The sequence below is a fragment of the Salvelinus sp. IW2-2015 genome, linkage group LG34 (assembly GCF_002910315.2).
Source record: "Salvelinus sp. IW2-2015 linkage group LG34, ASM291031v2, whole genome shotgun sequence".
NCBI lineage: Eukaryota > Metazoa > Chordata > Actinopteri > Salmoniformes > Salmonidae > Salvelinus > Salvelinus sp. IW2-2015.
Window position 1 is genome coordinate 8031097 of NC_036873.1, and position 72089 is coordinate 8103185.

A 72089-nucleotide genomic window follows, 5' to 3' on the forward strand; every position below is an offset into this window, starting at 1 on the left:
AAATATTTTTGGAAGCTATAGAAATGCATTTATTAATGTCTACATTCGTTTTTGTCACATTTATTATATTACAGACACTTTAATGCATACTTTTAAATTATATTACGTGAGCTAAACATAAAAATAGAAACATATACACAACATTTTCCTTATTTAAAGTACACTGCTCAAAAAAATTAAGGGAACACTTAAACAACACAATGTAACTCCAAATCAATCACACTTCTGTGAAATCAAACTGTCCACTTAGGAAGCAACACTGATTGACAATAAATTTCACATGCTGTTGTGCAAATGGAATAGACAAACGGTGGAAATTATAGGCAATTAGCAAGACACCCCCAATAAAGGAGTGATTCTGCAGGTGGTGACCACAGACCACTTCTCAGCTCCTATGCTTCCTGGCTGATGTTTTGGTCACTTTTGAATGCTGGCGGTGCTTTCACTCTAGGTGGTAGCATGAGACGGAGTCACAACCCACACAAGTGGCTCAGGTAGTGCAGCTCATCCAGGATGGCACATCAATGCGAGCTGTGGCAAGAAGGTTGTGTGTCTGTCAGCGTAGTGTCCAGAGCATGGAGGCGCTACCAGGAGACAGGCCAGTACATCAGGAGACGTGGAGGAGGCCGTAGGAGGTCAACAACCCAGCAGCAGGACCGCTACCTCCGCCTTTGTGCAAGGAGGAGCACTGCCAGAGCCCTGCAAAATGACCTCCAGCAGGCCACAAATGTGCATGTGTCTCTCAAACGGTCAGAAACAGGCCGACGTCCACAGTGGGGTTGTGCTTACAGCCCAACACGTGCAGAACTGTTTGGCATTTGCCAGAGAACACCAAGTTGGCCAAATTCGCCACTGGCGCCCCTGTGCTCTTCACCAGATGAAAGCAGGTTCACACTGAGCACATGTGACAGACTGACAGAGTCTGGAGACGCCGTGGAGAACGTTCTGCTGCCTGCCAACACTCCTCCAGCCATGACCGGTTGGCGGTGGGTCAGTCATGGTGTGGGGGTGGCATTTTCTTTGGGGCCGCACCAGCCCTCCATGTGCTCGCCAGAGGGTAGCCTGACTGCCATAGGTACCGAGATGAGATCCTCAGACCCCTTGTGAGACCAGTATGCTGTGCGGTTGGCCCTGGTTCTCCTAATGCAAGACAATGTAACTCATGTGGCTGGAGTGTGTCAGCAGTTCCTGCAAGAGGAAGGCATTGATGTATGACTGGCCGCCGCCGTTCCCCAGACCTGAATCCAATTGAGCACATCGGGACATCATGTCTCGCTCCATCCACCAACGCCACGTTGCACCACAGACTGTCCAGCAGTTGCCCGGCCACCTCATCAGGAGCATGCCCAGGCGTTGTAGGGAGGTCATACAGGCACGTGGAGGCCACACAAACTACTGAGCCTCATTTTGACTTGTTTTAAGGACATTACATCAAAGTTGGATCAGCCTGTAGTGTGGTTTTCCACTTTAATTTTGAGTGTGACTCCAAATCCAGACCTCCATGGGTTGATAAATTTGATTTCCATTGATAATTTTTGTGTGGTTTTGTTGTCAGCACATCCAACTATGTAAAGAAAAAAGTATTTAATAAGAATATTTCATTCATTCAGATCTAGGATGTGTTATTTTAGTGTTCCCTTTATTTTTTTGAGCAGTGTATATCTTTTTTTATTTCTAATCGTACTGTCCCCACTACAACATCAAAATACTTAAATACATTTTGTCCTTGAAACATTTAATTAAAATACTATAGAATTCCATTCATTCCTATGGATGACTGTACCTACTGGGGGCGTGCCAATATGYCCGACCGATGGCTTCAAAGCCTCTCAATGGCACATATCATCCGCAGTCCAGGGTTTATATACATCATTGCATTAGACTGACAAAAAGTATTACCAGAAAGCATGGGACACAACTTCACCAGCAGCTGCATTTTTGGGCATATCTACCTAACCCAAGCAGGTCTGTTAAGGGTCAGCTATCAACCCAACACAACATTATCATCTGAGTACTGCAGAGACTAAGTGGGGTGTGTCCTTCGGTGGAGTCTTCTTCCTCCCTCCTGGCCAGTAGACTTGGACCCCCTCCACTGGCTCATAAGCCTTATTCGTACCAAAGTAATAGGCGATAACCTACCAGGGGAGAAGATACCATGACCATCTATGGTTACTTAACATTTTTGGCACATTAAAGGCTCTGTGTTGAACGCAGCCCATTTCAAGGATGTCAGTTACAGGAAGGAGGGCCAGGAAGTTGAAGTTTACAAGTGATTTTCCTTTTTAAAATGGTCTATGGATGTAGTTGCTGGCATGATTTTAACTTGCCATAGTAATCAAGATAGCATCCAGCTGCTTTCCAAAATACAAGCCAGATCTACTGTAATACCGAATGTCTTACAGTGCATGCTAATGATCATTATTGTTTTCCCGGTATGCATGCCCTCATTTTACTGCCACATCACTCGTTTGCTGGGAAGACATGAGTCGGGAAAGGTGATGAATGGTCGGATGAAAGCACGTTGACAAAAACCAAAATAACATGGGAAGAAAGTCCTTCATTTTGTTTTGAAACCAGCAGCAAGGTGCCACAGAGAAGAATGTTGCAACAAAATAAGTGTATAAATAACTATATCTTCAGAGCCATTTCAAGGCGATAACTAAAAGACTGCACTCTCCAGAGCTTTTAGTAGTGGCCCTGATTGCCAAGCTACTCCTAGGTGGGTATTTGATAGAAGAGTAAGGAGATGTGTGTGTGTGGTGTGTGTGTGTGTGTGTGTGTGTGTGTGTGTGTTGTGTGTGTGTGTGTGTGTGTGTGTGTGGTGTGTGTGTGGTGTGTGTGTGTGTTGTGTGTGTGTGTGGGTGTGGTGTTGGTGTTTGCATTGCATGTCCACCTCTCTCTCTTTCTCTCTCTCTCTCTCTCCCAGGAGTCTGCCCTTCATGTCGCCCTTTTGCGTACTGCAAGTGGGAGTCGGCCATCCCTAACAACGGGGCCTCTGCCACTCTGCAACTCTGTTGTTCTTTTTTATTACCGCACCTGGGTTCAAGTAGTATTGTCTGAGCATTTATTAAGCCTGCCGCTGCAGTGCCAGTTGGGCATGGTGGAGATTTCGGGACTTATTCTACCTGTCGTGTGTGTGTGCATGTGTGTGGGTGGGTGTTCATGATCAGAAATACACTGAAATCAGACAACTGAAATGTCGGCCAAGGAGACAGATTCGGGTTGAAAGGCAAAACGACAATACAGTGGCAGGGCATTAAATCAGCACAGTAATTGTTCAGGAGACTGTTACATGGCGTTTTTACTTTTGGACAGGCAGTGATAAAAAGAATGGCTTAAAGATGTGAACACTGAAAAACAGAGTGCTTGGAAAGCAGGGAGGGAGGGAGAGAGAGAGAGAGTGCAAGAAATATTTGCAGAGAGAGAGAGACGAGAGAGAGAGAGAGAGAGAAGAAGAGAGAGAAGAGACGAGAGAGAGAGAGAAGAAGACGAGAGAGAGAGAGAGAGAGAGAGAAGAAGATAAGATTATTAGATATATTTTTTTCAATAGAGAAATAGGCAGACAGAGGGACAGAGGTATGGCAAGATAAAGATGGAGAGAGAGAGAGCGGGGTGTAAGAGACAGAAGGACTGAAAGACAGCCTGGCAAAGTGATAGAAATAGACAGAAAGAAAGTGTTAGAGAGAGAGTGATGGAAAGAAAAGTGAGCAAGTGACAGAGAGAAAGAGTGACAGTGTATTAGCGTCTGACTTTGAGCTCCCTGTCGTTGTCTCCGCTGTCCGTTGTCTCCGCCCTTGATGCGTTTCGTCATATAGGCAGACTCCCCGTCTCCATTGGCGTCCATGGTAACGTCCAGAAAACAAACACGTGGGCTAACCACACCTGAAGTGTCATTATGTTTTAAACACAGTCATACACAGGTAACTGCCAAAATAAAGGAAACACCAACATAGAGTCTTAATAAGGCATTGGGCCAAAATAATAGGCGACTGGTTATTTTTATACAAGACCCAAAGCATGATGGAATGGAAATTGCTTAATTAACTCAGGAACCACACCTGTGTTGAAGCAATTGCATTCAATATACTTTGTATTCCTCATCTACTCAAGTTTTTTTCTTTGTTTTTGCAGTTACCTGTACATCTCTCTGTGAGGTAATGAAGCTGCCTTATTGGCCGGGTCTCCATTGAAAAATAGGGATTTTGACCTCAATGGGACTGCTGTGCAAAACATAAAAAATAAAGTGAAATAATTGTATTTTATAAATGAAACACAATTACTCTTGTAAATAACTGTAAATAATATCTGTATATAATCTCAATGACCTTTAACTGCAACCATTAACCATTAAAGATATAACTACCTACCTGATAACATACAGGTGAAATGAATAATACAAAATGGCTGACCTGTGAAGGTTCGGTTCCACATCTTGCGAGTTATGGTGAACCCATCGTATGGGTCTCCGCGTTCCGCCAGGGTTTCATTCAGAGCCTGAGCGTACAGCCATACAGAGTCATGGGCTATGGCTGCCAGGACCGACACCTGCCATTGGACAAACAGTTAAGAAACAGAGAGTTACATATACTGTATATACACTCTTTAAAAAAAGGGTTCAAAAAGGATTCTTCGCTGTCCCAATAGGAGAACCCATTTTGGAAGGGTTCTACCTGGAATCAAAAAAGGTTCTCAAAGGGTTCTCCTACAGGGACAGCCGAAGCACTCTTTTAGGTTCTAGATTGCACCTTTTTTTCGAAGAGTGTACAGTATTTATACAGTTAAACATAGTAGCTAAGTACCAGGCCCGGGTTCAAAATAGTATTTGGAAATTGGTCAAATCTTTTAGCTGTGCTTAATTGAGCTTGCCTGGCACAATGGAACCAATGAAATAGTCCCAAAAGTACAAAGGCCACCCCATCTGGCACTCCAGACAGGGTCAATCGACAGGTGTGTGTGTGTTTTATAGCACACCTTTTCGTTGGGTGTGTAGATATAGCCTAAGTCCTCTCTGGATCTGCGGTTGACGTCGTTGGATAAGTTCCAGTACCTCTGGTCGTTGGGTTTGTACAGAGAGAGTAGAAACAGAGCCTGGTAGGCCTGCTTAGCCACGGAGTCATCCACATCTCCTACAACACATCAACACCATTCATTGATTCGTCCTAAGGTTATAAAATTCCAGTAGCATTCCCAAAATTCCCATGTAGTATTGTATTGTATTGTAGGGTGCCAATTGGGACACACACTACCTCTTTTCCACTACATGATTATTGCTTGGATTACTTTTGAATTCAAAAAAGTTTGCGAAAATAATAGATTGACACTTTTCTGTTTTCGCAATGACATTCAATTCAGAATTGAAAAAAGGTGCAAGTTTAAGTTTGTTCCACCTGAGTGAATCTCACCGTAAGTCAGAGACCACTATGATGACACACCAAATATGTTTAATGGACCCTTTTTGTCTTCTTCTAATGCCTCTTAAAGCAGTACGAAAGTAACAGAAAGTAATCAAATTATGTTACAGGATTTCGAGTAATCCAAAGGTTAAGTGATTGATTACAATTTTGAACAGGTAACTAGTAACTGTAACTGATTACATTTAGAAAGTAACCTGCCCAACCCTGAGATTGTTAATTTTTAATAAATTAAGTTGTTCAGGTTTACTTCCTCCTTGGGGCTACAGTTTAGCAGTCCCAACTGGGATGTTACATTGCATTTAATAGATTTCTCCAAGTGCAGTTTCAAACAATTCCCCTTTTAAGAATGGTTGTTTTCTCATTTGTCTTATTTCACAGGGGATTTGGGAAGTAAAATAGCCAAAAGGTTTATGAAAAACACAAGATATATATATGAAAGAAAATAAAAAAATATTATTGACTAAAGTCCCCCTATGTATGAACTGTGAGAAAACAGGATCGTGGGAAATGGCTTGAAGCTCCAACCAGGCTGAAAGCCAAAGGAGGCCTATCGCTACTGCAAATAGACTCAACACCAATCGTCTGTATGAGAAATAAAGACAAATTATATCTGCTCAGCCTGAAGATGGAAGTTTAAGTAAAGAGTAGCTTCCTCTTAGAAAAACACTTATGTTTATATTGAGGACTGGACCCAAGTCAGTGTTGTAGCAATTATTCAGAAGTCAATGTTAAAACAACATGGTAGCACGTCATTCATGGTGGCGATGTTCCAGTGAGAAACTGGATTAAGAAACATCAAAATATTGAATTGTCACATTGGGTAGATAAGATTAAATTACAGGGGCCAGAGTCCCTGACGCGGATTAAACCTACTTCTAGACCTAAAAGCACTGAGCACAAAATCTGGGTCAGGTAAACCCCTGCAGGGGTTATACTTGAATCTTATCTCTAAAGATAATGATCACACAATAAGGCCCTCTGGAAAGTGTCCCCTTACATGCACAAACACACACTTCCGTTTTTTCCTATCCAACAGTTCCATCAGTAGGCTTGATTAGACTCTAACCTTCCATCCCCTTTCAGTCTCACCTTTGACCTCTGACTCAATAATGACAGTCTCACCCCCTTAACCCTAACCCCTGACACGAGTTGGTCATTAGTCAGATATCGGTCAGCCATTTACTCTCCGTCACTGTTGATATTGCATGTGTGCCTGCAACTGCGTGAGTGAGGGTAAAAAGCGTGAGAGAAAGCGTGCGAGCGAGTAATGTGTCAGTAGGCCTACTATAGAGAGGTGTTGATGTGGTGCTAGGTGACCTTCCATTACTATCAGGTCATGGACTGTTGCTTTGCTGCAGTGATTTATTGTCAACAAGATCATGACAGGCATTAGTGCTGGTGGCTGCTGAGCTAAATGGTGGAGTTGGATTTACATTTTTTTTGCCAATGTCATAACATACAGTTGAAGTCGGAAGTTTACATACACCTTAGCCAAATACGGTTCAACTCAGTATTTCACAATTCCTGACATTTAATCCTCGTAAAAAATGCCCTGTCTTAGGTCAGTTAGGATCACCACTTTATTTTAAGAATGTGAAATGATTTCTTTCAGCTTTTATTTCTTTCATCCCATTCCCAGTGGGTCAGAAGTTTACATACACTCAATTAGTATTTGGTAGCATTGCCTTTAAATTGTTTAACTTGGGTCAAACGTTTCGGGTAGCCTTCCACAAGCTTCCCACAATAAGTTGGGTGAATTTTGGCCCATTCCTCCTGACAGAGCTGGTGTAACTGAGTCAGGTTTGTAGGCCTCCTTGCTCGCACACGCTTTTCAGTTCTGCCCACAAATGTTCTATAGGATGAACCAGACTTGGCTGATTTCTTTTGATTTTCCCACGATGTCAAGCAAAGATGCACTGAGTTTGAAGGTAGGCCTGGAAATACGTCCAACGGTACACCTCCAATTGACTCAATTGATGTCAGCCTATCAGAAGCTTCTAAAGCCATGACATCAAGGCACAGTCAACTTAGTGTATGTAAACTTCTGACCCACTGGAATTGTGATACAGTGAATTATAAGTGAAATAATCTGTCTGTAAACAAAAATTACTTGTGTCATGCACAAAGTAGATGTCCTAACCGACTTGCCAAAACTATAGTTTGTTAACAAGAAACTTGTGGAATGGTTGAAAAACGAGTTTTAATGACTCCAACCTAAGTGTATGTAAACTTCCYACTTCAACTGTAGCATGACATAACATGTCCTAACTTCAGGGCTCTACGCTAACTTATTTCCCAAGGATTACATGCGCTCCTAAATGAAAAAATGTAGGAGCACACAAAGAAATTTAGGAGCACAGTGAAAAATGCAACACAGAGTTTATTAACAAACAATTTATTACATACATATTTATACTGCGTGTGTGAGTGTGAGTGCGTGTACCAAGGGACACACATCTGTGGAACAGCACATACCACCAAAATCACCCGTTGACCCATGCCTACTAGACTCAAAGGATATCAGTTGTCCAGCTGCTTTTGTATGTTGGCCGTCTGGCACGCTTAAAGGTCAGCCAGCGGTCCACGGCAGGAGTGGGATCCAACTCCTCGACAGAAGGCCCGTCCAGGCTGATCCTCATCAGGTCTTCGGTGGTGGAGACCCCAAGGCAGCTTCTTGTCGAATTATTAATCCGGTTCTGCGCAGAGAAGCCTCGCTCACACTGGGCTAAAGTGCTTTGTCCACTCATCTCTGCTCTCCTGCGCCTGACTTCCACGCACCAGCTACACTCACCCCTTGACATCTACCTTGTAATCGTGCCAGTAGGGGTCCTTAGTCAACATGGTCTCCCACAGGCCACTGTAGGACTTGTCCTTGAAATTGTGGCTGACCAGGATGTTCAGCCCCTGCCACTCATCCTGGATTACAGCCATGTTGCACCCTGATCTGCAGGATTGAACAGAGCAAGTGAGTTTGCAAATATGCAAACATAACATTGTCTCACATGGCAATGCAGGGTCAAATAAATTGTTACCTCTCTAGAGGCTCCTTGAAATGCCTCATCAGGTATGCCACACCATCATCGCCAAAGGTGAGAAGGCTGGCCTGGTCTTCTGGCCATATGTCTGGACACCCTCATCCTTCAGGAAACCACCAAACCTGGCTTTGAGATCATCCACGCCGATGTTGATGGCCGCCTCCATGTGCGACTTCAGCTGGGGATTGGCGAGGTCCGTGAAGCCTTTCAGATTTCCCTTCAGTGTTATTCCCTTCAACAGAAATAACGCACACACACACAGAGACACATACACCAACACACAATGAAATGTCTGGCAATTTGTCTGTCTCCCATAAAACAAAATTAAAAACTTCTCCACTGCATTTCCCTCCTTATCCTCAAATTGTTCTATTGGGCAACGGATACATTGATTCTCACACTGAGAATCTGTCTTAATCATCGATTTTAATAATCGATTTCTCTTAGATCCTAACAAGCTCTCATCCTAACACACCTGGAATCTCCACTCATCACCCTGCTGCTGAGCAAGCATGGTCTGGATCTTGTCCAGCATGCCTCCTGCCTTTGCCCTAAGCTTTAGTGCTTCCAGTCTGGTCACTGTCTTCCTCAACTCTGATGTGGCTTGGGGGAGGATCAGGTCATTCCTTTGCAGGGTGAGGCTAAGTGAGGATAGCTCCTCAAACATGTCTGAAAGAAAATGGCAGAATACACAAGAGTGCATTCTCCATTTCCCGCTTTTTCTGTTAAGTAGTAAGTAAATAAACTGTCACCTGTCAATTACTTGATTCTGAAAGTTAATTTGAGTCTTGAGCCTATTTTTTAAAACGAGTGTGGTATTYCATTTCCTGTGTAAAACTGACCTTCTTTGCCCGCCCTTGAACTTCCGCTGGTGTTGATGCTATGGCCAGGTGCTCCATGTGCTAGAGAACAACGGAGTACTGGCCTTCGTCAGTGGCACGGTCCTTGTCTTGTCCATGCCGTAGGAACACTTTGAGGGCTCTGTGGACATGGGGGATCCAGCGAGTTCCCTTGACGCTAGACGGTGTGCAAATATCCACACAGAGCTCTTGCCTGAGTACATAGAGCTCTCGTTTGGATTTTCCGCTGAAGTGATACGTCTTCCATATCAGATTCAGAAGATCGTACACGACAGACACCTTTGGCTCTTTCTTCTTAATGGTCAGTATTGCCAGCTCTAGTCTGTGGAAGTCAGAACAGAATCTTCCTAACAATTCACCGTCTCCTTCCTCCCGTCTCTTCTGCCAACAGAAAACAATAATTCTGTGGTATTTACCATTCCAGCACTTAGCGCTGCACTTCGACATTCTCTGCTAGCAAATAAAACTAAATCATAGGTTTGTAACTAATACATTCTCTATGTGGCATACAGTGGATTGGGATTATATGCCTCCCTGCCTCTCTCTGCAGGTGGGCAATCACTCCCTCACGGTGGCCCACGTTCACGGAGGCACCATCTGCCCTGAAGGAGATGTACCTCTTCATCCATGACCCTCCATCCTCCTCTGGGCAAACAGCCCGAAATGTGGCCTTGGTGGCATCCAAAACACCTCGAATGACAACACAAAAAAAAAAAWTATACAAAAGTACTTCTGACAAACTGAATAATGATTCAACTTTACACAAGAATAAAGCCTATAAAGAGGAGCAACTTACCAATGGCATGAGAGTGCTCAAGGGTCTGTTGTCCGACCAGGAGATTGATTGACTGGCTTCCTATCCTCCAGCAAGCGTACGTAGACAATCTCGCATTCGGTGTTGGATATATCAGTCTCCGTCTATTAGAACCGCAAGATACTTCAGCTTCGCTGACAGGCTCTCTCTCATTATGTCAGCAATTTGACTGATCATCTCCTCACATCTTACATCATTGTCATATGTGGGATAAATTTCAACGTTTTTGTGGTGGAGTCTGATAAGCGACCCAAATTTGACGAAAGGTTCTTCTTCTTTCGCAATGAAGTAAGCGATGTTTATCTTTATTTTCAGCTGCCTCCTCTTCTCCTCCTCAGACAGCAGCACTTGCCGCCTCAAGGATGCTGACACCGTGCCTGATGGTTTCTCCTGTCTCAACAGGTACAGCTCTCTGCACTGGATATGCCGCCGCGAGATGTTATGGTTCGCTACCCTATCTCTTGTCAGATGCGGGTTTCCTGACACGAAGGACGAGTTGCCTGCCTGTTTCTGCCCTCTACACAATATTTGCAGAACATGACGTTGTTTTCGAACTCTAGCCAGGGAACATTTTGAGCCAATTCGCATTGAATCTATATATTCTTGAAGTGACAGCGGGGGTCACGGTAGCTTCGCTAACGTTGTTCTCAGCATCCCTAACGTTAACCGCCATGTCAACATTATCGAGTACCTAGAGACAACAGATGGAAAAACTGCTGGGACTACCATACACTTGAGTCCCATATACAGTACATAATATTATGCAGTAGATGGCAGTCATATCCTTTGTAAACTCRAGGCAAATAGAATCAAACTCTGGGCCTGTATTCATAAAGTGTCTCACAGTAGYAGTGCTGATCTGGGATCAGGTCGCTCTGTCTGTGTAATATTGTTTGGGATCTTAAAGGCAAAACTAATCCTAAATCAGCAGCCCTATCCTCGTCACCAAGCTTAGGACTCTGGGTCTGAACATCTCCCTCTGCAACTGGAACCTGGAGTTCCTGACAAGCCGACCCCAGGTGGTGAGGGAAGGCAACATCACCTTTACCACACTGATCCTTAACACAGGGGCCCCACAGAGGTGTGTGCTTAGTCCCCTCATGTATTTCCTGTTCACCCACAACTGTGTAGCAACACTCGACTCCAAGACCATTATCTATTTCTTTAACGACACGACGGTGGTAAGCCTGATCTCAACTGCATCGCAGTTGCTAGTTGTGCCACTCGAGATCCTGGTTGGAGTACAGGATCTGTCGCAGCCGACCGGGGCCCGGGAGACCAACGGGAAGGCGCACAATTGGTCCAGCGTCGTCCGGGTTAGGGGAGGGTTTGGCCGGCAGGGATGTCCTTGTTACATCGCGCTCTAGCAACTCCTGTGGCGGGCCGGTCGCATGCACGCTGACACGGTCGCCAGGTGTACGGTGCTTCCTCCGACACATTGGTGTGGCTGGCTTCTGGGTTAAGTGGGCATTGTGTCAAGAAGCAGTGCAGCTTGGTTGGGTCGTGTTTCGGAGGACGCATGGCTCTCGACCTTCGCCTCTCCCGAGTCCGTATGGGAGTTGCAGTGATGAGACAAGACTGTAACTACCAATTGGATACCACAAAATGAGGAGAAAAGGGGGTAAAAGAAAATAAAAACTCTCCCTCAAAGTCAGCAAGGCCAAGGAGCTGATCGTAGACTACAGGAAACAGAGGGCGAGCACCCCCCCATCCACATCGACCGGGCATCAGTGGGGCAGGAAGACATACACATACAAATTGTCCATACACACACACACAGTCATGAAAAAGGCAAGACACCCCTCAGGAGGTTGYGAAAGTTTGGCATGGGCCCTCAAATCCGGAAAAGGTTACACAGCTGTACCACTGAGAGCATATTGACTGGCTGCATCACTGCTTGGTACGGCAATAGCACGGCCCTCAATCACATGGCGCAACAGAGGGTTGTGCGGACAGCCCAGTACATCACTGCCATCCAGGACCTCTATATCAGGAGGTGTGAAAAGAAGGCCCAGAAAATCGTCAAAGACCCCAACCACCCAAGCCATAGACTATTTTCTCTGTTGCCCCACGGCAAGAAGTACTAGTGCATCAAGTCTGACACCAACAGGCTCTTGAACAGCTTCTATCCCCAAACAATACGACTCACAGGGCCCTACACACACTGTCACTCCAACACACACACACACACACAAAGACTCACTCCATCATTTGCTCACTCACACATAAAATGCACATACATTTATACTGACTCCACACACCAACTCACATGTAAGCTGCTGCTACTCTGTTTATCTAATATCCTGTTGCCTAGTCACCTTACATCAAATCAAATGTATTTATAAAGCCCTTCTTACATCAGCTGACATCTCAAAGTGCTGTACAGAAACCCAGCCTAAAACCCCAAACAGCAAGCAATGCAGGTGTAGAAGCACGGTGGCTAGGAAAAACTCCCTAGAAAGGCCAAAACCTAGAAAGAAACCTAGAGAGGAACCAGGCTATGAATGGTGGCCAGTCCTCTTCTGGCTGTGCCGGGTGGAGATTATAACAGAACATGGCCAAGATGTTCAAATGTTCATAAATGACCAGCATGGTCAAATAATAATAATAATCACAGTAGTTGTCGAGGGTGCAACAAGTCAGCACCTCAGGAAATGTCAGTTGTCTTTTCATAGCCGATCATTAAGAGTATCTCTTCCGCTCCTGCTGTCTCTAGAGAGTTGAAAACAGCAGGTCTGGGACAGGTAGCACGTCCGGTGAACAGGTCAGGGTTCCATAGGCAGAACAGTTGAAACTGGAGCAGCAGCACGGCCAGGTGGACTGGGGACAGCAAGGAGTCATCATGCCAGGTAGTCCTGAGGCATGGTCCTAGGGCTCAGGTCCTTCGAGAGAGAAAGGGATGCAAACAGCTGAGGGCCCAAAAAGGTGACACTTTTCTTTCTTTTTTGCACTGAAACATGCAAAAAATCCCTGCTAGGGGGAAATGCAGGTTTTAACTAATTAACCAACAAATAATATTATCTACAGTGATTTGCAAAAGTATTCATCCCCCTTGGCGTTTTACCTATTTTGTTGCATTACAACCTGTAATTTAAATGGATTTATATTTGGATTTCATGTAATGGACATACACAAAATAGTCCAAATTGGTTAAGTGAAATGAAAAAAAWAAWAATAATAATAATTGACGGAAAAGTGGTGCGTGCATATGTATTCACCCCCTTTGCTATGAAGCCACTAAATAAGATCTGGTGCAACCAATTGCCTTCAGAAGTCACATAATTAGTTAAATAAAGTCCACCTGTGTGCAATCTAAGTGTCACATGATCTGTCACGTGGTCTCAGTATATATACACCTGTTCTGAAAGGCCACAGAGTCTGTAACACCACTAAGCAAGGGGCACCACCAAGCAAGTTGTCACGTTCCTGACCTGTTTTTCCTTTTTCTTGTATTTATTTAGTTGGTCAGGGCGTGAGTTGGGGTGGGTTGTCTATGTGTTATTTTCTATGTTGGGTTAATGTGTTGCCTGATATGGTTCTCAATTAGAGGCAGGTGTTTGACGTTTCCTCTGATTGAGAACCATATTAAGGTAGGCTGTTCTCACTGTTTGTTTGTGGGTGATTGTCGCTGTGTCTGTGTTTTGTTGCACCACACGGTATGTCTCGTTCGTTCATTCGTTTTTCCTATTCGTGCGTTCTTCGTTTTTATGTAGTTCTCATGTTCAGGTCTGTTTAACGTCGTTTGTTGTTTTATAGTTTATTCAAGTGTATCTCGTGTCAGTGTTCGTCTGTTCAATTAAATTCATTATGTCTACATACCTCGCTGCGTGTTGGTCCGATCCATGCTCCTCCTCATCCGAGGAGGAGGAATATGACGAACGTTACACAAGTGGAACCATGAAGACTAAGCAGCTCTCCAAACAGGTCAGGGACAAAGTTGTGGAGAAGTACAGATCAGGGTTGAGTTATAAAAAATATAAAAACTTTGAACATCCCACAGAGCACCATTAAATCCATTATTAAAAAATGGAACGAATATGGCACCACAACAAACCTGCCAAGAGAGGGCCGCCCACCAAAACTCATGGACCAGGCAAGGAGGGCTATAATCAGAGAGGCAACAACGAGAACAAAGTTAACCCTGAAGCAGCTGCAAAGCTCCACAGCGGAGATTGGAGTATCTGTCCATAGGACCACTTTACTTTAAGCCGTACACTCCACAGAGCTGGGCTTTACGGAAGAGCGGACAGAAAAAAAGCCATTGTTTAAAGAAAAAAATAAGCAAACATGTTTTGTGTTCGCCAAAAGGCATGTGGGAGACTCCCCAAACATATGGAAGAAGGTACTCTGGTCAGATGAGACAAAAATTTAGCTTTTTGTCCATCAAGGAAAATTTTATGTCTGGCGTAAACCCAACACCTCTCATCACCCAGAGAACACCATCCCCACAGTGAAGCATGGTTGTGGCAGCATCATGCTGTGGGGATGTTTTTCATCGGCAGGGACCGGGAAACTGGTCAGAATTGAAGGAATGAAGGATTGCACTAAATACAGGGATATTCTTGAGGGACACCTGTTTCAGTCTTCCAGAGATTTGAGACTGCGACGGAGGTTCACCTTCCAGTGAAGAATGGGCAAAAATCCCAGTGGCTAGATGCGTTGTGCAGACCTCACTACCCTCTGGAGAGCCTTACGGTTGTGAGCGGAGCAGTTGCCGTACCAGGCGGTGATACAGCCCGACAGGATGCTCTCGATTGTGCATCTGTAAAAGTTTCTGAGTGTTTTTGGTGACAAGCCAAATTTCTTCAGCCTCCTGAGGTTGAGGAGGCGCTGTTGCACCTTCTTCACCATGCTGTCTGTGTGGGTGGACCATTTCAGTTTGTCCGTGATGTGTACGCCGAGGAACTTAAAACGTTCCACCTTCTCCACTACTATCCCGTCGATGTGGGTAGGGGGGTGCTCCCTCTGCTGTTTCCTGAAGTCCACGATCATCTCCTTTGTTTTGTTGACGTTGAGTGTGAGGTTATTTTCCTGACACCACACTCCGAGGGCCCTCACCTCCTCCCTGTAGGACGTCTCGTCGTTGTTGGTAATCAAGCCTACCACTGTAGTGTCGTCTGCAAACTTGATGATTGAGTTGGAAGCGTGCATGGCCACGCAGTCATGGGTGAACAGGGAGTACAGGAGAGGGCTGAGAACGCACCCTTGTGGGGCCCCAGTGTTGTGGATCAGTGGGGTGGAGATGTTGTTTCCTACCCTCACCACCTGAGACCCAGGGTCTCGACCCCGCATTCTTACATGGGTATTCCTCTAGTCCAGGTGGGTTAGGGCAGTGTGCAGCGTGATTGTGCCGTCTGTGGACCTATTGGGGCGGTAAGGAAATTGGAGTGGGTCGAGGGTGTCAGGTAGGGTGGAGGTGATATGATCCTTGACAAGTCTCTCAAAGCACTTCATGATGACGGAAGTGAGTGCTATGGGGCGCTAGTCGTTTAGCTCAGTTACCTTAGCTTTCTTGGGAACAGGAACAATGGTGGCCCTCTTGAAGCATGTGGGAACAGCAGACTGGGATAGGGATTGATTGAATATGCGCATGCTGAGGACGCGCTAAGGATGTCATCTGGGCCGGCAGCCTTGCGAGGGTTAACACGTTTAAATGTTTTACTCAAGTTGGCTGCTGTGAAGGAGAGCCTGCAGGTTTTGGTGGCAGGCTGTGTTAGTGGCATTGTACTGCTCCAGCTACACTTGTTTAAGAACAAGCAACGCCTCATGTTCACCTAATTCTCTCATTTTGAAAATTAACCACATAAGTTACTGTAGAGGAAAAACATTAGTTCACAGATAGTAGTTCGTTCGCTAGCTAACCATAACTAGTAAACATTTCAGAATGCSAGGGWCCAGTAAGCAACTAACGCGTTATAACTTGAGGAACGGCAAGGAGTCGTCGCGAATTGGTTAGGTTACCAACGTTAGCACATCTGTTGTAACGTTAGCTGTCTGACTTTATTAGCCAGGCAGTTTTCACATCATAAACTCAATTATTTGATCAATTAAATTGGCCAACGCTCATCATTTCTCTGGCTAGCTAACAAATCATTCGAGCCAGCTAGCAAGATACTTAACGCGAACATTACCTGGTACACCACACTTTCTCCCTCACCTCAAACTTTCCAATAGCCAGTTGTTTTTCGGGTTAAAGCTAATGAAGTACGCTTCATCACCTTCTCACCTACCCCTTCGTTATCGTTCAGGGGACGCTCTGCTGTAKATGAACRGACAAACTGCCTTTCCCCTCTCCCGCTGTATTTCCAGAGCTGATGCTGTAACTACTGTAGCAAATTGGTTGTCTTCTCCCTCGTCAGTAGCGTCCTCCATTCTGTTGTTATGTATGTGAACAGATTGGCTGAGCTTTGGATACGTGCATCACTCGTTTGCATACAGCCAGTAGTCATCCAACGCCGAAATGTAATAACGCCGAAAGGTAACTAGTTTACATCCCWACTACATATCTACCTCCATCACTCCAGTATCCATGCACATGTAAATATGGTATTGGAACTGACTTTTTWAAAATATATCCTGTATATGGTATGCTTACTTACTTGTGTCTTTCATATTTCTCGTGTGCTTTTTTTCTTGTAAAACGTTGTCATTGATTATTGTAWTGTTGGGTTTTGAGTTTGAAAGGCATTTCGCTGTACTTGTGCARGTGCCATTGAAACTTGAAACTATTCTGAGACGCTCGATACATATGGCCACAGATCAGTCCTGTTGGAAGGAACTGAACCAATTTTGTTGCATTGCATCCCTCAGATCTAGTTCTGCTAATTGAGACAATATGTCTTTGCAACTGTAAATACCTGATGTAGCACGCACAACACGTTGTTTCAGTTCACCCACAAGGAAAGAACAAACACACATGATAACATATCTGAGAGGTGGGGAGACTTGACTGCGGCTCCATTGCCATCTGCTACCTTGGCACAGTTACACAGTGTGCTTCAGTGTCCTCGTCTATGATTGGTTGAGATAAGGAACATAGTGTAAACGTCTGCCAATGTCGGTCCTCGACTGGCACAAGTTCAAATGGTATTACATTTACAATTAAACATGACCATTTCTCACATTAATATACAAGTTTATTAATTCTTGCCATTATTTTTTGTTTGTTTTTCAATAACATGACATTAAATACAGAAGGCACTTACAAAAKACAGTTCAATTATAGACATGTTATTATATAACTATTAACTTATCAATGACTTTTTTTTTTAAACGTACAGATTGATGAAGGACCAGAGATGACGGCACCCTMTGCCTTTTTACAGTACATCTCATATAAGTGGTAAAATCTACCGCGCAATACAGTAAAAACAGTATTCATCATAATCATCGTTATAATTGTTAATGCCCCTATTATGCTTTTACATGTATAACTTAATCTAAAAAACTTAAAATATAGAAAGCATAAAACAAGTTGTTTATTTTTTTATCACTAGTCAGTGGTTCATTTGTCATTTTTACATGTTAGGCTTTATGGTTTCTTTGTGCAAGTCCTGGTACATCTCTGTAAGACGAGTGGCCTCTCTCTGTCCCGACAGCAATGCACCATGGGTAGTGGAATAGTATTTCCGGTGGGTGGCTTCCCCAGCGAATAACACCTGTAGAGGCTGAAAGGGTAAAGAGGAAAGGAAGGGTGAGGAGAGAGGTTGGAAAAAGGAGAGGATAGAGAAGAGATATGGTATACAGAAGAATAGAATAGAGAAGGAGATAGGTGGATAGAGGAGAGGGCAGAGATATGATATACAAAAGAATAGAATAGAGAAGGAGATAGGTGGATAGAGGAGAGGGCAGAGATATGATATACAGAAGAATAGAATAGAGAAGGAGATAGGTGGATAGAGGGCAGAGATAGAGAAGAGAGGCGAGAGAAAAAAAGACAAGATCTAAACAAACCAGTGAATGTCGGCATGACCCAACATATGACATGTGTACTCTATTACTGCCTCCGAGCCATGGGRTGCATCCCAAATGGCCCTCTATACTCTACATAGCACACTACCTTTGACTAGAGRTCTATGGTCCCTGGGCAAAATTTGTGCAKTATATAGGGAATAGTGAGCCATTTAGACACAGCCATGGGGAGCTATTTTAGGCTCTAGACAGAGTGTATCTGTCTATATGTAATAAGGCTGCGTGTGACGATCTGTCGCTCTTTTGACGGTAGGGGAATTTCTCAAAGGCCACACTACTCATTTAGCAGTCTTTAAATGGCCACACACACAAAGTAGACACGCGCACGCACACACAGAACCACACACACACACACACTAAGATAAGGACACATGCATCAAGTTTCAGGGGCTACGCTGCTGGCCAAGACCCATGATTCATAATCGATCCAACACTGACTGCCATGTCCCTTACTGCCTTATTAGGTGACAGTGATGACACAGGCACTTTGACAACATGCTACGAGTTCCTCCGGTGGCTGTAAACAAGCATCACGCCTCCAAAGACCAATGAAAGTAAAGACATTCTCAATACACTGTCATTAACATGCTGTTCCACAAACAACACTTAGTCATTGGGGAAGGCTTTTCACACTGTAACCCACCGTGGTTGACACATTGCTCCTTGTCACAGCACCTTGGCTAATCAGAGTCATGATCAGTACGGAAAGAATTTTGGAAACTGAGTGAAACGAGGAGGCACTACCTGAACTTGTCCATAAAGTTTCCATTCCATTGTACAATGTTTTTAAAACGTTTGCTACGGTGTGCCCTAATTAACACGACTCAGCTGATATACACTACATCCAGTCTGGGTTCAAATACATGCATATTTAACTATGTGTTATTTAAATACTTTTTTCTGTTCGAGTATTTTAAATAATGTGGCCAAATCAACTTCTTTATTGAAGTATTTTTAAGTATTTTCAAATAACCTCTATGAAATATACAAAACCATTTTCAAACGAGCCCTAGGACCAAACAGACCTGGGTTAAAATGCATGGAGTATTAAATTTAAAGAAACGTCCTCTCACTGTCAACTGCGTTTATTTTCAGCAAACTTAACATGTGTAATATTTGTATGAACATAACAAGATTCAACAACTGAGACATAAACTGAACAAGTTCCACAGACATGTGACTAACAGAAATTGAATAATGTGTCCCTGAACAAGGGGGTGTCAAAATCAAAAGTTAGTCAGTATCTGGTGTGGCACCAGCTGCATTAAGTACTGCAGTGCATCTCCTCCTCATAGACTGCACCAGATTTGCCAGTTCTTGCTGTGAGATGTTACCCCACTTCCACCAAGGCACCTGCAAGTTCCCGGACATTTCTGGGGGAATGGCCCCAGAAAATCCGATCTCTTCGCTGGCCATGGCAGAACACTGACATTCCTGTCTTGCAGGAAATCACGCACAGAACGAGCAGTAGGCTGGTGGCATTGTCATGCTGGAGGGTCATATCAGAATGAGCCTGCAGGAAGGGTACTACATGAGGGAGGAGGATGTCTTCCCTGTAACGCACAGCACTGAGATTGCTGCAATGACAACAAGCTCAGTCCGATGATGCTGTGACACACCGCCTCAGACCATGACGGACCCTCCACCTCCAAATCAATGTACAGGCCTCGGTGTAACGCTCATTCCTTTGACGATAAACGCAAATCTGACCATCACCCCTGGTGAGACAAAACCCTGACTCATCAGTGAAGAGCACTTTTTGCTAGTCCTGTCTGGTCCAGCGACGGTGGGTTTGTGCCCATAGGCGACGTTGTTGCCGGTGATGTCTGGTGAGGACCTGCCTTACAACAGGCCTACAAGCCCTCAGTCCAGCCTCTCTCAGCCTATTGCGGACAGTTTGAGCGCTGGAGGGAGGGATTGTGCATTCCTGATGTAACTCTGGCAGTTGTTGTGGCCATCCTGTACCTGTCCCGCAGGTGTGATGGTCGGATGTACCTATCCTGTGCAGGTGTTGTTACACGTGGTCTGCCACTGCGAGGACGATCAACTGTCCCATCTTTATTCTGGTGTCAGTAGAAAGGCCTCTTTAGTGTCCTAAGTTTTCATAACTGTGACCTTAATTTCCTACCGTCTGTAAGCTGTTGGTGTCAGAACGACCGTTCCACAAGTGCATGTTCATGAATTGTTTATGGGTCATTGAACAAGCATGGGAAACASTGTTTAAACCCTTTACAATGAAGATCTGTGAAGTTATTCTGATTTTTACAAATTATCTTTGATAGACAGGGTCCTGAAAACGGGACGTTTCTTTTTTTTTGCCGAGTTTAGTATTTTCAAATAGAAGCCAATACTTTCCAAGTGTACTTCCAAATGCATTCCAAAACACTTACTTTGAAATGTCTTGAGAAAGTAATTGAAATACCATAAATAGTATTTGAACCCAAGTCTGCATCCAGATCCAGATGTGGTTCTTACCGGAGCCTTGGTGCTCTTGGTGTAAGGCAGGGGCATGGCTAGCTTCTCCACGTCACCCCCACTGGAGCCCACCCGGGTGAAGGAGTAGGAGCCCCGGATGTAAGGGTTACTGCCCCACGACGAGCGCAGGATCCGCCTCGGCTTCGGAATGTTGGGGTTCCCTGAAGGAGAAGGAGGGAGAGAAAGGAACGGGTGAGGTGGATGGTGAGGACGGTCAGTCCAATATAAACCCTTTGGATGGACACGGAAACATCAACATCCACGCACACCAACACACTCTCTCTCTCTCACACAGTCATGCGCGCGTGCGCGAACACACACACACACACACACAAACACAGGCACACTCTCTTTTACAACTCTTCCGCAGGTGGAAATAAGCCATTGAAAGCTTCCTAAGGTAATGGCGATGCATGGTGAGTGATCCTCAACCAATCTCCCATAGGTGATCCTCCAACACATCCAATCCAATCTCCTGTATCGGTACTAATAAGCTACGGTCCCTCTGAGGCCATACACACTCACACACTCTAGTCTGTCTGTGATGAATCTGCTTCGTAGGGGATTAAACCGCACTGACCTACATCAGGGGAGTGTGTCAGTCACTTCCTATGGAAGTAAACAATGTGAGGGCAGGAAGCGAGTATTGCTCAGAGCGGAAGGCAGGGTTTGGGGTTTATTGTGTCCGTTGGCTTGGCTGTATAGGGAGGAGTAACTGCAGCGAGGTGTGTATGTGTTTGTGTGTGTGTCCAGGAAAGCCTCTGACGTCATCATTAAGTGATGGTAACCGGGTCGGAGACATACGCTAAGCTTAGACGTGACTCTACTATGACCTATTTGTCAGCTAACTGGCTTGACCAGAGGATAACTTAGTCCTTGAAGGAGGACAACAGTCACTTACTGTCTGCCATAATACCGAGCTTTGTCCACCCATGAGGTGGGACGCATCCCAAATGGCAACCTATTCCCTAGTGCAAGGCCCATCAGACTCTGGTCAAAAGTAGTGGACTCTGCCTGTTTCATTACATTGGTGTCAGAAGTGATCGGACCTTGCATCCACGACAGTGCGTGTGCTTGGCCGGTGAGCGCGTTCCTGTAAGACGTAGAGTCGCAAGCTAGCGCGAGGGCGCGCTCTTTGAAAGGAGGGAGTAGTGTAACAACCCTGGGTTTATAAGCACGGAAATCGACTCTTCTGTTCGAGCATGCTTTTGCGGCACAGTCGATAGCGCGCCGGACTTCGGGCTAGAAGGTCGAGGGTTCGAGACCTGCTCCTTGCTCTTTTATGACACTAATGTAACGGTGACCCTGTCAAAAGTATTTTATGTTCATTCCACAGACACACACCTTTATCTAAACTATTTAAACCAGGACAGCGTTCTTATATCTCTTTTAACCTATTTCCTCTGTCAATATGAAACAGACTGAAGCTATACAGGCTCATCTCTATCAATAGTCATTATTTTCTTCCCGGTGTAGGGCATCCCAAGAACGACTGTGTGGGTCTTGTCTACACTATCATTTACAGTGTTTTCAAGGGAGCAGAACCTTAATATGGCCTTAACGTAAGAGAGCAATATTTCCCGTCTCATGTAGAGACATGTCGAATCGAACAATTGATTTTCTGTCAGGTTTTTTAAAAAAGGCAGATGAGCCTCGACGAAAGTTACAGCCAATTTCAATTTGCTGCGTCTCTCTGTCATCGTTACTCTTAATAGGGGGCTGTTCGTGGGTGAAAGAGAGAAATGAACAACTTGATAAAGTCGAGCAGCTATGGCATTGACTCACTCATCTCTTCTGTGAGAATATTGGGTCATTCATAAAGTGTGTCTGAGACGCAGACACACAGGCAACTCCTCTACCAACTTCTGTAGGGATCAGCATTTCTTCATCCAATCCTTATTCCACCTATAACGAGCACAGTGACTAAAAATGACCCTGGACCAGTTATTAAGGGATGTACAAGTGTTCAACACCTCCACTCAGACATCTGACTGATTCAGCATCAGCCCCCCAAACCCCRTTCTGGGAAAGGCCATACCTCAAGGCMCGGAATGATGTCACATGATGATGTKATTTCCTGTATCTAATGTATACCTAGAGGCCCACTAGGGCTGAATACGTGGAATTACTCTTCAGTGCGTCACCYTGACTCACTGGGAGCACAGTAGTGATGCACCCATTCAGCCCTCAAGGTTACAGTGTGCTCGTAACAGTGCGTGTGATGGGTGTAACAGTATTCCTGCCCTATACTGATGAGTTGAAGCACAGAGCTTGATTCATACTCAGGCCATCATCAGCATTCCCTCACTATCTCAGCGAGTTATTTAGGTCAGTGGTCCTCACTCCATCAAGAACATATGATTTGATTAATCAACCAAGACCTTGAGTAGCTGAAATCTAGTGTTAGTGCAAGACTTGTGCAAAAGCTGCGGTTCGATTCAGAAAACTCTGATTGTTACTGCATATCACACACACAATGTCAACTGACCTATGTCAATGTCACAATGACAAACACACAGACATGCACACTGACCTGTGAAGCGTCGCAGCAGCTTTGTGCAGGTCTCGGCCACCGTRTCGTCGTCGCAGCGCTCCATGAGCAGRGCCTCCTGGCCACAGATCCAGCCGCTCAGCATGTGGCCGTAGCGCTCGGGCGGGTACAGCACGTCAAACGAGCAGATCTTACGGTACCACAGCTCCTCGGGGTAGACCGGCTGCTCCAGCTGCGCCTCGTCRTCCCACACAAACTGGATGCTGTTGCACTCGGGGCTCCAGAAGGGATCGGCGAACTCCAGGAAAATCTTGTCAGTGGTGCTGATGCCGAGCTTCTCGATGGCGAGGACTTTGTCCTCGGGCAGCGAGGGTGAGAAGAGCGCCTCATGGCGGTTCTTGAGGACGCCGAGCGAGGCGGTTACGATCACGTGGTCGGCGGGGAGCGACTCGAGGTCCTCGCACTCTACYCTGARGGGGTACGCGTGACCKGGATTGGGGTTGGGCTCACCATGGCAACGRRGGTCGTCGTTATGGTCGCCGTCGTCGTGCCGATTGTTGTTGTCGCCYTGGGCGATCTCCTCCTGTTGCTGGGCGGAGTAGTTCCAGTGGACGCYGCGGACGGGTTTCCCCAGGCGCATCATGCGGGACGGAATGTCCTGCGCCAAGAGGTCCACGATCTTCATGAAGCCTCCCGGGATGACGTGGTGGGCCCCGGGGATCTCCGTCCACTCGCCGAACTCACTCAGCGAGACCTCATCCATGCTYGGGGACGAGCTCTCACAACTCTCCACCTTGGGAACGACACACATTCAAACAAACAAAGTCAGTTTGACTCCAGATCAAATTGAGCTCCTTTATCAGCTGCTCTCACAACTCTCCGCCTCTTTCCATCACTCAATCAACTCAATCAGAGAATCAGTCAAATGTATTTGAGCTCTTTTTAATATCCCAGCCTAGAAGCCCAGAGAGCAAGCAGCAGAACAGTTGAAAAACTCCTTGGATGGAAGAAACCTAAAGAGGAAGCAGACACTGGCTTTACCCGTATAGAAACACAGGCAAATAAGTCAATGTTCAATTCTGGTCAAATGTATCTACTTTGTTTCAAGTAGATTTTCTTTCAGTTACTCTTTGATTGGCTAAAACTCCTTATTGAATTGAGGCCAAATGAACCTCCTCTATCAAAGTGCTACTTAGTCCAAGTTGAATGACCTATTTATTGGCCATTACGCCTTATTAAACTTTCGTTGGGATATCGTTTTATGGCTCAAGTCTATGAACCCAATCGTTTGTTTACCTAACTGGAGTGACATTAGGATGTCATCTGTAGCCTCAACAATAGAGCCTAACGTTTCCCTGAGGAAAAGTTTTAATCGTGGCCTTAGCTGCCACTAAAGGAAACTTTTGACATCAGGGGATACATCCTAAGTGTCACATTATTCCCTAGATAGTGCATAGGGTTTTGGTCAATGGTAATATGGTGCCATTTGGGATGTAGCCCAAATGTGCCGGCGGACCAGGAAATTAATTTAATAAATATACAAACATAATAAGGCTTGCAATAGCTACATTTCCTGAGGTAAATTGTTGGATGCCCTGCTGTACCACAGTTGGCTCAAGGTGTAATAAAAAGGGCGTCCATTTTGTTGTCCGCTGTGTTTCTATTTCATTAGCAAACTGACTTTTAAGTGATCAACACTAATTTGAATCCAATGAGTCATTGGGTATAATTACAAGGAGCAAGGATCACCGATGGAGCAATAACATTAACAAGCTAATTAAGCTATTGCTAACATAAACAAGATAATGTAGCTATAGCTAACAGCAATGCCAACATTAGCATTTGGCGATGTAAGTCAGAGTTTTACATTTGATTTCCTGATCTGCTTGTTCAGTTGAGTCAGAAAACATGCCGTAAACTCTTGTATTGTGTGAAACTAAACATAGCAGGAGCATCACACGTGCTACTTCAGTCATTTATCAGCGTATAAAGAACTYTTTAGAATCAGAACAGTGAGAGAGGCCATAGACGTGCACCAATTCTCTCCAGAGATGAGTGATTCAGAATACAGCACTGTAGAAAGATTCCGTGGCGATTTTTTAAAACGTTTTTTCTTGCAACACAGAGCAAACTTACATACCGAGAAGGAAACCATTATTTGCTCTAGCTTATTGGATTTGCATGTTTGTCTAGGCTTATCACTGCATTCCAACCATATAGCTCTAGCATCTTGTATAGTCTCTTAGAAGGACCCCCCACCCTCCACAAACACACACACACACACCTTGAGGTACTGCTGGAGCATGGACAGCTTGAGTCTCTTGGTGCTCTCCGAGTCGTCGGGGTCCAGCATGATCTTCTTGCGCACCACGTCCCTCGTGAACACTCCAACGCTGTTCTGGCTTTCAYCACACACAGGCTTCCCACTCTGGAAAAACTCCTGAGTCAGCTCGTACACCTAGGGAGGAGAGGGGTAGAGGGGAGAGAAATGTGAGTTTGATGGCCATGGTATAAGCAGTAATGAATGTGCAGAGGATCTGCATCCCAAATGGCACCCTATTCCCTTTATAGGGCACTACTTTTGACCGTGGCAAATAGGGCTCTGGTCGAAAAGGTTTGTTGCCAGGGTTTGTCTGGGTGCCAGTCTGTTTTCATTCTGGTTCTACACTGGACAACCCAGAGTTTCATAGACAGGCAGTATTTTGCTACCACCTTATCCAACAGCCAAGCAATCCAAAATAGCGTAGAGTGTTCCTTCTACTGTGGCTATAACGGAGTCTGAACATTCAGAATCTACTGGGGTGCTTCTAAAACTTTAAAGGGGCAATCTGTAAGGTGATCGCTTTGTGATGGCTTTGTTTGAATGCCAAATTTGCCCTTGAAAGGGTGCAGCCAGGAGAGAATGTATAACATCATTTAACACCTTGGCATGGCTACATGGGAGGGTGGAACTTAGAACATTATTCAACAACGGATCGTTTTGAATTTTTCAACACTTTCTTCCGAGGTCCGTGACTTCTACAGTACAGGATATATAGCAACATGCATGACAGAGCTTCTTTATCCAAAGCACACACCTCTTTTAGAAGGAACTGCCCGCTCATTGCACAATAGGGGGAGCATCATTGTGTAGGAGAGGTCACACAGTGAAGGGGGTAGCACTATATCTATTGGTATTTACATGTCATTTACTAGGAAATTATGTTGTTTTAATGAATACTTTCTGGTACTTAGTTCCAACAATTCAACACAATTGGCAATGACCTGGTACCAATTGGTGCCCGTTTTAAAAACAAACAAGWCATTCATAGATTATTACTGTGCACCATTTCACATGTAATTTCTCAGTAAATACCTGGGATGACGCCAAATGGCAGCCTACTGCATATTTAGTGCACTACTTTTGACCCATAGGGCTCTGGTTAAAAGTAGTGCAGTATAGGCAATATGGTGCCCTTTGGGATGCAGCCCTAGCCGTTTCTGTGCCGTAAAATAAAGTGCAACCGTGAAGGTGTCTTATTTAAATAAGTTAAACAGTGAGCTGAAAAAAAAAGAGGCAGGAGGGAACTGGAGCTGAGCCGTCAGTCAGTCACGAGACTGGTGATCGCCCGGGGGCCATTCCTAGGGAGTGCCGGGTTACAACAGTTAGACACCACTGGCACTGGGAAATAAGATCTATGGTAGGCTACCGCAAAGTAGCCGAAAGGCTCCCGTCTATTCAATAGCCTGTGGGTTTTCTGCCCAAGTATGAGGGTGATGGGGGTAGGCTACCACAGAATATCTTTGGTTGACACAGCACCAAACCTAAAAAAATTGTGTTTTTCAAGGACGCTATTCAAGGACCCAAAGTCACGGTTGATACAGTATTGTCACGGATCCCCCCCCCCCCGGTACTGCTGCTCATTCCGTTCACCAGCTCCGGAGGTCTACGTTGCGGCCTTCTAGGCATCACCGGACTGGATCATTACCACCAACCCCGGACTGTCTTGTCTCATTAAGCACACCTGGTTCCCATTCCCCCTGATTAGTATGTGTATATATGTGCCCTCTGTTCCCCATTGTCCTTGTCAATCATTGTCCTAGGTCCGTTGGTCTTGTGAGTACCTATGCTCGGTTTTATTTCTGTTTTTTCATTATTATTTAGAGGTTTACACATCGCTCTTTTGTTTTGGGTAGAGAATTTAAAAACCCTATTACTTATTCCTGCGCATGTCTCCCATCCTTATGCAACGTGATAAGTATAAATACATGTGTCATGTAGGGGTGTGAACGTTTAAACGTTAAAAGTTTAAATAAAATTGGGATATTTAACTTTAACTATGAAACAGAAAGCATGTTTTGGAACGTGGTAACAGCTTTTTTTTTATAACAACAACAAAACAAAAATTTAGCAGACACTCTTATCCAGAGCAATTAGGGTTAAGTTTCATGCTCGAGGGCACAGACAGATTTTTCACCTCAGGGATTCGAACTAGCAACCTCTCAGTTACTGGCCCAACCTCTTAACCGCTAGGCTCCCTGCCGCCCTTTACACTTAGATAGTGGCTATCTAGAACCTAAAAAGGGTTTTTCACCTGTCCCCATAGGATAACCCTTTGAAGAACCCTTTTTGGTTCCAGGTAGAACCCTTTTGGGTTCCATGTAGAACCGTTTCCACAGAGGAAAAGGGTTGCCCGTAGAACTAAAAGGGTGRTCTTATGGGGACAGCTGAAGAACTCTTTTGGAACTCTTTTTTTCTAAGAGTGTAGCCTAAACATCCTTATAAGCGCCAAGTGTGCTTGATAAATAGTGAAAATCAGCACAAAAGCAATGAATGGCATTATAATGAATAAGCGCCGATATGACAATAGTAAAAAATAGTAAATTATTGTCAGGTCTTGCTTACATGGTGTGTGTCTTAACGCAATTGCATCAGTTGGAGCATGTCCATGTCACTTAAACAACGAAAGCWGGTGAGCGTGTTACTGATGTTGTTTTTTGCTTGAGGGCCTGCTCTCTCAGTGATTAKATTTTGTGCTGATAATTGTCCCGTAGCATTATCACTGGCTTGTTCTATCCAAACGGTGCAGTCCCTTCCTCTCTCCTGTCTCACCGTTTCATTTGGAGGTGGTTCGGGCACCTGCTCAGTGCGCACCGTTCAAGCTTTGTGCTTAGGCAACTCAGACAGTGGGAAGAAATGAATCATGACATCTCTGATGATTATTCTTCTGATTCTGAGCCTCAGCCTGAACGTACTGTACACCGCCGAGGACTAAGCACAAAAAAGCTAGAACGGTGAGCACTGAGCAGGTGTCCGAGCAACCATTTACATTACATTTACATTTAAGTCATTTAGCAGACGCTCTTATCCAGAGCGACTTACAAATTGGTGCATTCACCTTATGATATCCAGTGGAACAACCACTTTACAATAGTGCATCTAACTCTTTTAAGGGGGGGGGGTTAGAAGGATTACTTTATCCTATCCTAGGTATTCCTTAAAGAGGTGGGGTTTCAGGTGTCTCCGGAAGGTGGTGATTGACTCCGCTGACCTGGCGTCGTGAGGGAGTTTGTTCCACCATTGGGGTGCCAGAGCAGCGAACAGTTTTGACTGGGCTGAGCGGGAACTGTACTTCCTCAGAGGTAGGGAGGCGAGCAGGCCAGAGGTGGATGAACGCAGTGCCCTTGTTTGGGTGTAGGGCCTGATCAGAGCCTGAAGGTACGGAGGTGCCGTTCCCCTCACAGCTCCGTAGGCAAGCACCATGGTCTTGTAGCGGATGCGAGCTTCAACTGGAAGCCAGTGGAGAGAGCGGAGGAGCGGGGTGACGTGAGACCACCAAATGAAACGGTGTGGATATATAGAAACAAAGTGGCGCCAACAGAGAGGGCTGCCTCGCTTCTAGTCCTTAGGAAACTTCGCCGTATTTTGCTTTTTTATGTATTATTTCTTACATTGTTTGCCCAGAAAATCTTAAGTGTTATTACATACAGCCGGGAAGAACAATTACATATCAGAGGAGCGTCAACTTACCAGCACTTCGACCAGGAATATGACTTTCCCGAAGTGGATCCTTTGTCCGAACTACCCAAGGCATTTTGACCTAATTCCAGAGGCTGACCCAAAACAATGCCGCCACAGAAGAGGTAGACGGAGCGGTCTTCTGGTCATACTTCGAAGGCGCGCAGAACATCCACCGCTTCTGAGTATATTACTCACTAATCTCCAGTCTCTAGATAACAAGGTAGATGAAATTAGGGCAAGGGTTGCTATCTAGAGAGACATCAGGGATTGTACCATACTCTCTCGTGATATGCTGTCGGAGTCGACACAGCCACCTGGATTCTTTGTACGTCGCGCCGACAGGAATAAACATATCTCAGGGAAGAAGGGCAGGGTTGTATGTTTCATGATTAACGACTCACGGTGTAATTTTTTTACTTTTTAATTTAACTAGGCAAGTCAGTTAAGAACAAATTCTTATTGACAAAGACGGCCTACCCCGGCCAAACGCGGACGACGCTGGGCCAATTGTGCGCCGCCCTATGGGACTCCCAATCACAGCCGGATGTGACTCAGCCTGGAATCAAACCAGGGACTGTAGTGATGCTTCTTGCACTGAGATGCAGTGCCTTAGACTGCTGCGCCACTCGGGAGCCCCCTAAACATAAAGGAATTCAAGTTCTTTTGTTCACCTGACCTAGAATTCCTCAATCAAATGCCGACCATATTATCTCCCAAGAGAATTCTCCTCGGTTATTGTCACAGCCGTGTATATCCCCCCACAAGCCGATATTACGACGGCCATCAAGGAACTTCTCTGGACTTTATGCAAACTGGAAACCATATATCCTGAGGCTGCATTTACTGTAGCTGGGGATTGTAACAAAGCAAATTTGAGAACAAGGCTACCTAAATTATATCAGCATATTGACTGTAGTACGCGTGCTGGCAAAACTCTGGATCACTGCTACTCTAACTTCCGCAATGCATACAAGGCCCTCCCCTGCCCTCCTTTTGGCAAATCTGACCACGACTCCATTTTGCTCCTCCCTTCCTATAGACAGAAACTCAAACAGGATGTACCCGTGTTAAGAACTATTCCAGGCTGGTCTGACCAATCGGAATCCACGCTTCAAGATTGTTTGATCACGCGGGCTGGGACATGTTCCAGGTAGCCTTAAAGAATAATATTGACATATACGCTGATTCAGTGAGTGAGTTTATAAGGAAGTGCATAGGAGCATCCCTAGCCGCGTCCTCAGAGCCAGACCAGCTGGCTGCTGTGTTTACAGACATATTCAATCTCTCCCTATCCCAGTCTGCTGTCCCCACATGCTTCAAGATGGCCACCATTGTTCCTGTACCAAAGAAAGCAAAGGTAACTGAACTAAATGACTACCGTCCCGTAGCACTCACTTCCGTCATCATGAAGTGCTTTGACAGGCTAGTCAAGGATCATATCACCTCCACCTTACCTGTCACCCTAGACCCACTTCAATTTGTTTACCGCCCCAAATGCAATTGCCATAACACTGCCCTATCCCATCTGGACAAGAGGAATACCTATGTAAGAATGCTGTTCATTGACTATAGCTCAGCATTCAACACCATAGTACCCTCCAAGCTCATGATTAAGCTTGAGGCCCTGGATCTCAACCCCACCCTGTGCAATTGGGTCCTGGACTTTCTGACAGGCCGTCAACCTCAGGAGGCTAAATCATTTTTGTCACCTAAAACGCTCACAAACCTTTACAGATMRACAATTGAGAGCATCCTGCCGCCTGGTACGGCAACTGCACCGCCCACAACCGCAAGGCTCTCCAGCGGGTGGTGCGGTCTGCACAACGCATCACCGGGAGCAAACTAACTGCCCTACAGGACACCTACAGCACCCAATGTTACAGGAAGGCCAAAAAGATAATCAAGGACAACAACCACCCGAGCCACTGCCTGTTCACCCAGCCACCATCCAGAAGGAGAGTTCAGTACAGGTGCATCAAAACTGTGACCGAAAGACTGAAAAACAGATTCTCTCTCAAGGCCATCAGATTGTTAAACAGCCATCACTAACACAGAGAGTCTGCTGCCTACAGACAGACTTGAAATCATTGGCTACTTTAATAAATGGATCTCTTGTCACTTTAATAATGGCACTTTAATAATGTTTACATATCTTGCATTACTCATCTCATCTCGTATTTTATACCATATATTGCATCTTGCCTATGCCGCTCTGTCATTGCTCATCCATATATGTATTCCTTTACTTACAGTAGATTTGTGTGTATTAGGTAGTTGTTGTGGAATTTGTTAGATTACATGTTAGATATTGCTGCACTGTCGGAACTAGAAGCACAAGCATTTCGCTACACTCGCTACACTTTGTGACCAAGTTCAGTTACCTATTTGCTCGATATCTAAGACGTGCTTTTAGATCCAGAAAATCAACAACTAAAAGGAAGAATTTTTCACTTCTCTCATTAACTTCTCAAACCCCAAACCCTGGTCTGCCGAGCGCGTTCTCGGGAAGCCTCGCAATGTTGCGCCTCTGGGTTTAGAAACTCTGCGGTATTACCGTGTATCATTCCTGTTCGTACAGTGTGTTCTTAAAGGAATGGGCGCTGCTGTGGAGAACGCTGTGTTAAGGTGGATAATAGAGCAAGTGCTTCAGTTCCAGTTCCATAAGCGGTCCGAACAACCGAAGTCACCACGAGCTCGATTACACCTCTTTCTGGCCCACCCAATGAGAATCCTTTTAAAAACGGACTGGTACGTGTTCTCTATTGGCGCTTGCAACACTTATGGAACGGAACTATTGCGAGAATTACTCAGGAACACAGACAAAGGGAAGTGTGTAGAAAGCGTCCCCCTTTTCCTCTGCACTGTGTCTAATTACACAGATCTGAATGGTAGTGGGGGGGAGCCAATGTTGTGTGAGTAACACAACGCTCTGAGGTAGCTGAACAGGGAATGACACGCTTCACTGGACCATGGTGAGTTTCCCTGCACACCTGTATTATACACACCTTTGCATACGAGCCACTGTGTACGTAAAGTATCTACATTCAGTCACGGGTGGCTCCCTTCATGTGCACACATCAGTGGTAATCTGGACACACACACACACACATCACACCTCCCACACACCGCTCTACCCTCACCTCATTGTAGAGGTCACTGAACTCCTCGACCAGGTCCTTGGGGATCCTGGTACCGCTGTTGGTCTGGTAGTGTGCCACGCCGTTCTTGGTGTACAGGCTGATGCGGCCCACGCTGCGCTCGCCGTCCGTGGTGTGCTCCAGCAGCCCATTGTCCTCTGCCAGGTGGTACACCGGGTTCCCGTTAGCGCCATGGATCCAGGTGGCTCCGAGCTCCAAAGTCGTTTGTCCTGGAACAGATAGAGGAGAATAAGATGAAGAAGAATGTAGTCCTCTCTTTAGCTCAGTTGGTAGAGCATGGCGTTTGCAATGCTAGGATAGTGGGTTRGATTCCTGGGACCATACATACAAAAGTAAGCTTTGGCTAAAATAATCTGCTAAATGGCATATAAATATATAATAGACTTAGTCTCTGTCCCAATATGAAGCAATGTTTTGGCATAGCAAGTAGTGGAGATATTGGGACAGGCCTAGGCTCTGGTGCAATATATAGGGAAAGATCTTGATTGTGTCAGTTCATTTGGGCATAAGTTGAATGGAATTTGAATTTAATTAAATAAAACAGAGAAATGAGAACAGGAAGTTGTTTTAATTGAATGGAAGTGAAAGGAACTGCAATTAGAGGGAGTCAATTCAATGAATGTGACTGCAGTCTACAGGACATTTTGAGGAGGCCACAACCACCTACTCGAGAGATACTTGTTATTGAAACGACTTTGTAGAGAATGAGGAACAGGAATAAATATATACTTTTTAAAATATTGAATTAAAGCCATGTGTGGCAATGGAAGTAATCTTCTAACTTGTTCAGCTCAAAAGGGGTTTTCGCAGGACTAAACACACATCCATCCGAGAGATAGAGACAAATTCCCCAATCACATTTCACATTCTGAATTGGGAAACGCTTAATTGGGCTTTGCAAAGCACACATTCTGATCCAGTGTTATTTTGGGAAGGCTTTTAGCATTAGCACTGATAGCGTAGCCCCATAGAGAATAGACGGGGGCACTTTTTTGACAGCTAGATGTGAGTGCGGGGGGAAAACAACCTGATGATTACACACACAGACATGTCGAATGTCTCGGTAAGTGAGGTTTGGACCTTTCAGCTCACCGAAAATGTAAAGTATTTAAGAAACAAAACACCCCATTGAGTCATAACCCATGAAATTCCAAGGTCTGGTTTAGCATAATTTCCAACATGTGTCGTTTCCTCACTCACTCTTTGTGTGTTTGTACAGTAAGGTTCACAGCATCATTTCTTACCGTGRTGAATGCTTTGAACTCTCCCTCCGACGCGGTCTGACGCCTCTAGGACTGTGACATCCGTGAAGCCGCTTTCCAGGAGGCTCTTGGTAGCTGCGAGACCGGCCAAGCCCGCGCCGATCACTACTATTCGAGGCTGTCGACGAGTGCGTAGGTCTCTACTAAGGGGGTCATCAGTGCTGTCTGAAGATATTTCACAACTTTGCATGCCGTCCAAGCTCCTCTTCTAGGGGGTCTGAGGGGGAAGCAGATACAGAGAAGCCAGTAGTTAAAAACAAGGAGAGCCTTGGGTGGTCTAAAGCGCTGACTTTGGAACCGATACCGCTGCCAGCACGGGTTCGAATCGGACTCCTTGCTCTCTCATTCTTCCTCACTGTCCTTTCCAATAAACATGAATGGAATGGGACCGCACACAAAAAAATGAAAATAAGCAAGTCAGTTTCCCTCAGGCAAGATGAGGACAGAAAGTATCTCTTCACACGGGGGAAAATAGCATCGTTGGGTATCAGTGGGTACTCGATTGAGTGTTTTCAGTTCAAAGTAAAGGCCTCCGGACAAAGGAATGTACACAAACCCTCTTTCAGATCAAATACCCGTTACGACATCAATCCATTCCGGAAATAGAATTTCAAGTATGCATACTTTGAGTGTGAAAGGGGAACAGGTTCATTGCGTTATTAAAACAGGTTTTGCTATTTTGTGACCTAGTGTGGCCTAGCTGTCTAAGCCACTGTCTCTGGAAAACACACATATCCTAGACCTTTCTATCTACCCTAGACCTTAAAACACCTTACCGCTACATGGCTAACAAGTAGCTGTGCTGTGTAATGGGGGCTTATTATATTTAAGCAATAAGGCCCGAGGAGGTGTAGTATATGGCCAATATACCATGGCTAAGGGCTGTTCTTATGCACGACGCAATGGGCCTGTATATTAGCCATATACCACAAACCCCCGAGGTGCCTTATTGCTATTATAAAAACTGGTTACCAACGTAATTAGAGCAGTAAAAAATAAATGTTTTGCCATACCCGTGGTATACAGTCTTGAACCACTCAGTTTATCATAACGTACAGACAACTGTGTCTGAGGAAACAAATGCAAAAGGGAGCACATTTAAAGCGCATCTCGCTGATCCCATTATACTAATCTAATAGTCTCAAAACAAAACGCTAAGCAACACCAAATGAACGAGGCCCATTCGGATCCTTAATTGACTGTTTTGGTGGCGACAGGGCATTGCAGGGTTGAAATGTCGTTTTTCCTCACAGACTTCCTTCCACCTCTCTCATTGATGTAGTGTGTGTATACGCAAGTGAGCTGAAGTGCTGTACCCCCAGCACCTTGCCAAATGGAAAATACGCACATTTGACACAAAGCAGGCAGCGGAAGAAAGGACACAGGAGAAGAAGAGAGAGAAAGAAAGAGGGGAAGGGGGAGGTGGTAAGAGTCGGATGGAAAGGAAAAAGATGAAGAGGGGATGGAAGGATCAGGGAGGAAAATGCATTTATGAAGCAGACTAAACAGAGTAGTAACATGGTCCATTTTCCCCATCTTTCAATTGTTGCATCCCTGAGAGCACCCCCCCCCAGAGGTGAGACCATATGCTACCTTCAGTTCCTACATGTGACGCTCTCCACTCCCCTCTCCCCCACAAAACCTCCCCGCTCTGTCACCATGGCAACGCTGCCGCACATGGAAATGCTGTGGTACCATACTGAGAAACGTCTCGCACTCACACAAGAAAAAGGCGGTTTCTCCGGGAATCAGGGTCAAGTGGTCAAACCGGTTCAGTGAGTCCGTGAGTCCGGTTACCCGTCTATTTAGAACTGCAGCTCCGAAGCCAAAACAACAAACCAATTTGAGTACACTTACTACCACCCAGACCAAAATGTAGAGGGGTTTGGTGGGGTAGATTATAAACTGGGCGGTTTCAGCCTTGAATGCTGATTGGCTGAAAGCTGTGGTATATCAGACCGTATACAATGGGTATGACAAAACTTTTTTTTTTTATTGCTTTAATTACGTTGGTAACCAGTTTATCATAGCAATAAGGCACCTCGGGTGTTTGTGGTATATTGCCAATATACCACGGCTAAGGGCTGTAACTAGGCACTCCGCGTTGCCATAGTATAATGGCCATATACCACACCCTCTCGGGCCTTATTGCTTAATCATATCACATGCGGTGTAGAGACTCTGGGAACTAACTGTCTCTTTACACTATGTGCCATGGGCAATGTGCCATGGGTAATGTGCCATGAGTAAGACGTCTCTTCGAAACCGGTTTCAAACTAGCCGTGTGTAATAAGGCTTGAATAGAGTACACAGTGGGTGTGTTTACACAGGCATTTTTTCACAAATTTGTCTTTTGACTAATCAGATCAGCTCTGAAAAAGATCTGATGTAAAAAGATCTGATGTGATTGGTCGAAAGACCAATTAGTGGGAAAAATATCAGAATTGGGCTGCCTGTGTAAACGCAGCCTAAATATCTCAGGAGAGTTAGACACCAACATTACAGGCACCAACTGCAGTGTGGATCATATTCAAAATGCTGTACAGACTATGGGAACTAATATAGTTCACAGTATGTCGCAGAAAGGTTAGATACATTTCAAGCACAAGCAGCAGTGATTGCAACACTAGAAGTACAGAACCTTCTTCCCAGCTGTGTTCACCTTTAACCTCACAGTTGTCTGCATCACAAGACTGAGAGTGTTGAGTAGTGGGAAATTATAATAGTAGCGGGCTGAGAAGGAAGCAAAACATGTCAGGACAAGTCCTAGCTGGCTAGACCATTCAATGATTCTGTGTGCATCCCAAATGGCACCATATTACCTATATAGTGCACTACGTAGGGAATAGGGTTCCATTTGGGATGTATCCTCTTTCTGCATCTGTTTCGTAGCACTTTACAAAGGTCAAAAGTAGTGTAATACATAGGGAATAGGGTGTCATTTGGGATGTGTTCTCTGTCTGCATCGATTTCTTCACATTCATTGTCTGTGATGCCTTAACTGGAATATTCACACGATCCTGAAAAGTGCTGATCATATCTCAATTAACTCTATCAACAAAGTTGTGGTATTTGTCACAGATGACGAACGTTTAATACAAAAAAAAACATAATGCTGTYAAATGACTTATTATTTCAGAATGGATTCTCATTTGGCATAGCAATGGCGGTTTCTAAGTATATAGGCCATGTTTAGGAACAGAGGAATAGTCTTGTGGCCTTGAGGCATGGAACGAATAGCCAACCGAGCAGCAAGGGGGGGGGGGAACCTCATCAGCAAGAATTGAGTGGCTACACACACATACTGTAATATCCCTCTGTTTGAGCAGGCTAAACTAGCTAGCTGCATTAGCTAGCTAAGTAAGTGAAGCTCTCCCTCCCTCCCTCATTTTGGAATAAATGTATTTGTTCAAAACTGTGCAACTATTGTCTTTCTCTCTCTTTGAGAGACTCACCAAATTGTATGCACTGTAGTGCTAGCTAGCTGTAGCTTATGCTGTCAGTAATAGATTCATTCTCTGATCCTTTGATTGGGTGGACAACATGTCAGTTCATGCTGCAAGAGCTCTGATAGGTTGGAGGATGTCTTCCGGAAGTTGCCATAATTACCGTGTAAGTCTATAGGAGGGTGAGAACCATGAGCCTCCTATGTTTTGTATTGAAGTCAATGTACCCAGAGGAGGCCCGAAGCTAGCTGTCCTCCGGCTACAACACGGTGCTACCCTACAGAGTGCTGGTTGAGGCTACTGTAGACCTTCATTGCAAAACACTGTTTTAATAAATTATTTGGTGACGTGTATATATTTAGTTCAGTTTTATCTAAAAAGTATAACTTTTTAAATGTTTCACTGTTTTTATGAAATTCACTGAGGATGGTCCTCCCCTTCCTCCTCTGAGGAGCCTCCACTGGTACACAGACAAACAAATAATACTCCCGATAATGACGATCCTAATTATGACAACATTCATCCATTTCTTTGGGCTAATAGGCATCCCCGGGTCACCTCAGAACTGAAACGATGGTGGAGTTAAGAGTCGGCTGACTAAGTGCCTGCGGGCTGAGGAAACAATTAAAATGTATTTTTACTGCTCATGATTGTCTTTTTCAATCCTTCCTTCTGTCACATATTAATCTATATGAAATGTTGACACACACCAACACTTATGCTTTTCTCATTTGTAGTGCAGCTTGTTTCATGGACAAAAAATAAATAAAAAAAATAAGTTGTTTTAATGTAATTGAAATGAGAGGTAATGGGGGATGAAATGGACCTCTTGCTAAATTCAGGCAGACACATGTAAGATAAGCCACGAGCACACCGTGGGCCTCTGTGAGGATACAGCGGGGTGTGATGTCTCAGTGACCTTATTGTAGGTCACCGAGACATTTCCTGTTGACCCGGGAGGAGGACCCACAGTGGAGCTCACCCAAGGAAGATAAGGTAAAGGCGTCCGCACGCTTCCCAGCCGAAACAGCTCAGAAGAGTTTGTGCATATATTATGACGACATTGTGACATTTTTCTTCGTTTTTGACACYGCATTTTGTCTAGAGGCCAGCCGGAGTTTGGAGCTGAAGTCTACGCCCCCGTCCGTCGGTGGTCGGTCAATAAAGTCTTTGTCGTCATTCAACGAGAGACGACTCATTTTCATTGATAACTACGGTATCAAACATCTTAGTTAGATAAAAAAAAAAAAATGGGCCACTAAGATCTCCTGATTAATTCGGACTATTCTGAGGAAGTGTATACTGGCTAAAGACGCCTCAAAATTAACAAACACTACTATTTCCGCTTTTTTCTCATTTTTTCAAATAACCAACTCATCATCATGCTTTGATTACTTGATTCAGCTGTGTAGTCCTAGGGCAAAAAACAAAATGTCCACCCAGGAAAGGGCCCTGGGTTAGGCTGTCATTTGGCCATCAAAATGGTGAGATACCGACAGTCTTAAAATAATGACATTATGTGGATATCTTTTTTGTTATTAGTGTTAAGGCAGAGTCCTCAATCGGTGTTAGGGCCCCTTCTCATCAAGTGAGAGGAAATAGAAGGAAAAAGATTAAGCAAACAACGTTTCCCTTTGTTCCTTCCCCATACCCACAACACAAGGTGACACCTCTAAACAAGCAAAGTACCCATACTCATCCTTAAGACTACAGACTACAGAGGCATAGCGGTTCAGAGGTCGCTGGTTCAAAACCCTGAGGCGGAAAGGTGGAAAAATCTGCAGTTCTGCCCTTGAGCAAGGCAGTTAACCCCCAACAACAACTGCTCCCTTGAGTGCCGTGGACATTGATTAAGCCAGCCCCCCCCCGCACCTCTGATTCAGAGAGGTGGGCTTAAATACGGAAGACACATTTCAGTTGAATGCATTCAGTGTGCAACCGACTAGGTATCCCCTTTCCCAGAGGCTAGAAGGGCCTGTGACTATGTAATAAATGGGACACAGAGAGTCCCAAATAGCGCACTACTTAGGGCCCTGGTCAAAAGTAGTGCACTGTATTGGGAATAGGGTGCCATTTGGGACAAACTGTTAGTGAGCCCTGGATTCCATCAGTGATTCTGAAGAAAGATTACAATCAGAAAGGAAGGCAATGACAGAAAAGCCTGCTCGTGATATATGCTTCTCCAAAGCTGTATTCCTGCATCCACATTTACTTGGGAAGCAATTTGTGATCCGTATGCAAGCACTACCATAAATCACTGTGTAAAAATGGCATAACACGCACACTCAGCCTTACTTTCTGACTCACAGGAGAGCAAAAAGATATTGAACGTCCCAGAACAGTGTATTTACAGTGTTGCATATACAGTAAAGCAGCATACTGTAGTTCTATTACAGTAATACTATGATTTTACTACAAAACAGCTGTATGATTTGCAGAGAGAGGATCACAGAATGGGGTTGCTGTTTCCCAGGTCACATACACTCTCTGTCACACACACACACACACGTGTGCATGTACACACCCACACACACACCTCTCTCTCTCTCTCTCCTTGGACCTAGACATAGAGCCGCTGTGATTCTATTATCCCTGGCTGGTTAACGCACTCGCCACATGTCACCACTCCTCTCTCACCCGTCATGCCGCAGCATGCAGATTAAGGGGGGCTGGACCTGGGGTGGGGAACTCTACAACGTGTGACCTAGAAAATGAGCAACATAGCCTAAATTTGACTAACGTCGCTCGAGTTCTCTTTCCCGGGGCAGGCCAGGGCATAAAAGGGACTGTAAGGTTAAAAAATAAGTCTGCCCGTCATTTGTTGAGTTGTAAAGGCCACCACAACACCCTTTTCCTTCCCAAATACCAGCCTTCCTAAAACACACACACACACCATTCCTCCGTCCATCTCCTCCTCATCTGCACTTCAGTCCACTCCACAGCTGCTTTCATGCCATATCCGACAACCCTGGAACATCTCTGGTCTGGATCAAACCCCTAGTGTGCACTACAGTGCTTGCTAGCGTGGCAACATGACATCTCACTTCCTCAAAACCTCAGACATCAAAAAGGACAAGAGCACTCTAGCCTTAGGGGCCCGGGCCCCGTGCCAGACAGGCCCCAGAAATTCCACACCTCTCTCCCAGCTCCGGTGTTCCAGAGCTGGGATGCTAGGGCTAGGGGACGGCCTCTGGCTGGCAGTGCTAGAACTGCTGCTTGGGTGTCATCCATTCTGGAGCCGTATTAACAGGAGTGTGGTGCTCCTAGGACTAGAGTGGCAATGCCAAAGGTAAGCAGCAGTTAAACGGGTACCGCCCGCCAGGGGAACAGGTTGGAATGCGCTCCTTCACAGCAGTATTCATTAGTGTACACCATACCAAAACACTTTGCAACCGAAAACTAAAATGAGTGTTTCTTATTGGACAAATTCAGATTAGTCCCCTCCCGATTTCAGTCTGTTTTCTTACATTTGGTGCCTAGTGAAGACCCAGGTTGCAATAAACTCATTCACAAGCAAAAAAGGGCAGGGACAGGAAGGGAGATTATCAAGTCAGGTGGTGCACAATGGACAGTAGTGCCTTTTGAAAAGGTTGAAAACAAAGAGCGGTAATTCTGAATGGTGAAGATATGTGGATACCCCTGACAGCATTGAGTCCAGACAGATCATATTATTTACCTTACGTAATGATAATACTTCACTTGATTTCTAGAACAAGGGTATTACACCTTCAGGCAATGTGCATATGCTGGTAATTATTCATGCATAAACTAGTGGAATTTCGCAAGAACAGATGTAGTTATTTTTTTCCATCTATTTTCTTATTCGTTGGGTTACAGATAAGGGGCTGGGATTTAATCGAATTACAACAACATTGTAAAACAAGTCAATTGAATTAAATTATATTCCATTAATATTCTATTCAATTCATAAAAAATTAAGAGGGATAAATAATACAGGCAAGATAGAGACGGAAAGAGAGAGAAAATGTAATTGAAATGATCTCAAGTTCATTTTGCTGACCACAGAGAAAGTAGCCTTGAGTTCCAGACAGGCTATGCACGGCTATGTGTATCTCATCCTCTGCCACGTAATAGTCAAAGTGGCAACAGACCACAGTTGGAAACAAAGAAGAACGACTAGTTATTTTCCTGTGAGATATCCTGACTCACTGTAACCATTCAATGGGGAGAAATATCTAGTCAAAACGGAATAGAAAATACAATAGAATACACATTTTACACAGAATTGAACTTAGGCTATAGCCATAATGTTTTGAAGATCTAAACGCATAATTTTACAACGCGATGTGAATAATCGAATTACGATCATTTGCGTTATATTTTATTGGCCTAATACAGCGGCACATAATTCAACATTTGGCATAAATACACTTGCCTACAACAAGTACACACCGTAGCCTACTGACATCTGCAGCTCGGCTGTTTACTTCTTTGCTGTCCACAATGTTGATGAATATTATAACCTGCGACAAATGGCGTTTTAGATGTTTTACCTTCTAGGAAACAAGCTTGATTTCAGGAGGCGCTCATTACCTGACTCCGTTAGTCTTCAGTTTTAAACGTGAGAATTCTCCTCTTTTCCTTTGTGTTTTCCTCGTACCCGGCTCCGCTTTGTATTTATATGTGCCTATAAACCAGAAGCAGCCAGTTCCCTGTTGCCGCTGCCTCCCTGCTTAAAGGAGCAGTGCAAAAACGTGATTTAATTTTTTATTGTTATGGTATTTCCGCGCTATGAGATCACAATAACATTCTGAAATTGGGGAAATTATGATAATGCGCATTTAGTTTAAGAGCTTTTGGAGAGAAAAAAAAACGGCAAAAAATTCAACCTGTTCAGGTGGGATGGCGTTTTGGTCCTTGTTATTTGGGATCCTTAGGACTTCCCTTCCCCAATTGAAGTTGATATTTACAATGGTTACGGTAAGGGTTAAGGTGGTTATGGTTATGGTATGGGTTAAGGTTAGGGTACGGATGTCCCAAGGATCCCGGATAGCACTGATCATGGAGTTTTTGGCCTAGACCATGACATCACAACCTGACTATTCTGACCAATCACCAGTCATCTTTTATTTGTATAATATGTATCCTCTTTGAAGTGGAATTATGCTCTAGACTTGTCCAGACAATCCTATCCGCCAATCAGGGCTGTGTATGTAAATATATTTGCAACTGCATCAACACACTCACAKGATCAGACTGAGCATTTCAATGGCAATTGAAATATATTTGGAGTTATTTTCGTAAAAATAAACACACACAGTGATTTATTAGACTGATGATTAAAAAAAGAGAGTGATGATTAAAAAAAATACAATAAAAAAGACTGCATTGGGGCTTCATTAATATGAGCAACCCTGACTTGTCCATAGAAGACCAGCCCAACCAACAGTGCCCGAGGTGAGTGCCCACAATGCCTAACTGAGAAAGGATCCTTTGAGACACCACGAATTGTAATTGGACATTGGCCAACAGCTGAGCTATTCACGTGCCAGACTCTAGGGGAAAGTGTTCAAGAGAAAAGGAGAAAAAAGACAGGAGAAAAGGTCATTTTATAGAAGGCCTACAGTACATGAACTCTGCAGGTGCTGGTTTACGATGTGAAAATGTTCAACTAAAGTGTGTCACTCAAACTACAACCAGGGCTAGAGTTCCAAAATGCTAAAATTCCCTAAAATTCCCAATTCCCTAAAATTCCCCCCAAAAATCCTGGTTGGAAGAATCCTGGAATAAGGAAGGAATTAAATTAAATTAAATAAAAACAAATCAAATTTTACTAGTCGCATACAGATGTTTGCAGATGTTTGCAGAAGACACCTCCTCTTTTCATGACATAGACTGACCAGGTGAATCCAGGTGAAAGCTATGATCCCTTATTGATGTCACTTGTTAAATCCACTTCAATCAGTGTAGACGAAGGGGAGGAGACAGGTTAAAGAAATATTTTTAAGCCTTGGGGGGTGCAACACAATATTAGGAAGGTGTTCCTAATGTTTGGTATACTCAGTGTATATATATATATATATATATATACCGGCCAGTTTATTAGGTACACCCACCGGGTCGGACCCCCCTTTGTCTCCAGAAAAGCCTGAATTCTTCGGGGCATGGATTCTACAAGTCGGAAACGTTCCACAGGGATGATAGTCCATGCTGACGCGATGGTATCATCCAGTTGCTGCAGATTGGATGGCGGTACACCACCACCACCAGCCTGTACTGTTGACACCAGGCAGGATGGGTCCATGTCGCTTAGGTCACTTCTTTTGCCAATTCTAACGTTCAATCAAACAGTAACTGAATGCCTCATTGCCCGTCTGCCTGTTTTATATAAAAATCTACAGCAACGTGACTCACCATCTGTAGGATCAATCCATTTCCGTGAAACAGGGTGGTGTACCTAATAAACTACATGGCTCAAAGTATGTAGACATCTGCTCGTCGAACATCTCATTCCAAAATCATGGGCATTAATATGGAGTTATTCCTCCTTTTGCTGCTATAACAGCATCCACTCTTCTGGGAAGGCTTTCCACTAGATGTTGGAACATTGCTGCAGGGACTTGCTTTCATTCAGGCACATGAGCATTAGTGAGGTCGGGCACTGATGTTGGGCGATTAGGCCTGGCTCGCAGTCGGCATTCCAATTCATCCCAAAGGTGTTTGATGGGGTTAAGGTCAGGGCTCTGTGCAGGCCAGTTAAGTTCTTCCACACCGATCTCAACAAATCATTTCTGTATGGACCTCACTTTGTGCATGGGGAAAATGTCATGCTGAAACAGGAAAAGGCCTTCCCCAAACTGTTGCAACAAAGTTGGAAGCACAGAATCGTCTAGAATGTAAATGTCTGCTGTAAAGTTAAGATTTCCCTTCACTGGAACTAAGGGGCCTAGCCCAAACCATGAAAAACAGCCCTAGACCATTATTCCTCCACCACCAAACTTTACAGTTGGCACTATACATTCGGGAAGGTGGTGTTGTCCTGGCATCTGCCAAACCCAAGATCAACACTGCAGAGAACGCATTTCTACTGCTCCAGAGTCCAATGGAGATGAGCTTTACACCACTCCAGACAACGCTTGGCATTGCTCATGGTGATCTTAGGCTTGTGAAGCTCCCGCCAAACAGTTATTGTGCTAACGTTGCTTCTAGAGGCAGTTTGGAACTCAGTAGTAAGTGTTGCAACTGAGGACAGATGATTTTTACACGGCGGTCCCATTTTGTGAGCTTGTGTAGCCTACCACTTCGCAGCTGAGCTGTTTTTGCTTGCGGGTATGATCTTTGTTCCTCTGTAAATTTCTCACTCATCATTATTCACGATTCATTCATGATTATACTGTATGTAATCATGGTAGCATCCACGTTAACGTAAAAGTGTTCAGAAACATATTCTATTCTTATTTCCAATAAAAGTGACTCCAAAATACTTACTACACCTTCAATTGGGAGGACTAGATACAGTACATACAGTGCTTTCATTTCTAAACGGTAAAACAGATATGTATGAAAATACTCTCAAATAAAGGGTACCCTCAAATACCCTCAAATAGAGGTGACATTCTGTACTGTCGCCTCATATAGAACATTTTCTCTCAAATCCAAAATGCTTGAGTATAGGCTAGGGACAAATTACGTTTTAGCTTCACGCTCCAAATAAGTACAGTACATAGGGGGAGTGTACATCTCTGTCTGTTTTTTTAGTGCTCCAACACCTGTTTAAAATGAGGGGCCTTTGTGTTACAGGGTCTTCTACATGAGCATCACTGGAAACCAGTCCTTTTGTGTTCACAACTTTCCACGGAAACCCCTCAGGCAGTAGGGGAGTTGTTTGTTTTGGTGTGCCCTGTGCATACTGACCCTTTAACAACGTGTTTCCTCTGTTGGTTCCTGGAAACAGCCCTTAGCTGTGGTATATTGGCCATATACCACAAACCCTCAAGGTGCCTTATTGCTATATAAAACGGATTACCAACATATTAAACCAATGAACTACATATTTTGATTTCAATATAGTCAATTCAGGCGGAAACCTGACATTCCTATTCCACTGTTTTCTTATAGAGAAGCATTGTAGAAAATGTGGACTTAGATTTTCTGATTACTTCTTGAATTTACTTAATTAAAAAGGAATTGTCCTCAACCCTGATAATAATAACCCAATGCTTTTGAAGATTTCCTAAAATGACAACTATTGTAGCACTGTGTCCTGTTGAAATACTGCATGTGTTCTCAATTTGTTCAGCATTCATCATGGCCTAAAAATAGTTGATTTGTGGTAAACAGGTGTGTGTGTGTGTGTGTGTGTGTGTGTGTGTGTGTGTGTGTGTGTGTGTGTGTGTGTGTGTGTGTGTGTGTGTGTGTGTGTGTGTGTGTGTGTGTGTGTGTGTGTGTGTGTGTGTGTACATGTTTAACTATACTTTTACCAACTGGGGGACCTTTTGTTAGTCCCAGCAAGGTCAAATGCTATTTCTAGAATGTTTAGGGTTAAGGTAGAATTAGGGTTAGGTTTGGGGTTAGGGTTATGTTTAGGGTTAGGGTGTGTGTGCGTGTGTCTGAGAATGAGAAGAAAACTCCCCTTTGAGGCCTTCAGGCAGTAGGGGACGGGCCCTGTGCTAATAGACCCTTTAACATTTCTAAAGGCCCCTTCTTCGAATTGTTTTGTCTGCAGGTCTTAGCGCATAAATCAACAGGGAGACTTGGGGGAAAACTCAAATCAGAGGGTGAACTTCCATGGAGACGTCATCAGCATTTGTCTGAGAATTAGCCAATAATCAGTGGGTTTCATCCAACAGGTCCCTCAGGTCGACTCCCATCCTGCCCTGGTTTTGTCCCTTTGTTCAGAGTTTATCATAGAATGGAGACATATTTATTTAAAGGGGTAGTATTCATCACAGGTATGACAGTTGAGTTCCGTTGTGTTCGTATTGAAAAGAAGCACATGCAGACAGGCTGACTGTGAGCAGAGAATGTTTTTTTATTTTATTTTGGAAAGCAGATTTTGAACATTGAAAACTATAACGGGACTTGAGAAGTGTCAGTCATTCACGTGCTATATCACTCTCTTTTCCTCTTTCTTCCTTTCTTTTCCTCTTTCTTCCTCTTCTTCAATCTGTTTCCCTCTCTTGATTTCTCTCTCATCATGGCCTCTGATTATGGCGAAGGTTCAGCCTCAGAGCAGAAGCTAACTACACTTCTCCTACAGATTTTTGGTCTTGTTACTTGTGATCTATTGTCATTCTGTGTTCATCTGTTCGTGGTTCTGCGCAAACGGCAGAGACCAGAACGTAGGCGTTGAAACAGTCCACCGTCACCCACAGAAATAGCTCATAGGAGCCAAAAAATGCCGATCTAGAAGCTTAATATGCAATTGTGTTCGATAACGTCAATTTGTGCAGCTTGTAACAAACGACGATCGCTGTTAGACAAGAAAATTGAAATGTCTGGGGTGAAAATGAATGATTTGAACCTGTTTTGTTCTTCTCGGATGACATTCGTCAGAACACTGGATGCGTTCAGAGGGACAATTTAATTTCAAAAGGGTACAATCTGTGAGAATTGAATACTTCTTCAAATGTAATGTGACAGCCAAGTGTGCTATTATCAAACGAGACGATTCGTTTCTGAAGAAAATAATTTACGCCATTTTCTAACAAAGGCTTCAATAGAAAATCATATTATTGAAAATTGTCTCGGTACAGGTTGGCGGATGCCATTTTTATTTCTATGGGGTTTTTCGCAAGGGGCTGAAGGTGGACTGTACTATCCCCTTGTCTGTGTACCAATAGACCAAAAGAAATTAACCAGAAATAACATTCACACAATGTGGTCCGAAATGACAGATGCCGTTTCTTGAACAAAATCTGCACAAAAGCCCTGTGTCGGAACACTTAACCCCATGTATGGCTCCATTTGAGTGGTTGGCCACTGAGTTTTCTTAAAAGAGTGTATACATGCACTGGGTTTTGTAAAGGTCAAGTGTGTTTCATGGGGTAGTATAGGAGGGAAGGGAACAACATGATGACCACATGACAAGTCTCCTGTAGATCTGGAAGAAGAAAGGGGTAGTGGGCAGTGGTGACAGGGGGCACAGATTGTCAAACAAGGCTGACAGAGGAGAGTCCAAAAGCTGCGGTTTTTAACACACACAACACACACACACACACACACACACACACACACACACACACACAACACACACACACACACACACACACACACAAAACTCCACACACACACACACACACACACACACACACACACACACACACACACATACACACCAGCAAAATCTAAACTCTATATAAATCCTATGGTTTATTCAGGGTCATGTGATGAAAGCAGACTCTCTGGTCAGGCTTTAGGAGGAAAGACAAGAGGATTTACTTGGATATTCCAGACATCGAGGACATTCACACAGCTTTCATTTTCATGCCTGTACTTATGCCCCAAACATAGCTGAGTATAATCATAGCTCAAGTGTCCTATTTATAGCCATAAACCATGCCCGTTTTAAAATACCCTTCTTTCACATCAGCAAAACTTGAATGATTTCTATATCATTACCCACCCTTGTGCTATAATGCTGATAAAATTTGTAGATAGGAACTATACCACACTTAAGTTGTCATTCCTTTAACCTGTATAATTGACTTAAATGACATTTTTGGAGCCAAAGATATCCTGAAATATCAAAATTCTCACAGCATTTAAATAAAAATAGAAGACATACCATTTATCAGAAGTATGTTTTCCAAAGCAAACTACAGTCATGTGTGCATACATTTTACGTATGTGCATACATTTTACGTATGTGCATACATTTTACGTATGGGCAAAACACTACCCTGGTGTTACAAGAGCCATGCTCTTCCAACTGAGCTACAAAGGACCGTTGAAACTCTTCCATTTTCTGTGGTAAATCTTTCTGTTAAAGAGTCAATATGCGATTGCAAGTACATTTTTGACTTTTCATATTCATGTTACAGTATATAACCAGTGACACCAAGTCCAGGGGGAAAAAAACATATGGAGCTGTTGCTTATCTCTTGACAGTACTTGTAGATTATGGCAGAATAGGAAGATAGCAGGATAACGACATGCGAGTAACTAGGACATCATGTTCCTGCGTTCAAATAGTGAAGCTACAGTGAAGGAAAATGTAGCGGTTCCATCACGCCACATCAGCAGGAAAGCACATTGTCATGTCTACATTTTTCCATGGTCTGTTTAAAGGGACACTTCATCACTTTCTAACCTCATTACCTCAGGCACCAAACCAGTGGCTACCTATTTATATACAGTCTATAGTTCAAGTTGTACGTGTCACATGCACAAAGACAGTGAAATGCTTAACTTGCAAGTCCTACCAAACAGTGCAGTATTCAACATCAAAAAAGTATAATTAATAAGAATAAATAAATACAAAAAGATGAGAAAAAATCAATAAGGAAGGAAGCTACATTATATACAGGGTCAGTGCCAGTACCAAATTTACAATGTGCAGGGATGCTGGAGTATGTATATACTGTATGTACATGTGGGCATAGATTAGGAGAAAGTGACTGGTAGCAGGATAAATAATAATAATAACAACAATAATAATAATAGTAAAGAGTATGGCAGCAGCATAAGTGGTGGGTGGGTGGGTGTGTGCGTGGTGGTGAGTGGGTGTATGTAAATGTATGTGTGTGTGTGTGTGTTAAATCAAAATCAAAAGTTATTTGTCACATACACGTGTATAGCAGATGTCATTGCGGGTGTAGCGAAATYCTTTGTGTTTCTAGCTCCGACAGTGCAGTAATATCTAACAAGTAACATCTAACGGTTTCACAACAATACACACCACACAATACACACAAATCTAAAGTAAAGGAATGGCATTAAGTAAATATAAATATTTGGACGAGCAATCTCAGAGCAGCATAGACTAAGATACAGTAGAATAGGATATAATACAGTATATACATATGAGATGAGTAATGCAAAATATGTAAACATTAAAAAACCGACTTGCGTTTCATTATTAAAGTGGACAGTGGTTTCAAGTCTATGTARATAGGGCAGAAGCCTCTAATGTGGCTATTTAACAGTCTGATGGGCCTTGAGATAGAAGCTAGTGTGAGTGTGAGTGTGTGTGCAAGAGTGTCAGTGTAGGCAGATATGCATGTAAACAGGCCTGAAATGTGACTGGTAGCAGGAATATATATATATAATTATGGTAATATGCTAATGGTATTAACAGGAGTAACAGTGACCAGTAGTAGGATAAATWMATATATACTAATGGTAATCACAATCAATTATCAATGAACAGCAGCATAGTGGCAGTAATACATCTAATCAATAATCATTTTAGCAGCAGCGTAGATGTGTGGGGGAGCAGTAGTTGTTAGCCATTCAACAGTCATATGGCCAGGGGATAGAAGCTGTTTGGGAGTCTGTTGATCTGAGCCTRGATGCACTGGTACCGCCTYCCTGTAGGGAGCATGGAGAACAGTCCATGTCTCGGTGGCTGGAGTCTTTGGCAATTTTTGGGGCCTTTCTCAGACACRGCCTGGCATGTACGTCCTGGATGGCTGGGAGCTCACATCCAGTGATGCATTGGGCCGTCTGCACCACCCTCTGTAGGGTGGTGCAGTTGCCATACAAGACAGTGAATATGCTCTTGATGGTGCAGCTGTAAAGGTTCTGAAGGATGAGGGGCCATGCCAAATCGTTTCAGCCTCCTGAGGGAGAAGAGGCACTGCCGTGCCTTCTTCACTACTGTGCTTGTGTGAGAGGACCTAGTGGACACTGAGGAACCGTGTGGACACTGCAGCCCCGTCTATGTGGATGGGGGTGTGTACCCACCCCTGTTTCCTGTAGTCCACGATCAACTCCTTGGTATTGCTGACGTTGAAGGAGAGGTTGTTGACTTGGCACCACACTGCCAGGTCTCTGACCTCTTCCCTGTAGGCTGTCTCATCGCCATTGGTGATCTGGCCTACCACCGTAGTGTCGTCAGKAAACTTGATGATTGAGTTGGAGTCGTGCGTGGCCACACAGTCATGGGAGTACAGGGAGTACAGGAAGGAGCTAAGTACACACCCCTGGGGGGCTCCCGTGTTGAAGGTCTGTATGACGGAGGTGCTGTTGCATACTCTTACCACCTGGGGCAGTCAGGAAGTCCAGGATCCAGTTACAGAGCAAGGTGTTCAGTCCCAGGGTCCCGAGCTTGGTGACGAGCTTGGAGGTCATTAGTGTTGAACTCTAAGCTGTAGTTGATGAACAGCATTCTCACATAGGTGAGTAATCACTATTAATGCAATCAGCAGTTTGACATGAGATGGAGCCTGGGTATCCTAGTCTCATTTAAGATCAGCTAAAATAGTAAGGGACCCAGTGCAGAGCCTTGGGGGARTCCCAGCTAAAATAGTAAGGGACTACGTATAGAGCTTTGGAGTATTCCCACAGCAATATTCAAACCATTAGAAACATCCTGTGACCATTATTTTATTGAAGCAGTTACGCAATTAACTGGCGAKWCATCTCCTTCGTCTTTTCTCCTTCCTATTTCCTTCCTCTTGCACCAAATGCTTCCTTGCTGTCTTCATTATTGTACACAGGATGCATGTCTGGTCCGTGGAAGTGGGGCTAGCCGGTGTTACGTGATTGGCACGTGAATTTGCATGCGTTCACTGAATAAATAGGAACAGAGAGAGAGGATTGCTGGCTTGGGATTGGTCGAGCCGTTGATTCAGTATAATGGCCTCTCTGTTTGTGTCTCCAGTMGGGTATATAGACGACGCATTGTGTGTCGGGCCCGGTTTGGATACACACTGTGTTCTCTCCATCCTTTTCAAATGCTCACGCAACACACAAAAGACTGAAAGAAAGTGCCTTTTCATGGGTGGGGTGGAGGAAGGGGAGGTTGGTTGGACCACGCACAGGAACTTGGTGGAAGACGAGTTAGTCAGCCGGCTACAACTGGATTTTACACGCCCCATCGAGCGATTCTCCAGCACCAACCGATGTGAATCCTGGGCATTTTTCCAACTCCATCAGGGCGCATGGAAGGATGGAAATGAACCAGACGGAGAGCCAGTGTTTGATGGCTGTTTGTTATTGTGTAATCAGCATTGGTTGACAGGCAGGAAGGGCCTTTTTAGAGTGTGATCCCCGTACCAGGGAACATCAGTGTACGTCCCAAATGGCACTCTATTCACTCTATGGTGCACTACTTTTGACCAATGCCCATATGGGGTCCTTTATACTGCAGAATAACGTTTTGCAGTACAAAGAACTTGCCTTATGGTTTATCATTGATGAACAGATCAATATCAACAAAACCATGTATGATGTGTAACTATTTGTCATTATAAAGTGTTTTTCATGGTTGCAAAGTTGAGGGATACAAGAGTCATCGCAATTCAAAAATGATTTAGACACTCGAGGGCAGAGTTATCATTGACTATTCTGTAGGCTTTGATGACAAGCCGTCAAAAGGCAGTACAATACAGTAAGAACGACAAAAGTAGGTCAAAAATAATGACAGATAATAACAGAGGAACAAAGACTTACTTTAGATCTGCTTGCCTYATACAATTTGTTGRGCAAATCTCCCATTGACGATGAACAGGCTGGCATATCTCAAAATTCCAACTGGAGTAGAAAAGCACAAACCAAAGCTATTCTATTTCAGTCTAAAATTCAATTGTCTCTGGTAAACGCAGTGAGCAAAGCTGGTTGAAATGACAGTACAACCAGTTGTATAACCAGTTGTATAACCAGTTGTAATCTGGTTATAATAATGTAACTTCAACCTGTTCTGCACCTGGGATTGTTCTAACAAACATGAGGAGGTTTAAACATTCTAATATTTCCCTTTTACATTTACATTACATTTAAGTCATTTAGCAGACGCTCTTATCCAGAGCGACTTACAAATTGGTGCATTCACCTTATGATATCCAGTGGAACAACCACTTTACAATAGTGCATCTAACTCTTTTAAGGGGGGGGGGGGTTAGAAGGATTACTTTATCCTATCCTAGGTATTCCTTAAAGAGGTGGGGTTTCAGGTGTCTCCGGAAGGTGGTGATTGACTCCGCTGACCTGGCGTCGTGAGGGAGTTTGTTCCACCATTGGGGTGCCAGAGCAGCGAACAGTTTTGACTGGGCTGAGCGGGAACTGTACTTCCTCAGAGGTAGGGAGGCGAGCAGGCCAGAGGTGGATGAACGCAGTGCCCTTGTTTGGGTGTAGGGCCTGATCAGAGCCTGAAGGTACGGAGGTGCCGTTCCCCTCACAGCTCCGTAGGCAAGCACCATGGTCTTGTAACGGATGCGAGCTTCAACTGGAAGCCAGTTCCACTTTTTAGAAGAAAAATGTCTTATTAAGTTTGTGTTACGTTATGTTATGAGGAAGAGGGTACAGTTAGTATTCTCCATTCTCTCTTACAACAACTTGGACATAAGATTTTATTCACTAGAACTCCAAGCCATCATTTGCTGAAGTTGTGGTTCCGAAATGCAACGGCCACAAATTGACACTGCTTGCATTCCAAATGGCACCAATTTACCAATAGTGCACTTCTTTTGACCAGGACCCTATTGACCCTGGTCAAATGTAGTGCACTACATAGGGAATAGTGCCATTTGGGATACAAACCCTGTGATGTTGACGGTCAGCTCATTGCCAACATAAGACAGACCAGAGGCAAAGTTCACCTCATGGTAATAAAATTGTGTGTGTGTGTTGTGTGTGGTGTGTGTGTGTGGTGTGTTGTGTGTGTTGGTGTGTGTGTGTGTGTGTGTGGTGTGTGTGTGTGTGTTGTGTGTGTGTGTGTGTGTGTGTGTGTGGTGTGTGTGTGGTGTGTGGTATGTGGTGTGTGTGCGTGTGTGACTCACATAACATAGGACAAAACTGAAAAAATGTGTTCTTCACAATAAAATGACAGATCTTAATAAATATTGTTTTTCAAAAAAACTTTTTTTTTTAAAGTTAGTTTTATTATGAATTTTTCAGATGTTACATTAATTACTAAAATGTCATCACATAAGAGGACAAAACAGAAAAAACCCAGCCAAGTTTACATATCTATTGTGGTAAGATGTGGTAAATTCCCACCTCCCACTTGGTTATGAACAAACCATAACATTGCTAACCATCCACTGTAGAGCCCTAACCATCCACTGTGTGCGCGTGTGTGTGTGTGTGTGTGGGCGGGCAGGCGGGCGTGCGTGTGTGTGGATGGCTTTAACTTGGATTAAAACGAGAACAAATAAAGGAAGCCCAGCCAATTCAGGCACAGCTGTAACACACACACAGCTGTGCCAAGCTGCTACAGATTGGCGAGGTAAGAGACAATCACTTCAAACATCCCTACAGTAGCTCAGCAGTAAGGGACTGTACATTCCACAAAATGTACTTTTAACAAGGAAATGCATTCCAGGTGACTACCGCATTCTCTCATTCTGGTTGAGAGAATGCCAAGAGTGTGCAAAGCTCTCATCAAGGTAAAGGATGGCTACTTTGAAGAATCTCAAATATATTTTGATTTGTTTAACACTTTTTTGGTTACTACATTATTCCATGTGTGTTATTTTATAGTGTTGATGTCTTCACTATTATTCTACAATGTAGAAAATAGTTAAAAGAAAGAAAAAACCTTGAATGAGTAGGTGTGTATAAACTTTTGACTGGTACTGTATATATATATATATATTTAATTTTCACCCACTTTTTGTGATTACGATCTTGTCTCATCGCTGCAAGTCCCCAACGGCCTCAGGAGAGGCGAAGGTAGTGTCATGCTTCCTCCACTCGCTTAACCCGGATGCCAGCCACACCAGTGTGTCAGAGAAAACACCGTTCAACTGATGACCCAAGTCAGCCTGTAGGCACCCTGCCCACCACAAGGAGCAGCGATGAGCCAAGTAAAGCCCCCCCGGCCAAACCCTCCCCTAACCCAGACGACGCTGGGCCAATTGTGCACCGTCCTATGAGACTCCCGGTCACGGCCAGTAATGACAGCCTGGGATCGAACTCCAGGCTGTAGTGACGCCGCACTACAATGCAGTGCCTTAGACCGCTGCGCCACTCGGGAGGCAATAAACTATATTTTTAACCGAACCTCCATGAACACTTGGGGAAAAAAACAAGTGACCCTCTCCTATACCCAAAATAATAATTAAAACATAAAGTGTATAGCAGAGAACATGCCTACGTTTACCCTCACTCCTAGGACAGACCAGAGCTTTAGATATGCAGTTTTAGAAACGGTTCTTCATTTTGTAATGACGGTAGCCAGAAAGATGTGGATTCGCAGACCACCGCAGACAATGGTAGGGGTGAATGATGGCAGGCCTGTGTGGAAAATGGCATGTTTGTACAAAGGTATAAAGGTCTACTGTAGCTCTGATTGGCTATAGTGCACCGGTCTGTGTAGACTCCGGTCCTGGACAAGACAGATGTTATTATTCGGGTTTTATTTACTGCAGTGTCTATTAAATTGTCCAAGTGAACGTCCACTTTCCAACTCTATATCGCTATAGAATTTTCACAAATGCCTTAGTATAGGCATTTCCCAAACATTCTAAGAATTTATGAAAACGTGAAAATAACCATGTCTAGGTGGATAACACGCGTAAGACCCAGATGCAGACAGCGTTGATGAAACAAAAGTGTCTTCCTAACAACAGGGGCAGGCAAACAACAGGTCAAGGCTTGCAGGGGTCAATAATCCGGAGAAGGTATAAAGGGTCCAGAACGGCAGGCAGTCTCAGGGTCAGTGCAGGCAGAACGGTCAAAACCGGGAAGGACTAGAAAACAGGAGCAGGAAAACAGGGAGGAGCAGGGGAAAACGCTGCTAGGTATGAATGAACAAAACAAACTGGCAACAGACAAACAGAGAACACAGGTATAAATACACTGGGGATAATGGGTGAAGATGGGCGACACCTGGAGGGGGGTGAAGACAAGCACATAGACAGGTGGAACAGATCAGGGTGTGACAGTGGTCGCTGTCAGAATTGTCTTTTTTAAGCGTCATATTCTTCCTGGGGGTGTATATAAACAGATTTTAATAAGATTTCATGTTGCTAAAATGCTGTCAGTTCCACTTTAAAAGCAACAATATTTCAAACACAAGTTATTATCAAAGAGATGGCTAACAACAGCAAGTGCACCGCAAAAAAAAAAACACAGTTCGACTCACCAGATGATGATAATTTGAGACTTAACTTCCCGTTGAAAGTTATTCTTGAAAAGGGAGAAGCTAACAAATTAGCAACATTCATTTCATGCAATTCTACGTCATTTTACATGACTGGAAACAAGCAGAATCTTTTGAAATACCACAACAGAGCATGACAACGAAAGAGCACATGCTGCAGCACCGGAGACGTTTTGATTTCTATATAGGCTATATGTTAAAAAATGGGATAGTCTAAGTTTGGAACAGTGCTAAAGTTGTCTATCAACTGTAAAAATGAAGCGCAACAGAACCAGTTACAACTGAATCTGTATCTGATCAGCCGCATATCATCAGTTAGGCCTATAACCAAAGACGGGCCAAACCCGTGTTTTCTAACAGTGATTTCAAAGGCACTGTATAGCCTAATAAGGCATTTTTCGCTTCATTCCTATTTAATTCAAAGTCTTTATTTTCTACAGCCTAAATGCGAAATTTATAGGCATGTTGTTAAAGTGCCGTTGTTGATGAATTGTTGAAATGCTGAGCCAGCCTTTTTAAATAATTCATTTTTGTTCCTCCTTAGGCCATCTGGCTTGCTCTTGACTGATTTAGAGTTAGCATGTTGAAATGTCTAACATTTTTTGTTTCCCCCGGCTATAGGATGTTGTAGCGCAGCCTCTGAATGTCATCGAGACAAACCAAAGATACCACATATGCATCGGAGTCATGTCCTTCATGCTTATTTCTAACGTAAAGCACTGCAGACTAAAGCGTTGTTATAGATCACTTTATATAATCAAGTCCATTTCACGCCTATGCATTGACGTGTAGTACAGTGTAGCTTAGTTTTACATACACCATCCCAGCAGCTGCAAAAACTTTGGAAGGAAGTACATTTTCTTAGAAATGTGCACTGTGCTTCTCTGAGCATGCTCTTCATATGGCTTAGACCTATAGCCTACAGTATAGACTATGAATAATTTTATTGAAACCACACTAGGCGGACTTGATATTGCGCGCCTTGCAGAGAATCAGGGCATCATCAGGCACACGTCAAGATACTATAAGTAGTAACTACATCTGAAACCCAGAACAATATGACATTTCAGAACAAATTACATGACCCTCCCCTGGACTAAATTGAAAAATACTAAACCCTCCCCCTAACTTTAGTGAAAAAGCATGACCCTCATTTTCCCTTGGGTAACAATTGTGTACATTTCGACCGCTCCCAAAGTGGTGCCAACCAGATTGCCCTTGAAGTGCTGCCATAAACTCTTATTACAGGTTAGACGGGACAGGTTAGATGGGACAGGTTAGACGGGACAGGTTAGACGGGACAGGTTAGACGGTACAGGTTCATTGTGAGGACACTTCAGCCCGTGCAAACGGGCATAGATTTGTCATAGCCATTAAGTTGTCTGAAGTACAGTCGGCAACCTAACCCTAGAATATTGTGTTCATGCTCTCCGTCTCCCCCTCCCCCGCTCCTTGTCTATACTCACTCACACCACCAGTTGCGCAATTCTCTTGGTCAGAAGTCACTCTCTCTCTGTTGTCGTGGTGGGGTACACAGAATGGCGTGAAGCCCGTATAACGCCTAAACCTGTCCCCACAATACAGACTGCGCCCCAAATCGCACTCTATTCCCTATACAGTGCACTTAGGGTTGCAAAATTCCAGTAACTTTCCCAAATTTGCCATGTTTTTCAGAAAGGTTAGAGGTGTCCTGGATTTCCGACTGATTGCACCATTCTTCCAACCAGGTTTTTTTGCAATTGAATTTTGCAACTAAGTGTACTAATGTTGCTCTATAGGGAATAGGGCCCATATGACTCAGATCAAATGTAGTGCACTATGTAGAGAATAATTGGAGCGCAAACACAATGTGACGTCTCACAACCGCCCTGAAAGAGCATAAGGTGCAGACTAGTAAACTGCCTTGCTTGCAGATGGGAACCTAACGGATTAAACGTATGTTGTTGAGGCTGGGGGAAAAAATGAAGGGTACTTTTTATACCCCTCCTCTCCTCTCCCTATTGTATATCAACAATTCCTCATGTACTCCAAAATATCTCAGTTGGGAGTTTTTCCAGTTTAATTGAATTACTGCATGTATAGGCCTACATACATTTGAATAATGTTATTTCTTAAGAGCGCATCGAGGTCAAGTGCACTACTTGTGATCAGAGCCCTATGGGCCCTGGTTGAAAGTCACGCACTGTATAAGGAATAGGGTGCCATTTGGAACGTATCCTATAGTCACTGAATGTATTATGGTAGGGTTCCAACTGACAGCCCCAAGTCTTCTGAGCAGACAAATACAAACATCTATATATATTTTTGTTGTTTAAAATTAGACTGTAAACACCAGCTCCAAATGATTTTCACTTTGGAAATCTGTTCCAAAGTATTCCCACGCATAATATGTGATCGCATGCAAGTGTAGGCAAGGTTTGAAGTTATTATGTTTTAGTCAAATATTATCTGTTTGGGCTTCTTGCGGTCAATTTTMTATTATGTTCRGGCCCCTAAACAAGCCGCTCAAGAAAAAAAATCTCATCCCACCTCTGAATCTAGTTGATGATCCCTGTATTATGGTATTGCAGGTGTAATGATGTACACAGAGTCGGGAAGCAAGTTCAGGGAGTGAACACATTTAATAAATGAACAAAAACAGTGCACCAAGATGAAACAGAAACAATGACAACTGGGGAAGAAACAATAAGGAGTGACATAAAGGGCAGGTAATCAAGGAGGTGATGGAGTCCAGGTGTGTCATTATGCTCGTAATGCTGGTGACAGGTGTGCGCCATAACGATCAGCCTGGTGACCTAGAGGCCGGAGGGGGAGCATACGTGACAGTACCCCCTCCCCGGCACGTTCGGCTCTGGTCGCCAACCAAAGGGATGATCCAGGGGATCCGGAGCAGACCGGTCGCCTCCGCTGAGGCGCAGTAACCTGACAAATCGGTTGCCTCGGTCGAGGCACGGTAGCCTGTCGAGCCCGCTGAGGCACGGTAGCCTGTCGAGCCCGCTGAGGCACGGGAGCCTGTCGAGCCCGCTGAGGCACGGGAGCCCGTCAAGCCCGCTGAGGCACGGGAGCCTGTCGAGCCCGCTGAGGCACGGAAACCCGTCGAGCCCGCTGAGGCACGGNCACGGAAACCCGTCGAGCCCGCTGAGGCACGGAAACCCGTCGAGCCCGCTGAGGCACGGAAACCCGTTGAGCCCGCTGAGGCACGGAAACCCGTCGAGCCCGCTGAGGCACGGAAACCCGTCGAGCCCGCTGAGGCACGGGAGCCCGTCGAGCCCGCTGAGGCACGGGAGCCCGTCGAGCCCGCTGAGGCAGGGGAACCCGACAAACTAGCTGAGGCCTCCCAGGTAGCTCCGTCTCCGACACCCGGACCTGACATCACATCCAACGCAAGCAAACAAAAACAATCCCTGATGCTTCCCTTTGTTGAGTCGTCATTCTGTAACGATGTACGCTGAGACGGGAAGCAAGTTCAGGGAGTGAATACATTCAATAAATGAATGAACAAAACAAGAAACGCAAACAGAGCACCGACATGAAACAGCAACAATGACGACTGGGGAAGAACCCAAAATGAGTGACATATAAAGGGCAGGTAATCAAGGAGGTGATGGAATTCAGGTGAGTGTCATTATGCGCGTAACGCTGGGGACAGGTGTGCGCCATAACTAGCAGCCTGGTGACCTAGAGGCCAGAGAGGTGCGCACGTGACACCAGTACACTAAAATCCCACAACACTGTAGTATACCGCAGTGTTTCACCGTGTCTAAGGGGATTCATTTGGATCTGGTCTACATTGAAATTTTTTGGGTGGATTACAATGGATTTATATCAAAGTATACTGTCATTAAGGTGTTTCTGCTGTGTTCTGAGTTCTAGTATGTTCTACTGAGCTTATCAAACAACTTGTCTCACAGGGTGTTGACTGTGTGAATCTTGAGGGGTCAAATGAGAATGCATGAGAGAGAGAGCGAGCGAGAGAAAATTAGGTTGTGTGTGTGTGTGTGTGCATGGCTTCAAGTGTGATAAAGAAATCCATATATTCAGAGCAAGACTATATAAAATAATGAGAGAAAGAGAGAGAGAGAGAAAGCGCAGCACTTGAACAAGAGATCCCAGTAATTGGGTTGAATTCTAATAGCTGTGGCTTCCTCAATGAAAGATGGTTGTCTTTCTCATCATATCAGAACGGCCAATTACCAGACTTTGTATGCTTCCCTTTTCCTTATATAATACACTACATTTGACCAGAGCCCTATGAAATAGTGTGCCAAATGGGACTTAACCTTTCTCTCCATCTACACACAGATCACGTTTCCCAAACTCTAGTCCTAAAGTACATTCTCAATCTCAAATACACTGAACAGAAATATTAAAGTGTTGGTCCCATGTTTCATTAGCTGAAAGTAAAAATCCCTGACATTTTACATATGCACAAAAAGCTTATTTCTCTCAAATGTTGTGCACAAATTTGTTTACATCCCTGTTAGTGAGCATTTTCCTTTGACAAAATAATCCATCAMGTGTGGCATATCAAGAAGCTGATTAAACAGCATGATCATTACACAGGTGCACTTTTTGCTGGGGACAATAATAGGTCAATTTAAAATGAGCAGTTTTGTCATAACACAATGCCACAGCTGTATGACAGGTGTTTTTGTTCGTCCTKTCGTGTACTTTTGTATTTTTCTTCTTTTTTGTATATATTTCAATTTTATTTTCACTCTTTTCCATTTTAATTCCATTTTAATTCCATTATACCTTCCGGTAACCTGCCTCACCCAATGTGATACGGAATCGCTATTATTTTAAATTTTAGAACACAATCAAGAACCACCAGAAGCTAACAAGCTAATTAGCTACAAGCTATTTAGTCATTGTTAGCCACTGCTAGCGGCTTTTACCTTCTGCACAGATACCAGCCCTGTTTTTAGCCTGGATAATACTCGCCAATCTACCAGTATTGGAATATCTCTCCACTACAACGCCGGATTCCTGCCGTAATCCCTGGACCACRACTTCTYATCTTCACAGCTAGCTAGTGGCTAARGKCCCTGCCACGAAGCTAGCACCAGTTAGCTGTGAGCCAGGCGCATTTCCCGGCTGGCAAACTAAATTCTACAATACCTCTTTCGCCATCTGGCTTGGATCCTCTGTCGACACGTCGCCCCGCCGCACCACCACGACTGGTCTGCCGACGAATACTCCATCCGCTGTGCCTTCAACCGGCCTCCGTCGGAGCAGACGCTCCTACTAGCCCCGGGCTACTAACTTTAAACGCCATGTCGCCCGCGTGCTAGCGTAGTGGCGACAACTCCGCGGCTTCCCTGTTCCATCTACTGCTGCCCCCTCGACACTATGATCACTTGGCTACATAGCTGATGCCTGCTGGACTGTCCATTAATTCACGGTACTCCATTCTGTTTATTTTTTATCTGTCGGCCCCAGCCGCGAACTCAGGCTCTGGGTGTAGTTAATCCGACCCTCTCTGCCTAGTCATCGCCATTTTAACGGCTGTTGTTGTGTTAGCTGATTAGCTGTTGCTGTCTCACCTGTTGTCTTAGCTAGCTCTCCCAATCAATACCTGCGATTACTTTATGCCTCGCTGRATGTCTCTCTCAAATGTCAATATGCCTTGTATACTGTTGTTCAGGTTAGTTATCATTGTTTTAGTTTACAATGGAGCCCCTAGTTCCACTCTTCATACCTCTGACACCTCCTTTGTCCCACCTCCCACACATGCGGTGACCTCACCCATTGAGACTAGCATGTCCAGAGATACAATCTCTCTTATCATCACCCGGTGCCTGGGCTTACCTCCGCTGTACCCGCACCCCACCATACCCCTGTCTGCACATTATGCCCTGAATCTATTCTACCACGCCCAGAAATCTGCTCCTTTTATTCTTTGTCCCCAACGCTCTAGGCGACCAGTTTTGATAGCCTTTAGCCGCACCCTCATCCTACTKCTCCTCTGTTCCTCGGGTGATGTGGAGGTAAACCCAGGCCCTGCATGTCCCCAGGCACCCTCATTTGTTGACTTCTGTGATCGAAAAAGCCTTGGTTTCATGCATGTCAACATCAGAAGCCTCCTCCCTAAGTTTGTTTTACTCACTGCTTTAGCACACTCTGCCAACCCTGATGTCATTGCCGTGTCTGAATCCTGGCTTAGGAAGGCCACCAAAAATTCTGAGATTTCCATACCCAACTATAACATTTTCCGTCAAGATAGAACTGCCAACGGTGGACGAGTTGCAATCTACTGCAGAGATAGCCTGCAAAGTAATGTCATACTTTCCAGGTCCATACCCAAACAGTTCGAACTTCTAATTTTTWAAATTAATCTCTCCAGAAATAATTCTCTCACTGTTGCCGCCTGCTACCGACCCCCCTCAGCTCCCAGCTGTGCCCTGGACACCATTTGTGAATTGATCGCCTCCCATCTAGCTTCAGAGTTTGTTCTGTTAGGTGACCTAAACTGGGATATTCTTAACACCCCGGCAGTCCTACAATCTAAACTAGATGCCCTCAATCTCACACAAATCATCAAGGAACCCACCAGGTACAACCCTAAATCCGTAAACATGGGCACCCTAATAGACATTATCCTGACCAACTTGCCCTCCAAATACACCTCTGCTGTCTTCAATCAYGATCTCAGCGATCACTGCCTCATTGCCTGTATCCGCTACGGGTCCGCGGTCAAACGACCACCCCTCATCACTGTCAAACGCTCCCTAAAACACTTCTGCGAGCAGGCCTTTCTAATTGACCTGGCCCGGGTATCCTGGAAGGATATTGACCTCATCCCATCAGTTGAGGATGCCTGGTCATTCTTTAAAAATAACTTCCTCACCATCTTAGATAAGCATGCCCCGTTCAAAAAATGCAGAACTAAGAACAGATATAGTTCTGGGACACTGTAAAGTCCATGGAGAACAAGAGCACCTCCTCCCAGCTGCCCACTGAACTGAGGCTAGGTAACACGGTCACCACCGATAAATCCATGATAATCGAAAACTTCAACAAGCATTTCTCAACGGCTGGCCATGCCTTCCACCTGGCTACTCCAACCTCGGCCAACAGCTCCGCCCCCCCGCAGCTACTCGCCCAAGCCTCCCCAGCTTCTCCTTCACCCAAATCCAGATAGCAGATGTTCTGAAAGAGCTGCAAAATCTGGACCCGTACAAATCAGCTGGGCTAGACAATCTGGACCCTTTTGCACACACTGTATACAGACTTTCTTTTTTTTCTACTGTGTCATTGACTTGTTTATTGTGTTATTGGCTTGTTTATTGTTTATTCCATGTGTAACTCTCTGTTGTTGTCTGTGTCACACTGCTTTGCTTTATCTTGGCCAGGTCGCAGTTGTAAATGAGAACTTGTTCTCAACTAGCCTACCTGGTTAAATAAAGGTGAAATAAAAAAAATAATAAAAAAATTAATCGTAGAGGATATGACGGCCTAGTTCCACTGATGCTGTAACCAACTGTAATTGAGTATCCGAACGACATGCATTGTGCATCTCAACCAATGGATAGTAAACTGCTGTCTCTGGAATGGATTGTACAGAGGAAAGATAGCTGTGGGAGGCTTTGTGTGTGCCCCAAATGACCCCCTATTCCCTATATAGCGGACTACATTTGACCAGGGCCCATAGGGCTCCGGTCAAAAGCAGTGCACTATATAGGAAATAGGGTGCAATTTGGGACACATTCCCGTGGGAGGCACTTATCATTAGATAATTATGTAGTGGCAGGCTATAACTGCGGTCATAAAAAAGTGTTTAATCTTAAGTGCTTTACAAGCATATTAATTGTTAGATTTGGATGTTCCTTATTAAGTTTCATAAGACTTCAATTACATGTAGCAGCCATATTGAAAAGGAATATTTAAAAACATACTGATTACATTGAGACCAAAAGGCTTTTTAGCTACCTCTGGGACTCTCGGCCTCTGAGACACGTGATCTTATGCAACACAAGTGTGAGGAGAATGTGTTTTGTTTGCTCAGTATCCAGCTGGTGTTACAATACTCCATGAAGCAATGAAACTCTCTCACCCTTCACCCTGAGGTATATACAAAATCCAACTTGATCTGCCTGTAAAATCACATGTATGTCTCGCTGTGTTTGTCTCTTTGTCCACTCAGCACTTTCAGTCTGCTTTGCCCTACCAGACTACACTTCTCCTTTCAATATCCTACAATGAAATCAGTTGTATTTTTTAGTCTAATTTCATTTATTTTCTTCCTAAATAGTTTTTGTATTTTTATTCTTCTAGGTTTCCGTTTTCCCCTGCCCTCTAAATCACACCTTTTTTTTTTACAGAAAAACAACTCAATTGGATGTTCTAATTCCACAACATTGCTTAAACCACATCAGGAGACCGCTTTTGAGGTCTTGGAAAAAATCTGAGACATTTTTATTTTTGGGTGTAGTTACCCTTCAACTCCAGTCTGCACCTAGGAAGAGGCTGCTGATTAGCAAAGTTTTTGTAGCGCACATGTYATGGAAAAGAGTTTGCAAAACAAATACCCACAGGATTGATGAATATAATCATGATGTCATTCTACCAGGTAAGCATAGGCTACTTTGTAATTAACATTTCATTGAGAAGGTTTTTGGGAAAGCCTTTCCATCTACCAGAAGATTTGTCATTAGCATCGTGGCTAACGGCTACACAAAGTGGTAGCTGTGCGCACCGAACGTACACAGAGCGGTTATTTCTCATTACCTCTTCAGAAAGTTGCAGGAAATATGAATCACTGATGCATTCTGTTCATGTCTTATGATAAACGTTCAATACATTGAGTTGATTCCCTACTATGTTCAATACATTCTTGAATATTGTAGAATTCCGTTTTATTGTCTGAATTCCGTAATTCTGTATGGCGTTCTCCATAATCACAGATTTTATAGGGCCCTACATGACACTCTCAGGCTCTGAATCATCTGTTTATGTCCTTATGTCAAGGTATTGTTTTGGTCATTTCAATGGAGAGAACACACTAATTGATGATGGTGTGATTAATACATTGAGACTGGACAAATGGAGAGAGAACATTGCCTTCTACAGAAAAGTGAGGTAGCTTTTTAGCTCCATTGGAAAGGTTAGCCCATCTATTAGTTTGGACAGGAAATTGAACAAAACCGGCAAACCGGTTCAATGTCACTAATGTCAGTAAGGCACAAAAATGGTACAGTGATAATTTAGGCCATATTAGTAATGTAAAAATAAAGACACTGGATCTAGTGGGATTCTCCCTATTCTCATGTTGTTCTCTATCCAAAAGTGAGCTCTTGTAGTTCCTGATCGTGATTTCCCACAGGGGTAAAGGTTATCTGCCGCTGTCAGAGCCCTATAAATTACAGCAGTCTCAGTCCCTGTTGTGTCTCTGGGGTGTCTATAGTCTGCATCTGGCTGGTACCCTGGGTGTGTCTCTCTGTCCCCGCCCAGGTCAGTGAGTTATGCAGCACGGGTGGCCCACCGCCCCTCTCCCTGTTCCCTTACCCATGCCCGCTATTCTTAGCCTCTGTCAAAGGCAGGGACTGTAATAACAAACCCGGGTTCGTGTCCTGTCAGTGGACCTGGAAGGGGAAGAAGAACTTCAAAACGTCAGGAGGACCTTCCCATTACAAACAATCCCGACTGTCGTTCGTCCGGTGATCCGATGGTGAAGAAGTGACTGAGGGTGAAGGGGGGGGATGGGAGGAGGTGGAGATGACCCGCTGACCTGTCGCAGGGGTTAATTACACTTTGTCATCCAGGAAATGGATGCGCGAGCGACGCCCTGATAGCATGGTGGTCCACTCCCCAGCTGTCCAGGATCCCTGCTTCCCTGCTTCCCTGTCCCTGAGCACGTTCACACACACCACTTTATTAACCCATTATTCCATTATCTCAACCATCAGGGATCTATTTGGGGTTTCTGGGGATTGGTGTTTGGTGTTTGGTGTTTGGCAGATAGAAATATTATGCAGACCAAACATCTCTTTCTGACATGTAGATTCAAGGATTTCATGTCAGCTCTATTAATGCATTTCTATCTGTAACGTTTCACAACGTCTGCCTACTGAACATGCTCTCAGTGGGTTGGCTTTCCACGTTCATTTTCAAGTCACTTTTTTACAGAGCTCTATACATTCAATCAAAGCTGGTATCTAGTTCTCCAAGGTGAGCGAAAGAATAAGCCGCTGCGTGGCTTTGATCCAGAGGGTTTCGAAAACGGATGTTGTAAATCCGATTTTCAATGGAGAGGTGGGGAAACCCTGTTCCACTGCAAAATTAGCAGACCTGATCATCAGTCGGAATACTTCATCGCCGAGAGTCTGCCTGAAACAATTTGTGCACGCACAACAAAACAAGCAAGCCAATATTCCAATAAGAAGAGAGGAAGGATTTTTCCTCCAGTTTCCAGAAGCCAAGAAGGGATTCTGGGAGTGTGAATCATAAAAGAGGGAATTCTTAATGGCGTCCTAAATCCTCAAGGATGGTTTTGAATTTCAACTGATAGCAGTTGGAGAAAACAACCATTCCGCTTTACATTGCATGTACAGGAAATCCAAGGCTCCATCTGGTTTGTGTATAGCCTAGGCTCTCTCCTGTCTGGCTGTCTGGCTCCACATAGCCTACAGTACCAGCATCTATGTGTTTGTCATCTGAGACCCACCCTTGCCACCAGACCTGTGTTCAAATACTATTTGAAGTCATTTACTTGATCTGTGCTTGATTAAGCTTGCCTGACTTAATAGACCAATAGAATAGCGTTGSTGTTTGATGAAAATCTTGTAGCATTTTTGCAAATGTTTATTTGTTTACATTTATTAAAAGCAGTAACTCCCCTGAATGTACTCAGTATATTTCATGACTCTAGGACCAAGAAAATGTATTCAAAATAGCTTTTGAAATGTCATAATTGTATGTTCATTCATGGGAAAATATGTAATTTTTTTCAATTTCATAAAACGTTTCTGATTTGGAGATACCTGTAAGAGGTTTTCATCAAACAGTGATGATAATCCCAGAACTGTAAACCCTGCCTACTGTCACTCTAGGAAGGCTAGAGCAAACCCTCACAGTCTTTGAAATATTTTAAAATAGTATTCAAACCCAGGTCTGCTCCATATACAATGTCTGCTTCTGTGTTTGTCATCTGAGACTAAGCCTTGCCACGAGGCCACGTAATGCTATACGCAGTCGGACTAGGGGGTCTTGTGGCTGTGGACCTATCGCGTGACAAAATAAAGTCTAGACTAGCACAGCTGATTCAAAATGTCACAGAAGGGACGAGAGGGTGCGCCAACTTACTCAGCTGTGCAGACTCAGGCACTGCCACTGAAAAGGACTTAAAGGGAGATTTGCGAGACCTTCCACCTCATTGATGTCTAACCTTTGACCAATAGGCATAGTATAACCTGCAGGCAGTGTTTGACCGATTGGTTGTGGTTGGTAGGTCACTGACTACAGTATAACTGAGAATTTAACATATAGAGCAATGGCCCTTGCTGCGACCTCACCTCCGGGTCCCAGTGTGTGTCACGGAGCACAAGTCAACAGAACATCCCACAGGTCTATGGTAGACAGAACACAATCAGATTAATTGTTGCCTCAAGAGCTGGTTTGATGCAAAAACATTCCTGATGATGTCCGACTAACTTGATGAAGTGAATCAGGGACTGCACATGTGCAAAATCTGGTGCAAAATTTCACATGCTCCCTGGTAAACACATAAATAGATGCATCCGCACACACTGTACTGTTTCAGTAGGGTACAGTGTACTGTGTTCTGTTGTTGCTACATATGAAGTCGACTCGGTGTACAAATGATTTTCATATGACCTTCCCAAAGCCTTCACATTTGAGAACAAATGTCACCTTTGAGGGCAGCTGTTCACACACGCACAAACACACACACACACATACACACACACACACACACACACACACACACACACACACACACACAAACACACACTCCAGGTTGTAAATGTGTTAAATGGAAAGGTCAGTATCACAATCCCTCCATGGAGTAAAGGCCTGACCAGATTATTGATGGGTGAGAGTTGAAGTCCACATTCTGCCATTACTGCGCTTTGACAAGTTATACCTAGCATGATAATGACTGTATAATTTGACTAATCATAACCTGGAGAAAACCACTAATGCGGTGTCCATATTAGGACAGTACAACTTCTCCTAGGTACAACTTCTCCTAATATGGACAGCGTAGCTGTGGCTTCCTTTCCTCAATCAGATTGTGATCAGAACTAAATCTAATACAGATACTGAAGACAACAATGTTATCGATAACGAATCAACATGACGACAGTTTTTCCGTTGACTGGGAATAGTAAAAACACTCAACAGTATTCAACTTCACACCAGTCAAAGAGAGGAATGTTGTAAAAATACCTGGGTTCAAATACTATTTGAAATATTTATGTTTGCTTTAACCTGCCTGGAGTGCCAGGTGTGCAGGGTTTACATTATGGGATCTTTTCTGTTAGTTCCATTGCAACAGGGAGGCTCAATCAACGYCAGATATAGTATTTGAAATGATTTGAAATGGTATTTGAACCCAGGTCTGGTTGGAAACTGATACCATGAAGTAAACACACGGCCAGTCATCTAGGTCAGTCAGTGGAGTATACAGCCAGCCAGACCACCAGCCGGCCCGACACCATTACAATATGAAAATACTGATCAGGTTACCGGGAAACACACGCATGCATTCACACACACACACACACACACACACACACACACACACACACACCACACACAACACACACACACACCACACACACACACACACACACATCACATTATTTCTCACATACTGGACCAGTCAAAAGTTTGGACACACCTACTCATTCAAGGGGTTTTCTTTATTTTTACTATTTTCTACATTGTAGAATAATAGTGATGACATTAAAACTAGGAAATAACACAAAAAACTGTTAAAACAAATGAAAATATATTTTATATTTGAGATTCTTCAAAGTAGCCACCCTTTGCTTGGATGACAGCTTTGCACACTCTTGGCATTCTCTCAACCAGCTTCATGACGTAGTCACATCCCCCGAACCCCACACATACACACGCAGACCTGCCATCACCACATCCACACACAGAGTGAGAGAGACCCCACCACACATACACACGCAGACCTGCCATACCAACATCCACACACAGAGTGAGAGAGACCTCCCCCACACACTACACACGCAGACCTGCATCACCACATCCACACACAGAGTGAGAGAGACCTCCACCCACACACATACACACGCAGACCTGCCATCACCACATCCACAACAGAGTAAGAGAGAACCCCCCCACCCACACACACACAACACTCATACAGACATACCATCACCACATCCACACACAGAGTGGAGAGAACCCCCCCCCACACACACCACACACACACTTAACAGACATATCATTCACCACATCCACACATCCACACACAGAGTGAGAGAGAACCCCCCCCCCCCCCGAACACACACACACTCATAAGACATACCATCACCACCACCACACAGACGACACAGGCACAGCAGCCACACACAGGCACACACATGAGCAAAGGTCTACAGCTGGAGTTGTGGGGAGGAAGCAGGCACAGTAAGCAGCTTAGTAAGTCCCCAACAGCTAGGCAGTGGATTGGGGAACAGAGCTTAATATAGTTCACTTGGGGGGAAAGGCTGTGGCCAAGATCTGTTTCTGTGTGTGTGTGTTGAGAGAGAGAGAGAGAGAGAGAGAGAGAGAGAGAGAGAGAGAGAGAGAGAGAGAGAGAGAGAGAGAGAGAGAGAGAGAGAGAGAGAGAGAAGAGGGAGAGAGAGAGAGGAGGAGAGAGGCTGGGGAGGAGTGATTACTTTTTGAGGAGGCTTGAATGGACAGAGTGAAAATTATGCTTTTCATGTCAAATACATCATTTGGTTTTTATTACTTTCCATTTGCATGTCCACCATAGAAGGCTTTGAATGGACAGAGTGAAATTATGTTTTTCATGTCGTCAATACATAATTGGTATTTTATTGCTTTCCCATTTGCATGTCCACCATACGAAGACATCACATTTGAAATAATAACACTGCTCAAAAAATAAAGGGACACTTTATGTTTTATGTTTTAGTGTTATGGATGTTGTAGGCATTTGTGGCCTGCTGAGGTCATTTTGCAGGCTTTGGCAGTGCTCTTCCTGCACAAAGGCGGAGGTAGCGGTCCTTCTGCTGGGTTGTTGCCCTCCTACGGCCTCCTCCACGTCTCCTGATGTACTGGCCTGTCTCCTGGTAGCGCCTCCATGCTCTGGACACTACGCTGACAAGACACGCAAACTTCTTGCCACAGCTCGCATTGTGTGCCATCCTGGATGAGCTGCACTACCTGAGCCCTTGTGTGGGTTGTAGACTCCGTCTCATGCTACCACTAGAGTGAAAGCACCGCCAGCATTCAAAAGTGACCAAAACATCAGCCAGGAAGCATAGGAACTGAGAGTGGTCTGTGGTCACCACTGCAGAACCACTCCTTTATTGGGGGTGCTTGCTAATTGCCTATAATTTCCACCTGTTGTCTATTCCATTTGCACAACAGCATGTGAAATTTATTGTCAATCAGTGTTGCTTCCTAAGTGGACAGTTTGATTTCACAGAAGTGTGATTGACTTGTAGTTACATTGTGTTGTTTAAGTGTTCCCTTTATTTTTTGGGCAGTGTATATACTGTATATATCAGCTTGGATCTTGTAGTTCTTCTGTTATGGCCTATGAATGTGGAAAGTAAATCAATGTATTATTTTTTTTTTTTATTCTTATTTTATTTTTATTAAATTTTATCCCATTTTCTCCCCATTTTCGTGGTATCCAATCGCTAGTAATTACTCTTGTCTCATCGCTACAACTCCCGACGGGCTCGGGAGAGACGAAGGTCGAAAGCCATGCGTCCTCCGAAGCACAACCCAACCAAGCGCACTGCTTCTTTAACACAGCGCGCCTCCAACCCGGAAGCCAGCCGCACCAATGTGTCGGAGGAAACCGTGTACCCTGGCCCCTTGGTTTAGCGCGCACTGCGCCCGGCCCGCCACAGGAGTCGCTGGAGCGCGATGAGACAAGGATATCCCTACCGGCCAAACCCTCCCTAACCCGGACGACGTTATGCCAATTGTGCGTRGCCCCACGGACCTCCCGGTCGCGGCCGGCTGCGACAGAGCCTGGGCGCGAACCCAGAGACTCTGGTGGCGCAGCTAGCACTGCGATGCAGTGCCCTAGACCATTGCGCCACCCGGGAGGCTAAATCAATGTATTCTGTGTTTATAAAGCAGTGTATGTGGTCAACCTAATAGGTTATATCGAAAGCATTCTGTTTACCATCATTGTCAATAGCACACAATGCGAGCTTGCAGAGACATCTATCACACAGCACTGCCACTGTGAGACGCAATGAGGCATATTCAACGGTGATCTGGTTTCGTTGGTATTTTGGTGATAGTAAAGCAGAGAACAAAGACATAATGTACTCCTGTCTCAGTGTCTTACGGGTGAGAATATTTCCTTCCGATGATGTCATTTGACTCCTTTATATTTAAATATGTTTGTCCCCAGCCCCTTGTACCCAGCTGGGGTGCAGATAGTCCTCTTCTTAGTGTGTCTGAGTCCCAAATGGTACCCTGTTGCTTATGCAGCGCACTACTTTTTTCAAGTCAAATGTAGTGCTCTATACAGGGTGCCATTTGGAGCACAACCTCTGTCTCACGTGACCTGAATAGGTAGTGCAGAGAGGGAGGAAGGGAGGGAGGGAGTAAGAGGGACTGGATGGGTACAGAAAATCCCTCTTCAAGTACAGTGCATTTGGAAAGTATTCGGACGCCTTGACTTMTTCCACATTTTGTTACGTTCCAACCTTATTCTAAAATAGATTAAATAAAACATTTTCCATAGCAATCTACACACAATACCACATAATGACAAAGCGAAAACAATTTTTTTTGAGATTTTTGCAAATGTATTATAAATTAAAAACAGAAAACCCTTATTTACATAAGTATTCAGACCCTTTGCTATGAGACTCGAAATTGAGTCAGGTGCATCCTGTTTCCATTGATCATCCATGAGATGTTTCTACAACTTGATTGTAGTCCACCTGTGGTAAATTCAATTGATTGGACATGATTTGAAAAGGCACACACCTGTCTATATAAGGTTCCACAGTTGACAGTGCATGTCAGAGCAAAAACCAATCCATGAGGTCAAAGGAATTGTCCGTAGAGCTCTGAGACAGGATTGTGTCGAGCCACAGATCTGGGGAAGGGTACCAAAAAATGTCTGCAGTATTGACGGTCCCCAAGAACACAGTGGCCTCCATCATTCTTAAATGGAAGAAGTTTGGAACCAACAAGATTCCTCCTAGAACTGGTCAGGGAGGTGACCAAGAACCTGATGTTCACTCTGACAGAGCTCCAGAGTTCCTCTGTGGAGATCGGAGAGCCTTCCAGAAGGACAACCATCTCTACAGCACTCCACCAATCAGGCGTTTATGGTAGAGGGGCCAGACCGAAGCCACTCCTCAGTAAAAGGCACATGACAGCCCTCTTGGAGTTTACCAAAAGGCACCTAAAGACTCTCAGACCATGAGAAACAAAATTCTCTGGTCTGATGAAACCAAGATTGAACTCTTTGGCTGGAATGCCAAGCGTCACGTCCGGAGGAAACCTGGCACCATCCCTACGGTGAAGCATGGTGGTGGCAGCAGCCAGAGCCCGTACTTGAACCTGATCGAACATCTCTGGAGAGACCTGAAAATAGCTGTGCAGTGATGCTCCCCATCCAACCTGAAAGAGCTTGTAGCATCATACCCAAGAAGACTCGAAGCTGTAATCACTGCCACAGGTGCTTCAACAAAGTATTGAGTAAAGGGTCTGAATACTATTTAAATGT

At 44.3% G+C, this 72089-nt stretch overlaps 1 protein-coding gene across 3 annotated transcripts; it reads right to left on the bottom strand.

Moving 5' to 3' along the window:
* Positions 1-17316: 17316 nt before the first annotated feature.
* Positions 17317-41571, bottom strand: LOC111958459 (spermine oxidase). 3 transcript variants are annotated; one of them, XM_023979704.2, is made up of 7 exons: positions 41482-41571; positions 33464-33698; positions 32202-32428; positions 25345-25518; positions 23103-23853; positions 20570-20730; positions 17317-17790 (listed from the first exon to the last, which is right to left on the bottom strand). In XM_023979704.2, the coding sequence occupies exons 2-7, from the start codon at positions 33669-33671 to the stop codon at positions 17641-17643; spliced, it is 1671 nt and encodes a 556-aa protein (XP_023835472.1). In that variant the 5' UTR covers positions 33672-33698; positions 41482-41571; the 3' UTR covers positions 17317-17640. The 3 variants fall into 3 exon arrangements, with proteins under 3 accessions (XP_023835472.1, XP_023835473.1, XP_023835474.1); XM_023979705.2 differs by having other exon boundaries at positions 41341-41539; XM_023979706.2 differs by having other exon boundaries at positions 41442-41507.
* Positions 41572-72089: the final 30518 nt, after the last annotated feature.